General features: G+C 38.2%; 1 protein-coding gene across 6 annotated transcripts; it reads left to right on the top strand.

Annotated features, from left to right (window-relative positions):
• Window positions 1–13,043: 13,043 nt before the first annotated feature.
• On the top strand, window positions 13,044–69,922 carry PKN2 (protein kinase N2). Of its 6 annotated transcripts, none has more exons than XM_041128041.1 (22): window positions 13,044–13,409; window positions 37,788–38,088; window positions 46,183–46,334; window positions 50,968–51,085; window positions 52,746–52,837; window positions 52,996–53,209; window positions 56,002–56,187; window positions 56,506–56,615; window positions 58,468–58,611; window positions 58,750–58,825; window positions 59,147–59,321; window positions 59,595–59,724; window positions 60,173–60,309; window positions 60,401–60,476; window positions 60,563–60,654; window positions 61,686–61,862; window positions 62,444–62,506; window positions 62,598–62,674; window positions 64,077–64,219; window positions 65,564–65,671; window positions 67,311–67,391; window positions 67,472–69,922. In XM_041128041.1, exons 1-22 carry the CDS (start codon window positions 13,362–13,364, stop codon window positions 67,673–67,675), a joined length of 2,904 nt encoding a protein of 967 aa, XP_040983975.1. In that variant the 5' UTR covers window positions 13,044–13,361; the 3' UTR covers window positions 67,676–69,922. The 6 variants fall into 6 exon arrangements, with proteins under 6 accessions (XP_040983975.1, XP_029888972.1, XP_040983976.1 ...); XM_030033112.2 differs by having other exon boundaries at window positions 13,045–13,409; window positions 52,746–52,891; XM_041128042.1 differs by lacking the exons at window positions 13,044–13,409; window positions 37,788–38,088 and adding an exon at window positions 40,816–40,835 and having other exon boundaries at window positions 52,746–52,891.
• Window positions 69,923–72,089: the final 2,167 nt, after the last annotated feature.

The following is a 72,089-nucleotide window of genomic DNA, read 5'->3' as shown; positions in this document are numbered from 1 at the left end:
TAGAAGACAACAGAGATGAGGTACACCTAACTGGCTTTATTGCCTGAGAAGGTGTCCTGGTTTCAGTTGGGATAGAGTTAATTTTCTTTCTAGTAGCTGGTACAGTATAATATTTGGATTTAGTATGAGAATAATGTTGATAACACACTGATGTTTTTAGTTGTTGCTAAGTAGTGTTTATATTATGTCAAGGATTTCTCAGCTGCTCATGCCCAGCCAACAAGAAGGCTGGAGGGGCACAAGATGGGAGGGGGGACAACCAGGACAGCTGACCCAAACTGGCCAAAGGGTTCCATACTATATGACATCATGCCCAGTATATAAACTGGGGGGGTTGGCCAGGGGGGTGGATTGCTGCTCGGTAACTAACTGGGCATCTGTATTGTGTCTGCATGGCAAGGTTTTGGTAGTGGAGGGGGGCTACAGGGGTAGCTTCTGTGAAAAGCTGCTAGAAGCTTCCCCTACATCCGACAGAGCCAAAGCCAGCTGGCTCCAAGATGGACCCGCTGCTGGCCAAGGCCGAGTCCATCAGTGACAGTGGTAGCACCTCTGGGATAACAGATTTAAGAAGGGAAAAATAAGTTGCTGTGGCACAGAAACGGCAGCCAGAGAGAGGAATGAGAACATGTAAGAGAAATAACCCTGCAGATACCAAGGTCAGTGAAGAAGGAGGGGGAGGAGATGCTCCAGGCACTGGAGCAGAGATTCCCCTGCAGCCCGTGGGGAAGACCATGGTGAGGCAAGCTGTTCCCCTGCAGCCCATGGAGGTCCACAGTGGAGCAGATATCCACATGCAGCCTGTGGAGAACCCCACACTGGAGCAGGCAGATGCCTGAAGGAGGCTGTGACCCCATGGGAAGCCCATGCTGGAACAGGCTCCTGGCAGGACTTGTGGACACGTGGAGAGAGAAGCCCATGCTGGAGCAGGTTTTCTGGCAGGACTTGCGACCCTGCGGGGGACCCACTTGGGAGCAGTCTGTGCTCCTGAAGGACTGCACAGTGTGGAAGGGACCCACGCTGGAGCAGTTCATGAGGAAGAGCAGCCCGTGGGAAGGACCCACGTTGGAAAAGTTCATGGAGAACTGTCTCCCATGGGAGAGACCCCACGCTGGAGCAGGGGAAGTGTGTGAGGAGTCCTGCCCCTGAGGAGGAAGGAGCAGCAGAGACAACGTGTGATGAACTGGCCATAACCCCCATTCCCTGTCCCCCTGCACCACTCAGGGTGTAGGTAGAGAATTCAGGAGTGAAGCTGTGCCCGGGAAGAAGGGAGGGGTGGGGGGAAGGTGTTTCAAGATTTGGTTTTATTTCTCATTACCCTACTCTGGTTTGATTAGCAATAAATTAAGTTAATTTTACCCAAATTGAGTCTGTTTTGCCCGTGACGGTAATTGGTTGAGTGATCTCTCCCTGTTCTTATCTTGACCCACAAGCCTTTTGTTATATTTTCTCTCCCATGTCTAGCTGAGGGGGGGAGTGATAGAGCAGCTGTGTGGTGCTTAGTTGCTGGCTGGGGTTAAACCATGACAGCATCAGTCAGCAAGTGGTGTGCAATTGCACTGTACATCACTTGTTTTGTATATTCCAATTCTTTTATTATTGTCATTTTATTATTATTATTTTCTTCCTTTCTGTCCTATTAAACCATCTTTATCTCAACCCATGAGTTTTACTTTTTTCCAATCCTCTCCCCCATCCCACTGGGTGGGGGGAGAGAGCAAGCAGCTGCATGGTGCTTAGTTGCTGGCTGGGGTTAAACCACAACAGAAGGCCTCAGCTATGTAAGAACCGCAGAAGATTAAAAGCACCATTCCAGTTCACAGCATTGTTAATTATTTGTTCATGCACTATTATCAGGATGTGTTACCTTGTATTTCAAACACTGCAAGCTCAGCAAAAAGTGTAACAGCTGAGGTTAAAATGCATGCTGCAAGGAAACTTTAGTTAGCATGTAGAGAAATTATGCAATTGTGATACTTAATGGGTTCATTTGCCTGGGAAAGGAAGATAGGAACAGTGATCTGCAATTTTAAGTGACCAACCTAATCGGGGAGAGGAAGTCTGGAAAAGTGCACTACAAGGTTTATGTTCCATTATTCAAGTGAATAATAATAACAACAACAGTGTTGGAATAAAATGCAACTCTTCTAGTGTTACAGAGCAGTTTCTTAATATAAAAGGAGTATTCAGACATCGACTAAGAAGAAGTGAGAATTCATCTACCAGGAAATTAAAGGTGTATAAATTATTTATGTAGCAGATTAACCAAAACTGAAAAATGAATGACAAAAGCAAAGGATAGGGAGCCAGCAAGTCCAGTGCATCTATTACATTCTCAAGAACAGCCATCCTTTTTTTTTTTTTAATCTAAGACATAAAATTCTGGGTTTTTCTTGCTTTTCATTTTTAAATATTTTTGGTTTTCTGCAGTACTTCAGCTGCTGGCTGCACAATTTTGGGCTCCATTCAGAAAGGGAAAAACAATAGCATGCAACCACCCTGAAAATGATTCATTGTTCTATGATCTTGCATTCTTAAGTGCCTGAGTTCCCTTTAAAGCCAGCTGCCCAAGGGATCACAGCAGTGGGCAGAGGAAAATATGCAAGTCTCCTCAAAAGCTCCCTTCCTTTTTGTCAGAATGTGTCTTCAAGGTGTGCAAAGGAAGAAGGCATGAGAGATGTCTGGATTAAACCTTTCCTTGAACTTTTTCCTTCTGAATTTTCTCTCTATTTTCATATTACTGGGAAACACAGGGGTTTTCACCTTGATTGGCATAAGAATTCCAATTGCTTACAAGGTATATTGACATTAACAAACCATTCAATTAGTTCATCATTATTATTATGAAAAGTACAGTATCAATGCCAGTTAAGGTTTGAATAAAACAACCTGTAACAGAAGTTTATCTTGTGTTAGCACGCAAGATGCACATCAGTATGCTGTACTCTGTACATGATTCACTGTGTCTATTAATTCTTTGCCAAAGAATCAGAGACTTCATCTTTACTTTATTAATTATTTATGCAATCCAGCCTCTCCATTTTCCCTCACAGCCCCAAGGACAACTCGAACCAAAGGTATTAAGGCACTAAGATCAAGTTCTCAAAAGCAGTTCAGACACTTGGACACATAAGGCTTGCTTCCATTGAAGTAAACAGCAAAAATCCTCAGAACTAACTGGAAGGAAAATCAAGGTTTGTACCTTGTCATATATGGAGTTCCCTTGGCAGAGGACTTCCCATGGAAAAGAATTCAGTCTTAAATTCTTAAAAGGAATAATCATTACTAAAGGATAATAATCACTGAAGAAAAATTATCAGTTTTAGCAGTTTACCACTAGATGGAGCAATTTAATATTAAAATTTCCATTTATAAAGAAAATCCTCCTGAAGTTTCATATCTTTCACTAACACACCTTTCCCATTACCAAATTTTTATTTTTCCTTTTTATACTTAGGACACTTAGAAATACTGTGTCCTTACAGATTATGCAAATAAGAAGAAAGTTGCATATGAATAAACACCAATGGTTCTGTATTTTACCTGTATTACAGCAAAGACTGGAAACAGTGTGAAGTAAATTGCAATTCTAAAGCACTTCAGTTAAACTATTAATTTAATTTATCCACCAATCTACACCACATAATCTTCAGAAACATTAAGCATTAAGAAATATTAAGCAGTTTATCAGAATATTATGCTCTCTATTCACCACAGACACCAGAACGTTTTGCCAGGAAAGATTATTCCAAACTAGAAGCCTTAAGCCTACCCTGAACCTAGCCTAACTATTATATATTTAGAATTCTATATTTTAGTATCAAAACTGAGAATGATGAAGATTTTGTACTGACACATGAGAAAGACTCAACCTCATTAGCCTGAGTCCCAATTTACATCAGGTGTACCCAAGATCCCTGTAGAACTACAGTGCCTTCTGTCAGTGCAAGACCAAAAGTTGAACCTATGTCTACCTAAATTTCAAATGTTAATTTCAAGCAACAATTTACAGTTGTTGCTATCCAAAATACTTCCTGGTAACATCCATCTGTACCTTGTAAAAGTGACATGTATGCTTAAAAAACAAATAAAACAACAGTGTTGTTGCTGAACGCAGCTCTGAGGCACCAAAGGAAGTAAATCCTCAATGATTACATGGATCTTACAATCCTTCTTAAATACTGGATTTGCTGGGAAAAGGGGAAGCAATAAACAGTTAAGGACAGCCTGTGAATGGCAACCCCTAACTGACCTCAGCTTCACCTTTTTCTTCTAAATTTCTGTTGTATTATACTTAGGAAATACTAATATTTGAAGTATGATTTGAAAACCTGAATGTTATGAAAATAAGTTATAATATAATGTCTACTGTATCTAAAGTCTGCATGCCTCGTAATACAGTATACAACTTTATTATCCTGCCTATTATTGCACTTTTCTCATGTTAAATCAAGCATAGCAGTTATAAGTAACACTGGATTTACTGTTGTGTTTAGGTCCATGGTGAAAATACATGCTTTTAATGTCTAGATGCGGTGCTTTCTTCTAAAAATTGTTACTATTATTTATCATGATTAATAAAAACCTAACATTAGGCTGCTCGTGCAACTTTTAAGGTAATTATGCACTTCTGTCCTACAGAATTTGGCCATGGTTCCAAAGATACTGAGGACATATCATTGATACGTCCCCATCATCTCCATCAAGATTATGACCACATTCAGCTCAGGTCCAATTAAGCTAAGCTCTCCTACCTCAATCAAATAGTCTTTAAGTACACTGCAGTTCAAGATTGGCCTGCTAGATGGATCTCAGGATGGAGAGAAAGAATATAGGAAAGGAGGAGGGTAAACCATATTATTTTATTTTTAGATGATTACACTTCATTTTCATGCTTTGTTCCATCACTGCACTACTTCGGGGCGGGGGGGGGGGGGGGGGAGTGTGCGGTGTGTGCAGGGAACAGACAGAAGAAAGCAAAGAACAAGTTAAGAGGGAAAGAACAAGAGCACGCTGAATAACCATTCCATTAGTTAACAGACATTTCTAACACTTGCGTAAAAGCTGCCTTCATTAAAGCTAACATGTCAACATTGCAGCAAGCAAAGAGGTAAATGAATGTAAAGAAAATGCAGGTTATCACATTTCAAATATCAACCCAGTACACTTCAACCCTCTCCTCCATTAACTCCACCTCAGTGTTTGCCTCTGGCTGACTGCTCCTTGACAGTGTAGATACAGGAAACAGATCAAGGCTCCAAAACATTTTCCCACACGTTCTTCAGTAGCTTCTAGCTTCATTTTTCTTACAAAGAAGAAACAAGTGCACTAACTGCAAACTACTTGCTAGGCAGCAAACCAACTTGAAAGTGTTTTATATTTCTACTAGAACATTTCATTACGTGAATATAATAAATGGTTCAAATCCAAGGCCATACTGACAGTATAGGATTTCAGTGAATGCATTTCAAGATACTTCAAAGTTACTTAACCCGAATTGATTCAGCTTAGTCCTTACAGTGTTTGCTCTTTAACATAAAAAGAGGCTAAACCATAACATTAACTGTTTACAAGAAAATGCATTACACTTTAAAAAAAAAATCACTGGCATCTACGTATCTAAGCAAATTAAAAGTAGTACAAGAATTTAATTGTTGTTGCTCTTTCAGGTACCTGATCATTTCACTTTTCAGTCAGAAGAGCCACTCCACAATTAACTCTGCAACTAGTCTCCAGCATAGAAATCTCATCTAAGCTTTTCTACATTGTGTATATTTTCAGGCAACATGACAATGCCAGCAGATTCATTCACACAAGAGAAAATGCCTTTGAACATCCTGAAAATGCATGGAAGTTTGTTACAGCTAGTTAAAAAGGTATCCCAAAAGGAATGTGTGTGATTAACTTCCCTGCTCACCCCTATCATGACCATCCCATTCCAAAAAGGGGGAGGGAGGGAGGAATAGAAAGAAAAAAGGAAGGGAAAAAAAAGAAGAAAAAAAGAAGGAAAAAAGAGAGATACTATTCTTACTTCCTCACTTATGTCTAAACAGTTTAATAAGTGGAATACACTATAACAAGCCATCTCAGAACTACAGGGCTCAAAAGCAGCAGAACATGAATCAAAGCAACATAAAGCTGCACTAAATTACACAAGAGCAAGTTTGTTTGCCATAGCATGAGAATAAAAGAATTGGGGGTGCGGGAAGACAGGGAGCGAAGAGAAGGAAGAGAGAAGGGGAAGCAGTAACATATTTGGTATCAGCATTATCATTTTTTGAATGTGTCTTTCTCTTGATATTGTTTGATGCAACCGTCATTTTCTCTGAAAGCTGTTAAGCTCTCTTCTCTCCTGGGGATGTCAGTCCCAGCAGAGCAAGGAGAATGCAATTACAGCTAGCTATAAACCTGCCTGGTAACTCTCTTGTTTTAAGTGTTCATTAGATGAAGACAGATCTGCCCTTTTAATTCAGAGACATTGCATACTAAGTACAAGTTAATAACTACTTAGGACTTGAATCCCTGACAGAGTTACACATGCAGGCTACTGTCTCTGAGAGGAGATAAAGACATGGAGAGAAAAAACAGCCATCAAGTTAATCATGACCAAAAATCATTACCATCTAAGACTGAGTGTCTGATGAAGTCTGTTTCAGGATCATTTGGCATAGCTGTTTATAATGTCCACAAACATATTAGAGCTAAAGAAAACTTTGATGTATGGACACTCTATCCCCAGAAACGGCACTGCAGCTGTACATTTTTTCAGGCAAAGGATTTAGTTCCTGTTTCTGTCAGTCTTTGCTGTAGATTTCAAAACAGCAAATTAAAATTTGTTGAGGACAACCAAAAGTTCATGAGTCACATGCATCAACTTCCACAACACAGGGTGAAACCAGTCTGTCAGTACCGCGATGCAGAGGAGAATGGACAACCTTCTGCCTTTTGCACACCATGCTGGGAGCTGCTAGCAGATCTGCTATCTAGTATTGCTGGCAGCAACAGACTTTCCAAAGGCAGGTCAAATCCCACCTTAGAAGCATGCAAGAGAGACATCTCTGCAGCAGCCTTTCAAGCATGGATCTCCTACTTAGCAAAGATTTCTCTGGGGATGCCCATGTCTGACTCATCCTTTGCAATACATTTCCCTTTCCTCCAAATGCAGACTGGGACTTCAGCTATGTTGTGACTCTCAAACTCTTTGTTTGTTTGTTTTATATTTGTAAAGCCTTCTGTAGGAATTTGATTTTCCTAGAATCATGGAAAGTTGCACACCCTAAAGCTGCCTGTGAAAATCCTCCAATTATCTCCAGAGCCCCAATTTTCTAATGTCTATTCACAGCAACTTCAGGTCACAGCCACCTACATTTCTTCAGAAAGTCATTCTTCTTCATAACAGGATAACATATTTTGAATCACTCTTGAATGCATCTTGCCTTGTTTTTGTAATGAACTAAGGTACTTTAGATCAGCCACCATTAGAATTAATGTGCTTGCAATTGACAGAAATAAAAGCATTGGGACGACCAGGAACTATCCAAAGGTATAGTTACCTTGCTTGTACTGATCTCTTATCTACATTCTTTGAAAATAAGGCCTTGATGTTACCAATGCTGCACCAGGCCCTATTCACTTCAGTGGATTCAATGGAAGCACAAGAGTCCATCTGTGCACAGCTCATTGCAGAAACAACATCAAGTATGTTAAGCTTGATCCTATAATCAAGTTTAATTAGAATCACTGGGACTTAGCATAGGTATAAAGATCCATCATGTTGATCCACTTGTAGGATCATAGCCTTAATGTAAAGACATAAAGCATTTTGTTATTACTTCAAATAATCCAAGTTGATCTCCTTTAAAGAAATGAGGTCTGATCTTACAGCTGGTTCTGTGCACGTAGGGCACTTCCTCTCTACGGGCTTCCACTGACATTAACTGGCATAAGGCAGATTTTCCCTTGTAAGAGAAGAAGGGAAAAGAAGAACAGGAGGCAATAACAGGAATGAACCTCCTTCCCCTGGAGCACTCTTTTCTCACTGACTGCAAGCCTTCCCAGGGTCCAGAATTAATAAAACAGATAGTAAGATAAGGTTTGTTGCACTCCACTCCTCATAGCATCTGCCTACTTGGCTAGGTGATAACATGCCTACGCCTAGCCCTGGGTAATAGTATGTAAACACAGAAGACAAATTTTAACTAGAAAGTGTGCAGCAATTGCTAACAGGGTTATGATTACATCACAGCGATCCACTCAAAAGTTGTAAGATTAGCTGTGTAATTAAGAGAGTAATAAAGGAATAGTTTAAGAATATACAAAATTTGCACGCACAAGAGCTAAATAAACTTATGTAGTCATTTTAGTTTTCTGTTTATGACATGTCATCATCTTGTCCTCTTCACTGTCAGTGGCACATCAGTAAGAGCCTCAGAGAGCTCTCATGCTCTCTCTCAGGAGCCTTTTCTTACATAGAATTGCCTTTAAGAAATCTGAGTGAAAGGCGGGTAAGTAACTTCTAAGAAATACTATGGAAGAAGTGAGTTTTCAAGAAAGGAAACAACATTCTCAAGCTAAACCCATTAAAATTATCCACACCTTTGATTTTTTTCTCCTCCTGTTGGGCATTTTCTTTAATGAACACCAGCAAGTTGGTGGTCTAAGAAAGATTATTATATTAATTTCTTTTTTTATCTCAAAGTTTAACCTGATCTAGACACATTTCTTTCTAAACCTACTGCAAGACTTATTATTGGAAGCTCTTTAAAGCAAAGCTTTCTCCTATTCCCACAATGATTTGAGAAGCAAAACAGGAAGATGAAAAGTACTATTCTTCATTAATATTTTTTCAACATCTCCAGGCTGAAGTAAACAAACAAAGAAGACAAAGACATATACATTCTCCCATCTCACTTTTCCTGTGCCTCATAGCTCCAGGATTCCATAAGGTTTTCAGAGGATCCAGCCTAGAAGGACAACTATGGGAATACAAGAGTAACACTGCCATGTCTAGAAGTCAGGTAGAACAAATGGTTACATTATTAAAAATCTGTTGTGTTGCTGCTTTCTTTTTTTTTTTTTTTTTTTTTTTTAAACTAACATTGGGACTACATTTCCTTTACATACATGTCTTTATTCCTAAGCAAAAGAACTTAAAGAAAATGCTATCCTAAAGTAGACTTGAACTGTGAATTTTAGCATTCCCACTTTGTGAGAGAGAGAGAGAAGAATTTCCTTTAACAGGTATCAATATTACTTGCAAAGTAAAATAATCTTTACCCCACCCCATAAAAAAGTCACTAATTCCTAGAGTTTGTTCTGTGCCTAAAAAGGTGGTGGGATGGCCTAGCATTGCTCTGCCCCCACTTACCTACTAACGCAGTGCATGTAGAATGATACCTAATTTCTTCCTCCCCAAGAGTTTCATTTAGCCTGTACCCAAGCATGTCTCTACACTGTTGTCCCTCTAGAATACATCACTAATTTGAACAAGCAAAATTAACGAGAAGCTTAAATAAAAACTTAACTTTTTCCTGGTAGACTCTTGCTAGTAGCAAGTATAATAATATAATAATTAACACCTTTCTGGTGTTCTTCACATGTCCTCAATCCTCATTTCTATATGCATCACCAAGTGAAGGCAAGCTCTTCCTTAGATGATATATAGGACTAGTTAGACCTATTCTAAAAAATACCCTAGATATTGCTTACAGTATCCTGGATATTTTTCTGAAGAGTTCTGTACTATGCTCAAGAATTCACAAGGTATGCTTTGCACCACCTGGAACACCGGAAGCCTCAGCTATTTACTTTTCCAGGTCTTTGGGACAAAGACTTTAATAACGCAACCTGAAGAAAAGAAATAATTAAAGGCATTAGCCAATGGTACTGACATCTCTTTCGTTCAGTTTGCTTTTCTAGCATGTTAATTGAGCGTAGGGAATGAGTTAACAGAATAATGGCTGAAGAAATAGCATTCAGATATTTTAAGGCACAGGCTGAACTCAGGATTCTATATAATTCTAAATTCTCAGACTTACGTACTTAACTGCCTTCTATTTTGGGACTCACTTGGAATGTTCTTTCTTGCTCAGTAATTCACTGTCACAGTACTTAAACGTAGAGCTACAGTTGTCCAGCACTGCCTTGTGTTTTCCAGACTCTGGAGGAAGAATGATTAAGTATCAGAGATTTAGCTAAGCTAATGTTGTTCTTTCAAACCCGTTCCTCCTTTGATTCCTGTACCACTACACTTCTATCAAAGAATCCAGGACTTTGTCTTTCCAAGTTGTGTAAATAACATTGGGAATATGAAAAAGATTATAGGCCCTGTCTTGAGAGGGATAACAACATGTTTTAGGCTATGCTGAATAGGCAGGCTAGGTTAAGCATGAACTAAAGTCAGCTGCCTGCTTTAGACAGAATCTCAAAGCTTCTCTAACTTTGTTGACACCCACTCATACATCTACGAATTTTCTTTGGGGCACAATCTCTGTTTTCCTCTGACCACATCTTGTAAAATATACATGCTAGCACACTGACTCCTCCTTTGCAGTTGGAGCAGGCTAGCAGATGAGCTGCAGTAATGGACCACATACACACTGACAAGTATATGAAGTCACTAAATCACAGTAATCTAGTAATTTCTGACTACTTCTACATATCCTTAAACATCTGTTCTCAAAACCAGTTCAAATGAATTTTAAGTGCAGTTTGGCATCATTGTATCATGCTCAAAATGAGAAATTATTGTATAAATGTCTTTCTTTGCCGTCCGCCTTCTTCCACAGTGTGCCAAAAACTGCACCATGCTCCACAGGTAAAGCCAATTCATGCCTTTTGACGTGCGACTGCTAAACCAAGACTACTTCATACAACTGACAGCAAAGCTGTGCTAGCACAAGTTTTATTGGATAATGTGAAACTTTGGCTATGGGAAAAACTAAGCCAGGAAGTCTGGTGAAGAATAACTAGGATTCCCCCACACAGCCTTTTTCACAGTCAAGTAATATGAATGATTTCTGAAATTCCCCTTCTTTATAACTGTCTAAGGTATGAGTTATGTACCTTGTGGCTTTTGATCACATAAAGATGTTTACCTGATGCCCAGACTCAGAAAAGTGACCTACATGACCTCCCACCTCAGCATTCTTCAGGGAGTTTAAAACTGCACAGTAGGCAAAAAAACCACTCAAATCCAAACTGCATTTGAGGAATTTACATTCAGCACAGGTGTATGCTCCAAAAATTTTATTCAAGTGCTAAACCAGTTCCTGATACAATTTAACACAATTTACCATTTAGCCTCAGATGTTGTATATTCCTTTGTGATAGCTAAGATATGTTTTCCTCACTGATTGCTGTCATGTACCAATGGAGCAGTGAACAGTAATTAAAATCTTGCATTAAAACTGTTAACCCCAGATTTATGAACTTTCTATTTTTTTTGTAAAATAGTCACTGTTAGACAACTGGCAGGTAAAGTTTTCCTCCTCTCTGCTATCCCCTTTTCCTCCCAGCCTGTAATCGTCTGGCCACACAGAACAGAAATTAAGCCATCTGCTTCAAGTGGACTAAGTCTATATGTAGATTTGTGCATGTGCAAGATTACAAACCATATCAACACAGTTACTTAGGCATAAGTCAGTGAAAAAGTCTAATTTCTGTAAAGATGTGCATTGTTACTGTAGAACTATCTTAATTTTTTTAATGTGAAATTAACTGTGTGCATATGTTCATAAACTTCTTTTGTACTGCACGACAGAGTACTTCAGATTGTCTAGTTTGTTTGGTGCTCAACAGTGGAAGTATAAAAACACTTAAAATGTTTCAAATTTGCTAGGAACAGTAGTGGTAATTTAATGTTTACTTCTCCCACTCTCTTCTTTCTCAAAAAAAAAAAAAAAACCCAACCAAAAACAACAACAAAAAAACCCAGAAAACACCACTCCAAAATTTATCTTGCAGTTCTAGAGCAAACATACCACTATTGGCCTGTAGCCATACAGAGATGCACTAGCATAAACAGAACAAATGCTGATGCTTACATGAAGACGAATCTATCAAAAATGCCTCAGTTTACATGAGTTTGACATGAACTGCACAGATAAAAAAAGCGGTTTTAATTGCTTCCACACAGCATTCTGCATGAGTTCAATTAGCCCAATGTAACATCCGATATGAAGCTGGAATGAGAGTGCATGTGCGTATAGACTAGCCAACAGAAAGTACGTGTTTATGGACAGGTGAAAAAAGCCCCACAAAAACCAAAACAACCGACACCGGCAGGAAACTGAGAATAAACGCTCGTGTCACATGCCGCCAAGAGGGAAGAGAAACCATTTCCTCCCAGACACTCAAACTGACTTTGAAGCTCTCAGAAGCTTATTACTCTGCAGACTAACTGAGCAGTGCCAACCCCCCCGAAACTCACCAAGCACCCCAAGGACACACGTTTAGCCCTTTAAACTAGTAAGAACGGCATTAACAGCCCCCACTCACCACAACCTCCTGGGCCACTGCTCCAGGTCCCCAGGGCGGCAGGTGGCTGCCCTCTCTCCGGGCGCTTGAGACAAGCACGACCTCTCCCTCCTGAGCTAGCTGCTTTTTGCTAAAAACCGGCCAGTTTTTACCCTCCTAGGCCTGGCGGAGCCGAGCCCCAGCAACCCCCAACACCAGCGATGTGCCACACGCCGCCCCCCCACCACCCGCCCCCCAACTACAGGAGGAAACGACAGGACTCCCAGCGCTGGAGCTTTACAGAAGGGGGAAGCGCCGCCGGGGGAGCGCGGCGACGCGGGAGGAAGGCGCGGAGGGGGCCGAGGGGGGGCCGAGGCGCGCCCTCGCGCTCAGCCCGCGCTCCGCGCCTCGCGCCGCTCTGCCCGCGGGGAGGGCGGGGGCGGGCTGCCGGCCGCCTCCAGGGAGCCCGCTCTTCCTCCCTCCTGCCCCCCCCACCGTCACGTGCTCCGGGAGCCGCAAAGCAGCGACGCTTTTGCGACAGGGTGACAGCCAAATGGTGCGACATCCGCGGCGGCCGCAGGAGCAGCAGCCGCGGCGGCCCAGCGCTGCCAGGGCCGAGCGCCGCGCCTGGGCGGGGGAGCGCACCGCGGCCCGGCGGGGACCGCACGGCACCGCGCCCCGGCGCCCGGCGCGACCCCCATGAGAGGAGGAGGAGGGGGGGCGGCAGCGGCAGCAGCAGCCCCTCCCGCGTCCCCCCGCCTGCCTGCCTGAGCACGGAGCGCTCCCCCCGCCCCCGATGCGCCCTTAGTCCCGGCCCCGGACCCGCCTCCCTCGCTCCCCTCCCCGCCGGCGGCGGCGGCAGCGGCAGCAGCAGCGTCGTCCAGGTGCGGACTTCAGACCCCAGCGCAATGGCGTCCAACGCGGCCGAGAGGGAGATCCTCTTCACCGAGCTCCAGGTAAGCGGCGGCGGCGGCCCTCCGGGCGCCGCCCCAGCCGCGCTCCCCTCCCTCGCGGGGAGGACGGAGCCGCCGCCGGCCCCGCCGCGCCGCGCCCCGCCGCCTCCTGCCCGCCGCTCGGCGCCCACCCCACCCCGCGGCCGGGCCGGGGAGGTGGCGGAAGCCCGTGCCCACCCCAGGCCGCTTCCCGCCGCTCTCCCCCGGGAGCGGAGGCGCCGCCGCCCGGTCACGGCCCCACCCCGCTGCCGGCCGCGACCCGCTTTTGTCTGCGCTCGCCTCCCTCGTTCCCCGCGCCGAGCGGCCGCGTCCCTGCGGCGGGGCCTGCCCCGGGCCGCGCCCCCCGCCCCGGCCGCGGCCCCCGCCGGCTGCGGAGCGCCCTCCGCCAGTGCGGAGGCTGCCCGCGCCCGCCGGAGCCGCTGCGGCGGCCGGCGGCTCTCGCCGCCCCCGCCCCGGGCACGGCGCTCGCCGGGGCGCCGGCCGGAGGGGCTCCCGGTAGCCGCCCCACCGCCTGCCTCGGGGCCAAGCAAAGAGCTTTTCCCCTCTGCGCGGCACCGCGCAGGAGCGGGAGCAGCTTCCTTTATGTAGGCCTTGAACTCAGAGCCTGTGAAGAGGAGAAAATGGTCCGAGCAACGTTATTTGGCACACGGCAAGGGTTCTCGTCGCCACGAAAAAAAACCCAGACTACCCCGCAACGCCGTAAAAGGCCCTGAAAACTCGAGGGTTGGTTTTTCCCATCCATGCCTGTAGTTCGGCCAGTTTTGGTTGCCTTTGCAACTGTTACTTTTCTGCTTGTCAGCTGCAGGGTTAGATGCAATTCGGGAGCTTTGCTGTTGTGCTCTTATCTTTACATGTCAGCTCAACCTGCTAGCTCTTCCGCTTCCTTGTCCAGAAGAAAGCTTGCTTGCTTTTTTCTTCTTTTTAGATTTTTTTTTTTTTTTTAATATACATCACTAAATCTATGCAAGTTGTTACGGTTGACCAGACAAAGAATGTGTCTCTGAATTTATTAGTTGGACAATTAGCCAAAGAAAGGCAGCCATAAATGGAAAGCATTGAATTTAATGCTCAAATAGAAATTAGAAAGGCATGCTTTAAAAAGGAGACATTTTATTTCCTAAATGCTGTTACATTCTCCTGTAACTTCAAGTGTTAGCAGTGTGCTCACTTGAGTAACAAAGGAAAAGAGGGCACAACTGAGATGTAGCAGTCTACGTAATATTGTAGCGCATGAGATGGCTGAAGGCTAAGAATCCATCTAAAATGCTGAACTTTAATCAGTGGCTCATAAGTGTCTAGGAAGAATCGCTATGTTAATACAAACTTGATACGAAGATATATAAGCTGGTAAACCTGTTTGAAGTGGTGAGCTGTGTGAATAAGCAACTATGGTAGTGTTACAGGTAAGCTAAATGGAAGCAGAATTTCTGTAGAAGTACTGAGAGTGTGGTTCAGATTAATTTAAACAGAAATGAGTGGGGTTTTTTGTTTGGGGGGACTGTTGTTGGGGTGGGGAGGGCTTGGGGGTTTTTTTGTGGTTTTTTTTTTCTTGGAAGATGAGACTGACAGTGATACTAATTTAAAAAAAAAAAAAAAACCAAAAACAAAACAGTATAGATTAGAACCTTTGGATGTACTGTCTCTCCCGTTATATGTGGTAACTTCTGTGCCAATAAATACAGTTCTTCGGGCAAGACAGAAAGGTTACGAAGTTAACACGGAAATCCCAGTAGGGTTTAAGCTTTGTAAACTGCTAACTTTTAGGTATTTTTAAGAGGAACTTCCATATCAGGAAGAACCACTGTAAAGGCAGCGTTTTGTTTGCAGTGGCATATATTAGCAGTGGAACGCAAAGGCATAACTATCATTTTTCTTGGGAATTCGTCAAAACAAATTACTCTTCATATACCTGTGCATAAAAGCTAGTTTAGTGGCGTGATCCCAAAGTAAAGGGAACTACAGTGAAGTGTGAGATGCGCCATTTCGCTCATGTTTCTTCAGGAGGAAACTTCCTCAATTTAAAGAACTCTAACTTTAAAAGTGCTTACATGTAAAATGGGCTTTTACTTGCATATTGCAATCGTGCGCAGAAAGATGAGGAAGTTATAGAATGCATGGCTACAGTAAAGGTTGAAAGCGTCATGTAATTGCATTGATCTAGATCACAAACGATGTGTGGTTTAGATGTTTTGCTAATACTCATGAATACCTACTGAAAACAAGCTAAACCCATTAATAATCCCGAGCTTGATCCTGACATGGAATCTAGAGTATCAGTGAGTGATCAATATAACATGTTGCTTATTGATATTGTATGTTCTGCATGCACTTGGTTATGATAGCCCTGCGAACTCCATCGTGCTGTAAGTAGTTAACTGTTAGGTTTGGATGAAGTTAATAAAAGTGGATCAGTAGTTGTGAATCAATTGAACTCTCCTAATATAAAGATTGGCAAACTTTCTCAACTACTGACTAACAGGATGTGAAGCGGATTCTGAGAAACTATGAAAAACAAAAGGGCAAAATAACTAACTGCTAAGAAGAAAGTGGTAAAACATAGGCGTGGTATATGTACTTGTTTCAAAGTGTATGGGGTTTAATTAAACAGGCCTTAAATAGGCCTTAGAGCACACTTCTCATAGTGACGGTTTTATATTTTAAAAAAGTGACTCTGTATCTGATAGAGCAGTTTCTTAAAAACTTCTGCTAGCAAATATCCACTAGACATTTCTGTCCTGCTTTCTCTACAAAATATTTTCTCTATTCTTCTATATCTTCCTTTAAACATTTCACAGACAGTTAATAGGATGTGGAAAGTGTCTCTTGCTTCTAAGCAAGTTTTCACATAAATTTGTTCAGGGTGAAAAATATAACACTTATTCCTCAGTAGTTAGCAAATACGTAGTAGGAAATAAACTTGGCAGTAAACGAATCCTCTTTTTAGTTTGTTCTGTTTAGTAGCTTCACCAGCAAAATTACCTGATTACCAAAGATTGAAAGATTACATAAAGACAGCTTACCTTTTTACCTCCTTTTATCTCCAGTACAGATTCTTTTGTAGGAGAGGGAAGGAGCTTGGGTAAGAACCAGTATTGCTGATGTTGCCTTCCCTTCGAAAATTCTGCTGTCCTTCACTGGGCTTGCATCCTTTTAGAACTTTGTCCAGCAGGTAAACTAGCCTCTCCAGTGCTAGCTTTCAGGTTAATTGCACAGCCTTTAACTCTTTGCTTCCTGGTGGAAGTGGCAACCCTGTGTCCTCAAAAATGAACTTATGATGCTGTAGGTTGTTAAGTCAGTCATCCATGAAATAAAATCTTTTAAGTTTCATATGAAGAAGGGTCTTTTTTTTTTTTTAAATCATTATTGAAAAAAAAAAAAAGACGTTTTTGTGAGGGAGTGTGTATTTCCAAAGATGTGTGCTTTCTTTGCTGTGATGGTACATGACAGCATAGTAAGTTGATATGGCTGGGGTAACAGAAATTATTACTTAGAATATTTAAATGAAGCTATTGGGTATGCAAAGTGATTGCACTTTTGTACTTCTAGGTGTTCTCTACTACTTCTTTTCTAGACAGTAATGTAACTGTTTTAAACTTTAGACTTTTCTCATTAATGTTACAGGATTTATTTTAAGAAAATTTTTGGTTCACTCAAAATTGTGCTTCCAAAACAATACCTGTTTAATGCCTGAAAAAAACAGTATATTACTTGGTTTTATTTGCTTAAATGAAATTGTTTGGTCAAGATAGAGAACTTGGGCTATGCCCTAAAGTAAATAGGCATGTAATAGACCCTCGTTTGCTTCAAGTGGAAGTGTTAAAGGCTCTACTTGGAATGAGTTTTTCAAACTCAGCCATGATGCATGTTTCTAAAATTACAAAACCTTGGCAAAAATGTCTTTATTTCTGTATTGGTCAGAATAAAGGGATTTTTTAAATGGATATTTTTTTTTGATGGAAGCCTTAGTCATCTAATTTCCAAAGATGCTGTACTTGGGGATCTTGAAGCATAAATTTCATGACAGAATCGTGTTCAAAGGCCACTGGTAACTTTTTTTTTTCAAAGTAGTGATGAACAGTACCACAACTGAAATACATGTAAATTACACTTACACGATGGCACATCCGGTATAGTTTTTAGTTTGTTTTATTTTTCCATTTCATGTCTGGGACAAGAATATTCATAAAATGAGTTTGACTGAAAAATGCTCAGTATTTTGTTAGTCTGCATGATATAAATTGGACAGTTGAGTCTTAGATTACACAACTATGTTTTGTATATAAAGGTATATAAAATTAAGCACTTGTACCTCACCGTGTTGGGTTAAACTACTAGATGGGACTCTGAAGACCTGCATTTCATTCCTGGCTGGTCTGCTCTCAGCTAGGTGACATTAGGCTGAGGAGTCTGCTTACTCATGTCTCAGTTTCCTCATCTTTAGAATAGAGGTAATGATGCTTGCTTTTTTAGAGATAAAAAGTACTGGGTATTTATTATTAGCTGTGGTCAAGTGCCTAAGGACACCTTAAAAAGGTACAAGTAACCTAATTAATCTGTTTTGAACAGACATTGTAATTAGGCTGAACACTCAGCAGTAAGACTGCCTTGAAATACTGTGCAGCTAGGACAGATTAGCCTCAAATAATTTTGAATTACTCTTGTTTCTTCAGAACAAGAAAATGTCACATTCAAATTAAAGTATCCTGAACTAGTCTACTGCAGTTTAGACATGAAAATGTGTGTACAGCTGCTTGGGACTTCTCAGGTCCCTACAAACACTTCCAGATTTAGGTGGATTTAGAGAAGCACTTCAATTTTTTTCCATTTGTGGATATATATTACTTTTTAAACAGTACTCTGTTCAAAACTTGTATTAGTAAAATATACATCCTGTTCTCAGTGGAACATAAACAGTCCTTAAAATACCTTTAGGTAGGTGCATGGGTGGGGGTTTTGGTCTTGTTTTGGTTTGGGTTTTTTTTTTTTTCCATCTTCTGAATTCTGTCAGTCTGCCTGTTAACATAGGGACTTGTATATGATGTAGACTTGTATACATTTGCATTTTCTTTATCAGAGCAGATGTCTTTCTAAGATGCGGATCTGTTATTTTAACTCAAGATAAATTATTAGTGATGGCTAGTAGAAAAGTATATTTAGTTACAGTATTTGTAATAGCTCTCCTGGAACAGTTTTATACATTGTGAATGGTCATTCATTACAGTGTAGCCTAAAATCTGTAGTAGAATAACTAGATAAACATGTCCTTTACATTGGGAAATGGTGGTTTGAGGGCTTAATGGTGGGATTAAGAATCTCTTCATCAATGTCTCAGTGCTTTGCTGAATTAGAAACTAAGACATTACATGGCCTCTACTTAGATTCAGAGTAACAAAGTCTTATGGTGTCTTATATCTAGCCTGAGGGTCTCAGTCTGCTTTTTCTTTTTGCTTTTTCTAGAAATCACTTGTACAACTGGTACAAATTGATTGATGGTAGGCTGTTTGGTTGGTTGATTGGTTGGTTTGTTTTGTTTTCTCTACATGGATCCAGTAAGTGAATGGGTTCAGGAATGGACTGAGCTGAAGCATCTCTCATGAGATACTGCTCTGTGACATGGGCAAGGCATTTGTATAGTACTTTGAAGCTTTAGTTATTAATGCTTGGTCTGCAGTTCCTGGCACAAGCAAAATTGCTTCTTTGCTAGTGTTTGTGAAGGGGCGTGTGTGTTTTGTTTTTAAAGAAATGAGATTTATGTTGTAGGATCCAATCCATGAGTTCTGTTACTTTGAGATACCATTCCAAAGTACTACATTGAAACAGAAACTAGTAGTATCATTAGTTAACAAACTGCTTTGGGCCTGTCCTTACAGTAACATTATATCCGATTAGTTTGTTTATTTGAACTGCAGCAATATAATTGTGTCACACTGACACAAGTCCACACCATTTTTGTTACTGCCATTTTACAGTTACTGATTACTTACTGTTTGACCGCTCATCAGTGAGTTAACTACTTGAATGGCAGTCTGGGCATGCATCCTGTGGAGCAAAGTTTTGCTCTGTGGGTTTTCTCATGGTGCTTTGTGGGGTGCTTTCCCAAACCTTCAGAAGTTCTGCGACTGTGTGTCAAACTAACACAGTTTTGTGGCATCCATCAACTTTGCCAGTGTAACTTCCGGCAGCTGGTGAGGAAGATATGGCTGAGTTCTGTGGTGAGCAGACACTAATATGAACAGGATAGTAGTGTGCAGTTACAGGCTTATGTTCATCTAAATGGACCAGCTCTGCTGGGAATTCTGCTGCTGTTGTACTGTGGGTAATAAAGAGGCTGAAATCGAGCTAATCAGGCTGATGCATTTAAGTTCACAAATAGAGTGAGTTGAGAGAGTTCATGTGATCAGTTACTATGGCTCAGTTGTGGGACTACCAACTGTAGGTAGTGGTAATCTGATTGTTTTTTAAGAGTAGACCACACCTTCTATTTTTCCTGATACTGAGTATAGATGCAGTTTCCTATACTGTGTATCAACATTACGCCCACTTTGGCTGTAGTTCCTGTTTGCTGCTACAGTGTACAGAGCACTTCTGGAGTGGATGCACGACGATGGCAAAGCTCTGCTCTCACCAGTGTAGTTTGTTGCTTCTGCTGGGCAACCGGGGGAAAAAGAGGAATATTAGCATAAATGTATCTTGCTAGGACAACTGCATCTATACTAACAGCCTTTGCTATTTTATTACAGATGTCAATAGCTATTAGGTACCAAATAAGAAATGATTGACTGGGAAGGGTTGGGCTGGGCTATGAAAGGTTAATATATGCAGATTTTTTCCTGTTTTTTTTTGTGCCATAGAGAAATGTTGATATGTGGCAGGACCCAGGGAGGGTTTGCTCTGGCCCATTATGCAAATCAGGGAACTGGGCTATGTTGGTAAAAACCTTAGTGTGGACATGACTAAATTAGTTAGCTTTTTCTGCCTCCAATTCCTGTAGATTTCTTTAAGCCTTGTTTCCTTCACTGGAGATGTGTTTTTTAAATGACAGAGAATTTCTGACTTGTTCTCTAAATAAGTACAGATCAGAGAGCTTGAATCAAAAGCCTATAATATCTGTTTCATGTCTGTAGTGTTATGTATAGTAGTCCGGTGCTGAAGCAAACTGGTTTTTCTGTTGAGGTTTTTCAAACATTTGCTATCCTGCAACATGGTAGCAGGACTCATAGGTTTTAAGTTTCCATTAAACACAAGAACATGTTAACCTGAAAATGAAAGTAGTAGAACCAGTGCTATTTCTATTGACAAGAACCAGCGGGACAGCTTTCCACTAACTTCCCACAATTGTTATTAGAGTGTCACAAAATACAATAGGCGGCAGATCTATAGCCAAGAGAAGGCATAATTAAGTCTGCAATACCGAGGTGCTAATAGATTGTATCAGAGTTCTGGGGTAAATCACAGGAATAATGTGAGGCTCTGTCTGTTAGTGTGATAGAAACACTTGCAAGCAGATCAGGTCAGAAAGGAGAACTTCTCATGTGGATTACTACAACAGTAGTATTCTGAATTACTGCTGGGCCTTAAACCCAGAGAATATTGCTCAGCTCTTAGAATGTAAGGGCTGATACACCTTTTTTGTTAGCTCATAAAAGTTAATACTCAAAGCACTTCAAGGTCACTATCATGTACAATTTCTTTATGAAATTTAAAAATCAAATACATATACATGAACTTCATAAGTACATATGTAACATCCTTCTGTGTACTCACATTTGTTAGACTATGGAAATAAATAGGTTATTAAAAGGAATAAGAGCTAATAGTAGGTGTAATTGTTATTTACCTGATTTAGACATAGTACTTGCAAATAATTGTGGTGCATAGCTGTTCTGAAATTATTTTTGTATCTATCTGTATGTATGTGTATAATTGGGGTTTTTTTATATATAAACTTCATGTAACTTTTGAGGAGAAATTGAGAGTTGGTGATTAAAAGAAGAAGTCATCTTTTTTTTTTTTGAAGTCCCAAACAGAAACTGGCTAATTAAACAGGAAATAGTATTCATGATATGGTTTAGTATATTGCTGGCACTATAGTTTGCTTATGAACTTAGGAACTTTTAACACATCTATTTTTGAAAACTGTCAAAAGGTTTATTCAGTTTGGGGTTTTTGTTGCCGATTACTAAGATGCAAGGCAGGTCTGTGAGGCAAATTTACAATGCAGAAGTTCTAGTTGGTTCATTGACCATGCCGTGTGCTGGGACTGGAAGCTTTGCTCATACAGACTTGAGGCTGTTGTTGAAAGAAAGTGTCAGACTTTGTCAGCTGGTACTGCTGCTGAAAACGAGTATGTGCCATGTTGTGTTGCTTTACATTTGCACAGACAGCTATATGGTGAACAGATTTTGTTGTTAGTTTTGTTTTGGTGTTTGGTTTTTTTCCCCCTAAATTAATTTTCAGCCAGATCAGGTTCACAACCCAGTTCACTGTGTGGCCATATAAAGATTTGTACTGGCATATATCAGCAAATGGTCTGGGGCAGGAACAAACTGTTAGGGGAGGATAGGACTGCTAGTTCTTTAGGGTGTTTTTTTTTGTCTGCAATGCTGGTTTATGCAGTAAAATGTTTATCAGGTTACAGGCTGAGATTTACACTCACGTATGTGGCTTTGAGCTAGGGACTGTGAAAAGAGTCCCATTCTGCTGCAGATGAAAATACAGATAACGAGCTGTCTATGCACTGTCTATGGCAATTCTTTTCTAGCTTTGTATTCTTCAAGTGGAAGGTCTCACAATATGCTGCATGTGACAGTGAAAACCTGTTTGTCTGAAAAAGCTTTGAAAATAGAATTGGTTTGGACATGATGTATGGATGGAAGATGTATTTTCATTTAGTTTGATGTTGAAGGTTGAGAACAGCATTAAGGTTTTGTAGTGGTATGCTAAGGTGAGTGTGGGGATATGACCACAACTTTATTTGCTAGCTTTCAGAAGTTGCTGTTAAACCTTTTACATGCTCAAGGCAAGGAGTAGTTTTGAAAAATCCTGAGTCTTTTTGTTATTTCTCTAACTTAAGTGAAAGAAAAAGTAAGTATACAACTGAAACGGATGGGATTGAATTTTGGAGTGAAGACAACTTAATGTGCAAGTAATACTATAAAGTTACTTTCCATAAAGATAATGAAGAGTGTGAGGTATTACGGTGTGGTATGAACACATTTGGCAGTTGTTGAATAGTTCAATAACTGTGAGCCATTTGAATATTTACTAGGAAAAAAACCCCAAACAATTACAAGTTGAACATCTGCAATAACACCATACCTCTTAATGGTCACATGAGCATCAATTAAAGCACCACTTAAAGGACTTTGAACTACTGTGTACAAGATTGATGCTGTGCTTCAGAGGTCTAGTCAAATTGGGCGGGGGGGGGGGGGGAGGCCTGAAAATATGGTGCAGAAGTAACAAATTTGAGGTAACAAAGTGATTAAATGTTTTCAGAGTTCTCATGGTGTTGAATTCATTTTCAAAATTAATCAATTCTTTCTCCTTGTACACATTGACAAACTCTGGGTGTGTTGTCTTCATAATTCACCTATGCCATTATAATCTGGGACTTTTTGTTTGTTTGTTTGTGCTGTTGGGGTGAAGGATTATCTTTAGAATAAACAAGGAGAGTGTTTTTAGTGATTCCAGATGTTCCAAAGCTCTCTACTAACAACTGGCTTATTTGTGTAATGTGGGCAAGAAACTTTATGCCAGTCCTTAGATAAATGGAAAAAACTTGCTTAGTTCTGTTCTTCTGCCTACCTTTCTTATTCCTCTTCTGCAGGAAGAGGAACATAACCCCTTCCATGACAGGTTTTAGGACTTGCACTGTTTACATCACTTAGGTTATTAGGTATGAGATTGAAATTGCTCTTTCAACATTGTGATGCATATTATCTTATCACTTGGATTTTTAAGTAACCTAAGTCCGAAAGCCTCCAAAACTGTTGTTGAGAATTTAGGAGGAATGCAAATTGACTGTGTGGCCTGTTGCTTTTTACAAGCATAATATGTAAAACCATCCACTGCTTTTCTACTTCATGTGTTTATTTATACAGGAAGACTTTGCAAAACAATTAAGTGGAACGTGTTTTAAGAGGATGTTCCCTTTATAGACAGATCTGCATATGACATGACAAGATTATTTCTTCCCTAATTCTGAAATCGTGTGGGCTAAAATTATAGGACAAATGATGACAAAGAAACGTCATCTTTTCTTAAAAATAAAAGACAAAATTACATTATTAACCTCTGAAGCTGTAAGGATGTATGCTGCTGACAACCTGTCCAGAGCACATGGGGAGCTACATGGGCATAATGGGGTGGGGAGACAGAATACAGTAAATTAGATTCTAGCAAAAGATTATAGAAGACAGACTGAAGACACTGTTTCAAAGACTTGTATCAGAAAGTACCAAAATAAGCATACTACAGATCTACAGAACTTTTTAAAATCAGCAAGGCCTTTTTGTAGAACATGTTCTAAACTTAGTGGCAGCAGTAGAAAAGTAAAAGTACTGTAAATCGTACATGCCTGACTACTAGTGTAGCATTCTTGAACTGCTGCCCATTTAGGACTCGGCAATCTCCTTTAATGGAAGCGTGTTTTCTTCAATATTTGAGTTTGTTGCTTATTTATAAGCTCATAAGAAGCTGGTGTTTTAGGCTGAGAATGACTGGATGTTAAGAGTTATGATTTGCAAATTATAATAATCTATAATTAGAGATCCTCGGGAAGATTATTTAAATTTTGTTCTTGAAACTTAACCCATTATTTAATGATTTTTCTTCAAGTTGCTAGGATGTGTCTTCAGTCTCTCCTCTCCTGAAGAGATGGAAACATGACATTTTGAAATTTAAAACAGGTAGTACTTTAACATTAGAAAAAATTTTATTTCAGAGGGTTTTTTAATTGTTGTTCTCTACTTTTTTATTCATACCAGTTAGTCTGAGTCAAACTAAGTATTCATCTGTTGGGAGAAAAGTGTAATCAGTTTTAACTATTCATTGTTATCAAGTTGGTTCAAATATGATTCCTCATCACATAAGCCACTTCACAAAGTAATATCTAAATCTGACTTTTTTTCCTTTTCATTTTGTATGTGCACTTTTCAAATAAAATGAGTATCTATGGCAAAGTACATGGCATTCAGCAGCAGCTAATTTTTGTTTTGGGGGGCAAACTCCTTTCTTGAATTCTGCCTTTTGTTGTAACATACTGCAAAATGCAGAAACAATTTATGATTGTTAATTTAAATGCTTTAAAAATTGGTGTTCACCTGTATTAGGATTCTGTACAAGAGAGTGAGTGAATGTATTCTCAAGCTTTAATTAAACTAATTCTAACAGATTTAAAAACAAATCCTTAGAATTTTCTTAAGTGCAGGAGGAAAAAGAACATTGGTCTGCTGTGGAGTAGTATTCAGTATCATCTTCTATTTTTCAGGTTAGCAGCCAGCACTAATATTAAAGTGTTCTTTTTTGAAGTGTTTCTTTTTGATGGGAGTAACTCAGTGACACAGTCAGGGCAGCAGCTGCCATGCACGTGGGAACTGATTTCTTTAACTCCAATTTGATTCTTGAACCAAATGACCTTGGGTATGAAAGAAAGGCAAGGGAGATGCAAGTTCCACAAGTGATCTCCCATTTTTGTAGCTCTTTCCTTTCTATAATAGACAATACTGTTTTACGGACTCAAAAGTAACATTTCATTTCTTTAGCATTTGTCTGCCTTCCTGTCTGTTGCATTTAACTGAATTAATTTACTGTCAATTTAAGGTTTATATAGTACTTCAAGTAAACAGATTTTTTAAACTTCACTACAGGCATCCATACTCTGAATTTATTCACATACGTTTTCTGAAGTATGCAGTTGAATTATTTTCTTCTTGATTTCCATCTAGCATGTAAAGTTTTCTGCAGATTTCCTCCACTAATTTTTGTCTTGCACTTTGCTAACCATGTGTGTTGAAAATGTCAGATGTTTCTAGTTACTTTTATGAATTTTCCCCTGTTATAAAATAAGCTGTCTACTGTTCTGAAGTATTTAAGTGTTTCTTTATCGTAATGAATATACTTGAAGCTTAGTACATAGTCAAGTTTACCTACTGGGAATTCCTGCAAATCTGAGTTAAAGCAGCAAAGAGCATTTTGGTGTCATATACTGAGAATGATCAGAGATGCCACTTTCTCCCTCAGGGTTAGCAAAAGGAGAAGGGAAGGGCTGGCTGTGGTTCTGTCATCTTCAGAAAACGGGGAGAACCTGTGTCTAGGCAGAAGCATTGGCTGTACCCCAGAATGTTTGTAATAATGCCAGTTCATTGCATCCTGGCTAGGTAAAATGGGGGGGGGGGGGGGGGGGGGGGAAGAAACTAGTAATGCTCAGAGAGGTCAGAGAAGTGTGCAGTTGAGAGGCCTGAGCTAAATATAGTATCTTATTTTGGAAGATGGTGTAGACAGATTAAGACTGTACTTTATTTTTGTGTAGTTTAATTTCTTCTCTTATTATAGAGACTGCTTTTTATTTTTCTCCTTTGACTCTTGACCTCTTTAATAGAATGCTTGAGAGAACCTCAAAAAACACACACACACAACCCCACTCACAGACTGCTCCCCCTGCCTTCAAATACAGCTAGGAAATAGCCATGACCTTCTAAAATTTAAGTTTCTGTCAGAATATGCTGGTCACTCTGATCAAGTAAAAGAAGTCTTCCTGCTGGTATTTCTCAGTCAAAAGTTAGTGTATTTTTATCTCCTAAAGATGACATGCTTTAGATTAGATAGCTCATTATAGAGGAATACATAGTAGATACTCTTGGGAATGCAGCAGGTTAAACTTCAACCATAAATAGCTTCTGACTGCAGTAATTTCTTTCTTTAGCTCAAAGGACTTCATGAAGGTTCTGCTGAATGTCATATCTAGAGTATTTTTCGTAGCTCTGGTTATTGATAAAGCAGAATATTCTACTTCTGTTTAACATATTCTTCATGCTATAGTTTTGATTACTAACTAAAGGTTTTTCTCAGGCTGCTAACTAAAATGCTTCTTAACTGGAATGAAGTGGAAAACTTTTAGCCTTCAAGAAGAATGTCTTGAAAGTTATGAGCATATCAGAATTAGTTACACTAGAATATTGGCAACAAATATTCCTAGAACGTTTTTTTAAAATAGTAAGTGTGTGTGAAAACTGCTGTGTATATATGCCCTGTAAAATAGGTTGAGGCTTTTAATATTAAAAAATGGATTAATTTAGGATAAACAGGTTAAATACCAAGTTCAAGATTCCATTCACATGATTGGTGCTGGAAAACACACAGAATGCATGTGTAATCTTACCCACTCTGAAAAGAGAAGGGCATTGAAATCACTAACAAGTATGCCTCATTGTGGGTTTTTTGAATACTCAGCAGTATTAAAAGCAACCTGTTGTTCCCCTATTTTAATGCTGTTGCAAGGAGAGAACTTTTTGCCATTATTATGTAAACTTGGGTTTATAGCATATCCTTTAAGATTTACTTTTGTAGGCACATCTATACATGATGCATTGAAAAGCTGTTGTTTTCCGTTGCTTTACTTCTGTTACGTTACAGGTCTCATCGGTGCATTGGCTATTTGGAAACTGATGCTTCCCATTTTTAATTTAGCTGATATTGAAACTGTGCTAGTAACGAGACTTAGATGGAAGAGAGTCCTACACAAGTATATATGCAAAATGGGAAACAGCTTACTTGGGAGATGGTACTGAGACTGAACATAAAGAGTAAAACCTGTTAAATGAGCATTAAGAAGTCCTTCAGCTAAAATCCTAGACTTTTATTCAACACTTTTCACTGTCAACTTTGTATAAATGTCAGAGGTTCATTTTGGGTTGTAAGAAGCTAGATTTGGATTACTGGCAGGTCAGTGGGGGATCAGGACTCCTAAAAACCAAAAAAATGTAGAAAGTTTTTAAAACCAAAACTTTATGCAGACTTGTATTTTGAAATGTAAATTTTAAGAGTTTTTTGTAGTCCACGTAATCAGTAAGTGAAATCACCTGCCTCTTTTTCATTGCTATAGGATATAAAGCAGTTAAGTCAGGAAATTTTCTTTTTGCTTGTGTTGTAGGTTAAGATGGGCTTCTGTTTCTTCATGACTTCTAGGGAATTCTTAAATAGAAAATGGACATTAAGAGCCAGTGAGAAATCTCCTACTGTATTTTAAGGGTCAGAGAAAGAAAGGTTGCAAAAACACTATTCAGATGTATCACAGCATACATCAGTGATGCTCTGTAAAAGTCTCAGACAAATGGGGATGTGAAGTAATGCTTCTATAAATAACTCTGTGTTCATCCATAAACTTTTACTGGAAAAGTGTGGAATGAGATGCCTGCATCTCTGCAAGCAGAACTTTGGGTGTGGCAATACTTTTTCCCCAATAGTGAAAAGTGATCTTTTCTACTGACCACCTGTAAAGATGAGGAAAGGATTTAAGGAGGCTTTTCCATCCTTTTACTGCTGGAGATGAAAACAGGAACAACATTTCCAGCTGGTTGGAGTGTAGGGTGTGAACTTAAGTAATTTCAGGTATAACAGCCAAAACTACTGTGAAAGAGTTCTCAATCCTAGAGTATAAAGACATAGTTCCTTGGTATAAATACAAACCTTTTCCTGTAATAACAGGTTCAGCTACCAAGCTGGGGCACCCATAAGCTGTGGTGAAGGCACTCTTGCACAGTCCTAGAAAGCAAAAAAATCTGGTTCCTTTACCATGATCTAGTATTCAGCCACTTGGCCTGTTGCCTGATAAAACAGATGTTAGTATTATCTCTGATATGTATTGCTGCATTTATAATGTACAAAATAGTTGGCTGCTAAAGATGATGTCTTAATTAGAGTGGAATGTAGACTCTCAGCTCTTCCATTAGTTTTGCAATGGCTAAAAATAGCTCCTGTAAAATATAGTAAAGTTAAATGGACTAACATATCAGCTGTCTGTGCTGAAAGCTGGAATTGCCAGAAACAGAGAGACTTTTTTTTTTATTATTATAATTATCCATCCCAGAAATGGAGATTCTCATACATGGATCACTTTTGTGCTTTTCAGATTAAAGAAATTAGCAAATTGTTCTTTAACAGTGTCCTGACACTTGTATGTGTTATTGAGAAATTCCCATTTAACTAGGATTTCTTTTACATCATTTCAATGATTTAAGATTTTTAACTTGCACCAAAAGAACAGAGAAGTTCCAAATTGTACTGACTTGGTTTTGTAGTAAGGCATTTTAGCATTCTTCTCCTGTAGTTTAGTTCGAATCTGTAACACTTTTAAGTACCGCCACTTACAGATGTGGCAATGGCTGATACTGTAATTTGTGGATGAGCAGAATGGTCAATCTGTTGCATTATCTGAGATAGGTAATAATACCTTTTAGTTAGGTAATAGTAGCTATTATCTAATTCTTTTTTTTCCGTAATAGAAGAAAACCACCTTACAAATGGAAGTGGACCTGTTTGTCATTAAGTATTAATAAATGGGGTTTGGGTTCCTTGGGGTTTTATTGTGATATTTCTGCGTAGTGATTAAAAATTCTTCACAAGCAGAAATTTAACCACACATGCTTATCTTAACGTTAACATTACAGCCATTGAAAATGTATAGTTGTAATGTTAACTTTACATTAAGGTAAGTATATTTTTTTGGATGCATGCCCAACTATCACCTTTGTACAGTGTGCGTTGTGTTTGAGGAGGAGTTATCAAAGTCATAAGGCATGATTGTGACTCATGTCTGTTGACTGACCTTTTTACCTTTGAAAATCTCTTCTACCAAATTAAATATCATATCCTGTAGCTTGGATAATAGAGTAGTAGTATTTTTTCCAATATCTTGAGCTATATGTGTAATATTATTCTGCTTGGAATGTTAGACAAAATTAGTTAAATATTTTATATGAAAATAACAATAAAAGTATTTATATTGGGGTGACATAAAACTATACTAACTTTCTGTAGCAGCAGAAATGCTTTTTTTTTAGGTGTTTGCTTTAACACAAACTTCAGCAGATACCTTACTATTTGTTTTATTTGGGAAATGAGAAGAGTGTTTTTCTGTTGTGGACAGATTACTAGTTTCTGTATTACTAGTACTTAGAAGCAAATTCTCCACACAACATTTGCATGACCATTTCTTCAGTAAGTTATGTTGGACTTCAAGCGTTTCAGAGCAGTAAAACAACTGCTTGTGCCAAACTTTAGCTTAATGTAACTACAGAGAAATCAGTCAAGTCAAACTGAGGCAAGTCTAGTGATAAGAATTTCTCTCAAAAAAACCCTTGTTTTAGTCTCTAGCAGTAATTCAAAATGACTGTATTAATTTCTAAAAGAAATGGATACTGTCCATACCCATATGTAGTATTTGGCAAGAATATTAAAATATACACTTTATTTTAAAAGTACATACTGTATATATTCAAGAAATAATTCTAGGCCATGAGGATGAATTTGTTTATATATTTACATGGTACAGAAAATTACAGATGTTCCCATGAAGAAAACAATAGCTCCATGTTTATATGAAATTGTTTTAAATTACAAACAAACAAACAAAACAAGCCCAAAACCTAAATCCTTTTTAATGCTTATTTTTGCTATCAATTTTAAAATTTAAGTGGGTTTTTATTTTTTCTTCAAAGCAGCCTCAAACTGTCAAACACACAAAAATAGCAATTTCTCTGCTATTTACCAGTCTTCATATTTTTGTTTGTGTGATGGGATCTTAAGAATTTTTCCCCAAAGTATGACTCGAAAGAAGACTAAATTTTCCAGGTCAAATTTGGAAAATGCAAAACCAGTTTGTGCATGGAATTCCAGTGTTGGCAGTAGGAGATACGACACACATCCATGTCCATTTTTGCTGCTGAGTATGTTAAATGTACAGCTCCACTTCAGAATCTGTGCCTAAGGGAGTTCTCTTCTTAAAATACATTGTGCTGCTTTGAACTTGCTTCTTTTTCATCTGTTGAACTGTCATTTAATCCACCTGGTTTTCCTCATCTTTTAAACAGGAGTGTGTGTATTTATCATATTATGAATACATGCTATGATAATGTTACAGGAATTAGATGAGAAGTTATCACTGCAGTGCTTCTACTGTATGCATCTAGGTGAGGCTGCATTTTAGGGGGAATTACTTCAGTAGTCTTAGCACAGTTCTATGATACATCATTATTGGAGGTACTTCCTGCATGTAGTATATGGTATTAACAGTTCATAAAATCTTTTTCCCTGTAACTTGAAAGAGCTCATTTATATTTTGGCATTTAATAGAGCTTCTACTACTGTGTGTGGTCTGCTTGAAACCATATTAATTATGTAAAATGCAGTTTTCTTCTGAGTATGTATTCTGCTTCTTTAAATTGTTATACTAACTCATTTACTGTAGCACCACTGATAATCATTGGTACTTCACATGCACTTAAAAATGAGATGCTAAATTAAAACTAAGACAGCAAGGTCTCGCAGAGAATGGAGGAGTGGCATTGTTACAGGTGTAGTTTCATATGCTGATCTTGTTCCTATGCACATGTAAATAAAAGTTGTGATGGAAGGCCTCGTTCATTGTAATGGGGATTTGTGCTGTTTCTTTTGCACATCTGAAACTAGAGAGGGTAAGGTTTGCCTCCACTGTGCTGGGCTCTGCTGGAATTTTTTTGGCTGGAAGTAGGAACTTGAAGTTATAGATGAAAGTTTGGAAACTGCTGAAGTGTCTGTACAATGCCTGTTGCCAGAATACCTAGTCACACTTCTTGGATACTGTAGCCATCTACTGACCTCAGATTCAAGTGCTCATTGCTTATGTTGCGCCATAGGCTCCATCGAGTCCTAGCAATCATCAGAAAGGTGATTGTGAGGATTTTCTTTTAATGTCATATTTCTTTGCAAGCCTTCTTGCAGGTCCTTCTCCTAGCATAAAACCAGCAGGAGCTGCTACAATGAGAAGCAGCTGAAGGCAGCATTTCTTAAAATGTTTTCCTTCCCTTCCATGGCGAGGAAGTCTCTCTTTCTTATGCCCCTTTCTATAATCAGTGCTGCCACATCACTTCACGGACACAACTTCCTGTTCTGTAAGCAAGTCTGTGCTGCTTACAGACTTTTGGGGAGCGTGCTCTTTGCGTTAGTAAACCTTGGCCTAATCAGGGATCACTTGTGGCTGGAAGCCTAGATGTTAGCGAGGAATCGCCAGGGAATTTTATCACCTGTTTAGGTGTGACGTTCTGGCTGCAGCAGGCCACACAGCTTTTCATACAGGTGCTGTAGGACTGAGTGCTGCAGCCCAGCAGCTATCGCGTGATTAAAAGTAAACATTACTCCTGAAGTGTTCATCGGGGCAACATCTGAAACTGGGAGAGGGAGGCAGAGGGGATCAGCTGATTGAGGACTGTAGGTTGAACATCCCTATTTTAAGGAACGCTTCGTTTTTGGTTTTTTTTTTTTAAATGTATTTCATCTCTTATACATGTAGCCAGGCACTTACTGTTTGCGCATAGGAATTGAACCCTGTTTAATCAGTGTCCTACTCGAATTCATCCACGTATAATGCAATGCACTATGGATCTTTGTGCCTTAAGCAGCCTGTTGTTACAAAGCAGAGACCTGTGACTTAGATTAAGTTTAAATCCTGATTTGCGACATGTTAGCACAGCAAACTAATGCCAAAATCTATTAAGCCTCCAAGGTTTGGGGTTTTTTTTGTTGTTCTTGATGTTGGGTGAGTGCTGAGATCTTGACCACAATCACATTTGCTTCTGGGCAGGAGGAAATAGTCCATGTAGTTCCAGTAATCCAGACAAGCAGTCACATCTGGTTTTATGAATGACTTCAGGGGGAAGGGAAGTTTGCAATTGATTAACATTGTTCTTAAAATCAAAGACTACTGTAGTTTCAGGAATTACTATAGAGAGTTTCAGGGACCTTGGCAGTTAGCTCAGAAAAACTTCTCCCCCCCAACCCCCGCCAAGATTATTCAGAAAATTGTACTAAGAGACCTAATAGTTCCAAATCTGTACTTGCAGCTCTTCAAAATGAAATGAAAAATTAATAAACAGTCTTTCTGGATTATGGTAATTATACATAAGATGAAAAATCCTATTTTTATATTTGAAATGAGTATGCTTATATTAAATAGCCAGGCTTTTTTTACTATACCTGTTAAAGAGGTTTTCTTATTGTTTAGTTGTCTATTATCATCTGTTGAAACGGTTACTAAAATTCAAGAGCATACAAAAATGAATGCTAGTAGTTTTAGGAAAAATATACACAGTTTTTCTGTGAGTTTTGATACGGTCTTTTTTTTTTTTTCCCTAAAGACAACTTGAGTGTGTGCTAGTAGCAAGTCAATGTGAACTGTAAATAATATTGTGCCTGAGTACACAGCAGCTGTTAAGCATGCTGTAGTTTAAGGCTCCACTTACATTTCTATAACAATTCCTACCAGAAATAAGTGATCTGAATTCCTGCCCTATTCAGTATCCTCTGTGGTAAATACGTGGTATAACACAGTGCAGCTATACTGTGCTCTTAGGAGCAACTCTTTGGGAGGTATTAACACCCAGGATTTTAGCGTTACCTTTTTCTTCTAAGAGGTGACAATTTGAGAATCTCATTTTGTGTTGGAAGTCATTCAGTTTACACAACTTAAGCAGTTAAGCAGCATTCTCTGATATGTTCAGCTTCATGGTACTCTCTTCTATTCAGCAGTATCATTTCCATCCTTCAGCAATTGAGATGTTTTATTCTTAAATGGGAGTTTGGCTGGTAAATGCAGTTTGGCAAGGCACGTGCTTCACCAATTATTTGGCTCAGAACTGACCTGAGGAAAAAGTGTGGGGCCCCATTGGGTTTTCATAAACAACATTACTACTCTCTTTCACCACATCAGCCAGAATAGACTCTGTGTATTAAAAGACATGCTCAGACCACTACCCATTATTTTCAGCAGCTATACTTAAAACATTTCCCAGGAGTACAGAAATTGAAGGCTGGCATCTTGATTTCACCTGTGTAAATAGATAGTCTTTGAGCCAGCAATCAAAGTGAGGTTGAGTCATTAGGCCATGGCAGTAGGAAAGCTATATATATGGGTTCCTTTTTTTTTTTTTTTTTTTTTAAAGCAGTAGTATCTAATTTGTGGTCCTTGATAGTTTATTATAGTAAACATAGCTTCAGTTCCATTATATGCTGAAATGTTTCAGAAATCTCCAGTCTGACTTGTAAACATGTATTTTCCCATTTCAAAGAAGTATACACCACTGCCTCTAATTGCTTTCTGTACAGCTACAAGCCCAGAAGCAGGTTCTTATGAGCAGCACCGGGTGCCTGCTGCCCTTTGCTGCTGCTGGGGCAAAGAACTAGGTCACCAGCAGTCTGCTGTGGCACAAGGGAAGGATGGTATGCTGAGTGGCCCAGTCCTGGGACCACCCAACAAAGCTTGGCTCCTCTCTTCTAACCCGCAGTCAAAAAACTACCAGAATTAAAAAAGAAACTGAGGATCGGTAACTGGCTGCCCATTCTTTTGTCTTACATTTTAAAGCAGTGAGGCCTGTTCTCTGTTTTGCCAGCAGGAGTGGTTTAGTCATTATCTGCTTCAGGGCATTTCTACTCTTAAGATATTTTATGTTAAATGATTCTGGGAGGGAGAGTAAAAGAAGTGGCTGTGCAAAATCCATTGATGGTTTCTTGGTATAGAGAATGTGAATGATTTCTTCTGTCTTTGCACCCTGCCTGCTTGAGCAGTGCAAAGGAAAGGACCTGGCCCCTACCTCCAACCATTGTTTCTTTTGACATACTTAGTTTTCAGGTTGAAGGGACAGAACACCTATGTCCTAATGGATGTGAGGCTCAACCTGGGAGGGAGTTTATCCAAATGGGGAAAACAATTTTTTGAAAGAATATTCAGCTCTAACAAGAGACTTGTAATAGGTTGTCATCAAAAGCTGGAATATGCTGTGTTTTAAGTCACTTCCCAGTTTAAAAGTAGAGTTTGAGTTTGGCATTTTGGGAGGTGCTTTTCTTAAAGACAAAAATCCTATCTCGCTTCTCTTTCTCAACTATTAGACGTTCTGCCCAGTTGTGTCCATCTTGGCATTATCACCATTTTAAAATGGAACGTTGCTGGGGCTGCTCATCTCTCCGGCATGAGGATCTGCCTCCAACCTTCGTTGCATCCCAGCAGCAAAACGTGCTGCTGCTGGAGCAGGAGGAGCAACTTTGCTTGCAGAACACGCTCTTGCTCTGCATTCACAGTGACCTTCAGGGTCACTGAGTGCACGGTTGCCTCCTTGGAAGACTTTATTTCACAGTGACCTTTGTGCCAGGTGACACATCTAGGTAGCTAGGTGACAGGATACTTTTAGTTCAAAAGTGTAATTAACTCTGGATGACAAGAGAGACAGAAGGAGTATCATCTGTGGCTTTCGGGGGTGGGATTTAGAGATGAATGCTTAAATGCATAGGCAATGTGACCAGCTTCCAGTGTTAGCATCCACGCTATTGAACTCTTAGCTGTCTCAGAAGCAGATTGGAGAAGACTCTGGATCCTGAAACCCTTAAGTCCAGGGACAAAGGTGCTGCTGAAACTGCTCAAGCTGAGGAGAACTAACTTAATTACTGGAAATTTGGAATGCAAATTACTAATGAACATGGAGACTTAATTTAATTGAAGACTTGTTATAGGCTCTGTATCTGGAACAAGGGCTCCAAAACCTGTTTATGGGAGGACATAACATCCCTTTAACAGGTGGGATGTAGGGCTTTTAGAGGGATAAAAACCTCCCTTGTAACAAAATACATTATCGTTCAATAGATAAACAACTGAAGTCTCTTTAGGAAACCCTAGTCAAGAATATTTCTGAATTATTTATATTTTAATTACATTGTTCTGTTTGAGAAGTGTACATTCTTGGCATAATTTTAGCATACTTCAGGTGCTATTGGAATACGGAATAAAGGTTTTCTTTTGGTTTGGAGGTTGTTTGTAGGGGTTGGTTTTTGGTTTGGTTGGGGTTTGGGGGGAGGTTAGGTTTTTTGTTTTTTTTTTTTTACATTTACCACTTGTCTTTCTCCTGTGAACTTTGAAAAGTATAATACCATGCTTTGAAGGAGGTAGATGATGAGTTATTTTCCAGGAAGCTTGCAGAACAAGTGCAAAGGATTATGGTTTAAAAATACCCACTTTTTTTATTTACAAACACCATTTTGATCTCTGTTTTTAAAGGCTATATAGTAGTATACTAATCTTGAAGTTCTTTTTTTACATCCTAAATTTTTATGTGTTAGACAAACAGGAAAATCAAAGATCTGAATCTAATTTGGATATACTTATTACTTTAGTTGCTATATGGTTACTATATGAATTTATTTTCAGTTTCAGTTGTTTCTCAAAACAAAACACTCAACATGTGCTAGTCAGTTTCCTTCATTATGGATATGAACCTTTGTACTAGTTGCTCATCACTATTGATTATTCTTTAAAAAAAAAGTTGATTCTTTTTATATGCCTATATATGGAAACAATGTCATGTATTTCCCAGTATAACTATTAATAGCCTCTCTCCATATGCATAATAAATTATTTATTTTAATCTACACTAACAGAAATGCACTTACAGGAATCACAAGTGCACTTTAAGTATAAATTTGCATGATTTTTTTTTTCCCCTTTCATTTCTTACTCAGTTGCTTGCTTGTCATCTTTTTCATTGATAGACAAATTCCGTGGCAAGATGGTGATTCCGACTACTTTTAATATTTAAGAATCTTCAAGTTGCTAACTGTTTGTAGTAAAAGTAGCAGCTATGGGTAGAAATGTTTTAATAAGAGGGGTTTAAAGGTGATTTAGTAAACTTGTAAAATTATAGTTGAGGACTAGTAGATTGGATCTTGCTTATGGAAGGCAGTATCACTGGAAAGTGCACAGACTGAAATAGTTTGACCAGCATTATCTATTGATGTGTATGGCCCAGGCACAACCTTCATGATCCTCATTTCCCCAAAATCTTCCGAAAACAAACAAGTTGCTGTGGGCTGTATCTAGAGATCATGTGTTCTGGGACATTCTTACAGTTTATTAGCCCCATGCTGTGCTTCTTGAACTCCTTCCTGGATGTTTTCTTCTACTGTTTCCTCTGCTGTATTGTTGGTGTTTCCAAGAGCAAATAGTGATGACAACTAATTTTACACCCGAAACTTTTGAATTTTTAATCATCCCTTCAAATACCTTACTGTCCACCCAAATATTTCAGAAGTAATTTTGGTCTTTTGGGTAGTTATGTACAGATCAGGCCACGCATTTACTAAATACATCCTGAATTATGACTGGATCAGATTCTAAGTTCAGGAGAGCCCTTCTTTGACCTTCCCTCAGCTCTCACTAAGCCTTCTTGGGTAGGACCTAGCATCTACTCATTGTACAGGGCCCATGTATAAGACACACAACAAGTGTTATTACGTATGTAATTAATTGTATTTGTACTTTATTAATGTAGGTTCTATACCATGCCCTTTGTACTCTTACTTCTCAATGATATGTAAACATACACTAAGCACAAACATGACCTCACATATATTCCTGCTCCCTTACTCCACCAACTCCTATTCATTGCTGCAACTTTTTTTTTTCCATTTCAGCCTAGCTTGCCTGCACAAGAAAATAAGATTTATTTTTTTTTTAATCATTATTATTTTTTAAAGTGAAAGGCTTTACTTGAGGGATTAAAAAAAAAAAAAACTAGCAAATTTGTTTTCCAGTAACATCTTGATAAATCTTTATAAAGATGCCAGTATTTCTTTAAACATTTGCAAACACCACTAGGTTTAACTTTTTTTTTACAATCTTTAAAAGGAATCTATTCTAATGAATGTATAAAAATTCATCATAGATAATAGTTGTTAGAAGTTAGTCTTATTTCCTATATCCATTTGGTCTGTTAAAACACACAATTAAATCTAGAAAATTACAAATGTGAGTCATTAGCTCTGAGGCATATAACTGCCAGGCAAGCAGCCATGACGAATCCAGAAGTATTTAAATCTCTTGGTGTTAAAAATAGGCATAGTAAAGATGTCACTAAATTTAAAATAAATCTGTTGTAAAATGTAATTCCAGTTAACATGTAATGTCTTGCGAGATTGTTGCTTTAGGGCGACATGAGTGTAGACCCATGGTTAGTAAATGGTCTTACAAAGTGAGTGTTTAATATACAGAGGCCTAAAGGCTAGTCATTTTAAGTGTGCAGCATGCGTTGTCAAGAAACAGTGTTTCCTGGTAGTTATATTACTGTTGTGTTTTTTTTTTACTAGGGGGATGCCAAAAGTCTTCTAGCCTCTGAGAATGTGAGCACTGGCCAAAAGTTGGACTTTTCAGATACAATGGTACAGCAGAAGCTGGATGAAATAAAGGACCAAATCAAGCGGGAAATAAGGAAGGAACTTAAAATCAAGGAGGGAGCAGAGAACCTCAGGAAGGTCACAACGGATAAAAAGAACTTGGCATATGTGGACAACATTTTGAAAAAATCAAATAAGAAGTTAGAAGACTTGCATCATAAGTTACAGGAGCTAAATGCACACATTGTTGTAACGGATCCAGAAGATGTTGCAGGTACCATATGTTACTGTGAAATCAATTTTTTCTCTTAGCTTAGATAAGCTGTATCCCATTTCATTTGAAAAAATTGTTCTGGGAATGAGCAAACCCTTAGCTGGCGAGTTTATTACTTATGTATGCCTATTTGTTTTGGCTCACAAATAAGCGTCTGGTCCCTTTGAGTTTAAAATTTTTTTCTGGGGAGCACTGTATTTCACAGACTATTTAATGATGCTCTAAAGACTAACTTAACTTGTACCAGTTCTTCACTTTCAGCTATTACTATATTAAAATATTTTCTCAATCAGTGTAATCTAACTTTTAAAAACTGTTTTTCTGTTATGCCATTTATCTGACTAACTTATCAAACATTTCTTACTGTTGCAATGATTTGTTAAGTCTTCAGGCTTTTCCACAATAAAGCTACCATTTTAAAGACAATTTGAAATAGTTTTCACAGAATCATAGAACAGTTGTAATTAATGGTTTTAATCAGTATTTTCTGTGGCATTGAGTCAGTACTAATTTTGAATGTATTTTTTAAAAATACCAGGCTTGATATTTTAAGATGGATGTTGTGAAAGTAAACAGTCCTTTTTCAGCTTTGTGGAATGACTTGGGAGATATTGCCAACCTGGTGATTTCACATTGCACAGACTCTTCTTGGCAAAAGGTTAATAAACGTGCACAAGCCGTCTAAGGTGTTTGCAAAGTGAATGCCAAGCCCTAAGAAGCTTGGGCAGTAGAATAAAAGACTGTATCATCCTTGTGAAGAAAGGTTGGTTACAGTGAGAATTTAGGAAAACACTGGCAGGTGATGTCAGCAGTTCATACTGTCTGGCTCTGCGCCATGCTGCAAAAGTGTTGAAGTGTCCATGGTGGCCTGCACAGTATTCTCTGCATTTTTCACTTCTGATCTTCACAACATACAAGGGGCGGGGTTGTGGGGGGGCAGCTGGAGCTAGTGAGGCAAAGTAGTTGCTGCAGCATGAAATGAAAATGAATACAATAATGTATGCCTCATAGATAGCCATTGGGGTTTTAGTTGGCATGAAGCATTCTGTTCCATATCAGCTAAGCTTTATGAAAATCCGCTTCAGTATGGACAGTAGCATGGCTTTTAAAGGAACGGGAAGAGTGGAACAGCAAGAAAACTGTATATAAACTGTATATAGACCGAATATAAAAATCTGTGTGAACATAAATTTGTAAAGTTCATCTAATAATAGAACTTGAAAAGTGGATGAGCACTGAATGCTGTTGTCAGAATGCCCCCTTCCAGTGTAGTGTTTTAGAACTCTTATCACAACGAGTTAAATGAGCAATATTGTCCTTGTGTGTGACTTGGGAAATGCAGTAGACGCTAAGAAAGCATTTACTAGTTCTAGAGAGAAGGTTTGGGTACAAAGATCTAAATAATGTTGTTCAAATCCTTAGTACACTTCTGAAAAGGCCAGCAGTGCCTATTTTGTGAATAACTGTTAGCAGCCAGACTCTTCATGCCTTGTGTTCAAATACCAGAGGCTTCATGAAGGGCTCAAGGGGTAAAAGGTCAAGGTTGATAAACTTACGTGCTTCTATCTGCTTTTGATGCATGCTAAACTTCTTAGTACTATGTTTTTAACTTTTGTTCTGTTCAAAGTGGTTTTGGTAGATAGCTTTTACAGTCTTAATTATTGAAATATGCAAGAAAAAACTTAGGAATTCTGTTGAGATCTTTATATTCTTTGTATAGTATCACATCAGGTATTCCTATGTAAGACCCATTTTAATAGAATATATTGCCAAAAAAATGAAAAAAGTAGTAGTCTTTAATTTTTTTAATATCTCTTTTTAGATCAAAGATCTACAAGCACCCACCCTCCAAAATTGAAATGCTTGAGGTTTTTTACACTGTTTGCCTTGTAATTTAATTGCCTGTCTCCTTCCTTGTTCATGGTCACTAATTCATGGAGGGAGAGCACTATCAGTAAACATTCTGTCTGTCTTGAGACTAATGGGTGCAAGTTATCTAGGTGGTACTCTGATTTTTAATACTGAAGTCTTAAGTTTGACAAGGTATTGGTGAGCTTGGCCTTTGCAAGATAAGGTTAGTAATATAAAACTGTAAATACAAAACACGCCAACTGTGTGGGAGCTTGTGTGAGCGTGTATATATTTATAAATACACACACACATAATATTCAGCAAATAGGTAGACACATAGCCCTAAATATCACTGCCATCTGACAGAAGATACTTCTGTGGAGAGGTCACAGGTATCTCTGTTTGGGAATTCTTGCTTTTGCTCGGGATCAACAGTGAATTTAATAACCATTTGCTCATGAATATGGGAGCTCCCTGAATAAGTGCATTGTTTCCTGAGGTTAGCTTTATTCTGAGTTACAGATTTTCACTTTAACTCGTGTTTGACCTTTTTCTGGTCAGTTATGATTTAAAGAGAGAAGGAAATACATGGGAAATTTTTATACTGTGCAGAGCATGAATGCTGAAAATAAGGTAAAGAGGGTTCAAGAACTGTGGGAGTCAAGGTCTGTGTTCTCTTTATGTACTTTAATATTTTTTGGGGGTGGCCCTATGTTTTTCCCTGTCTTCTAGAGTATACTGTGTAGGTTTTCGCAGGTTCTAAGTAGCAAAGTCAGGACTGAGATCCATTGAGAAGTAACACTGAGAGAATCATTGCCTACAAGATGATGATCCCTTTGACCTGTCAGGCCTGAACTCTGAAGATTTTTGGACTGTTTCTGTTGACTGGTTGAAAGGTCATTGTGGTAACTTGGAGAAGTCATTTAATCTTTCCTTGTTCCTGTATCTGAAAAGCGGATGTGAACATATATTTGTAAAGTGCTCCAGACTTGGAGCTGAAAAGTGCCATGCAAGCTGTTGTGACTCTTAACTATTGCTTATGGTATCAAGTAGTAACTTACATTACTTTTTTAACAAACTGCTAATTTGTAGTCTAACTCCTTTGTAATCAGCACAGGGTAGTTGATACATGTTAAACCCATTAAATGTAGTGTTAATGAATCTACTATAGAAAAACGTGTTTTAATATTCCATTTCAAGCAAGTTAAGATGTTTTGATGGTAGTTTGCCTAGAGCTGAAAGCTTTCCATTTCCTAATGCCATAGGAAACTATTTTCACAACTATTTGAAGATTTGATATTAAACCTTAACCAAAAAGTGCAGTTTGCTAAAAAGCTATATTACTGAATGTGAGGGTAGATTTGGCAGCAGATGTATGATTCAGAAACAACTTTTAGCATAACATAGGTTTACTTTACATTATGGGGTTGCTGGTGAATCTAGATTTGTTTTAGAAGTGGGACTTTGTACCCAGGTCTGCCCTTAACATGCAGTGTATTAGTCATACTAGGGTGCAGAGTTTTAAAATTTGTAGGTCAGCACTTAAGAGTGAAGCAGAATGCAGCAATACAAAATGAGTAGGACAAGCCTAGTGACCATTACTGCTGAAAATGAGAGATTTATTTTAATGCGTAACATGGGGATGATTGCTTCAGTCTTAGCAATTAAGAAATTTTGTATCTTGAAAACATACTTCTACACAGTAGAACAGATTAAGTTGATATTCTTTTCAGGTGTCTAAAAAGTAGCAGTAGAGATTGTGGGGTTTAGTGTGACTCAGTGAGGTGTGAGATTGAAATAGTTTACCTACAGCAAGTCACTGATTTAATTAGGCATATAGTTGATATGTAGGATATATATGAATTGGGAAATTAATCTGTCCTACTGAGCAGAAGTAAAGGTGGATAGGAAGATGAGATGATAGAAAAACCTTTGAGGGAATTGAGGACACTGGATAAAATGTGGAGAACATGAAATCAAAAAGACAAGTTCATGCTTCTTCCATTCTCCTAACTAACTTCTAAGCTATCCACTTTACATCAAATTTGGCTGTAGGAGTCATAAGGAAAATAAATTATTTTGTTTAAGAATATGACTAGCTGACAGGGGAGTGAGAGAGACTGTTTTGGGGATTCCTTTGTCCCTACAAGTGACTAGGTTAATCTGTCAGACACCAAAGACCAATTACTGGAAGCTGGTAGAGGTAGCAACCAAATTGGTGTAGATAGTGACTTTTTAGACAGCAGAATCCACCTACAAGGCTCATATCCATGGGAATTTCATGGTAACTTTGAGGAACCTTAATATAGAATAACATTATTGAAGCAATTTGAAACAATCTCCTGCCACTTGTTTAGTAGTTAAAATTAGCCATTACTAAATTGAAATTCAGTTGAACTTCAAAAGTTGCCAGGAGGTCAGTGCTGGATGCTGAGTGCAGAATGTCCACTGCTGCCTTGGACTTACTGATGGCTTAGTTCAAGTGCTGATGCAACCATCTGACTTCCTGAAAAAAGCCTGATGATGCCTCTTTCTTCCCCTCTCCAGCAATGCCTAAACATGCATCACAGGTATTTCTGTTGGGTATGACACTGATGAGGCTAACTGCAATTAAATATCCTCAAATAAGATTAAAATTAACTGTTTACCCAAGGGCACTTGCTGCTAATTGAGTAGCTTAGGAGAATGCTGCAGTACCATCCAGGAACCCAAATCCAGCAAGTTACATGGGATCCTAGATTTCACACTGAGCTTATTGAAGAAATAGCATACCTAGCATCTGGGGAAAAGTCCCCAAAGAAATGAGCTGCAGTCTCAGAAGAGTAGAGTTGTGTCACTACTCTAATAAATTTAATTTAGATGGGAGTGCTCGTAAAAGGCAATTTAGAAGCAAGAAGTTTTTGCTGGTGAGCACTATGCAAAGACTCAACCTGAAAAGGTTTTCAGAAGAGCAAAGATCATGGTTAAGATAAACATTTCAGAATGAAAACTGCCATTGTCCTCATGCAATCCAGACATTTAAAAAAAAAAAAAAAGAAATCAGTTAAACCATCACTATTAACTTATTTTAAATCTTAGGAGTATATTTTCATGAAAACAGGATATTGCAGGTGCTGGGGAAGCCGTACTGCAGCTGTTCCAGCAGCCTGGATGTGTGCTGACAAGCTGCACAAAACTCATTTGTGTCAGGCAACAACATTCATAGCTGTTCAGCAAAAACAACGTGCTAGTTACTTGAAACGAAGTCAGGTTCAGTTGAAATACTTCTGTTACTTCACTTGATATTCACTGTCAAGAAGAAAATGCCTAGGAGCGCTAATCCATACCCCAGCAAAGCTCTTGCTGTCCTATGCAAAGTTGGACTTGAATGCATCCAAAATGGCAAGTCTTGTACTGTCCTTATTGACCAACAAACGTGGCAAACTGGAGAATCTCTTATTGTCCCCACTTACCTACCTGAGTGAAATATCAATTTGGTACGAGTACTTAACTCTTGTTTAACTTTAAGCATATACATAAATCCCATTAATTGCAATTATCTGGATGAATTTATTACTTATTTGTTTTATGAAGATGACTGAATATCTCCAGATGAGATTTGAGCCCCTCTGTATAGTGCTTTACACAAATAGATCAGAGATAACTAGCCATACCAAAGTGATTACAACCTCAGTAGACATTACAAAGAGAGAGGGAAACAGCTAATACAGATGCAGCTTGTAGTGCTGCTGCTAAGATTGTCAATGCTTTCCATAACAGGACCAGTTTGTCTGGCTGATTTAAAACTTTAATCGGAATTCTTGTGTAAGAAGCTGTCTCAGGCTGCTTACTGAATTGTAATGGGGCCGGGCAGCAGAAGGAGTCACTTGGAAGCCATTTCTGAAAAGCTGTTGGTAAACTTTTTTTTTCTTTAAAAAAAAAAAAAAAAATCTTTGTTAAGAAACCATATTGTTCCATGTTTGGGAATTTAGTGAGCAGCTATTATGCCTGAAGGCAAAACATAATTTCTTTCTAGCAATTAGTCCATCCTGCAGAAGAGTTTCCTTTGCTGCTGGTTACTAACAAAGCATATGGTAGAACCATTTAAACTAAATGGTAGAGGGTAGTTTATGTCCATGAGTGCAGACCAACTCTTGAGATGACCCAGGTAAGTGATGTGGTTACACCTTTACAGTGCAGACACGCAAAGGGAGATAATAACAGCTGCCTGGGCAGCCTGAACCTGGTATCTCTAATTAGTCCTTGACTTGCAACTTGAGTGTTGTTTTAATGCAAAAGAAGACTGCCTGTGTGCGTCTTTAAAAGCTGTGAAAACAGACTTCAGGAGCCCCACAGTCTTCCCAGGGAGCCCCACAGTCTTCCCAGGGATCATCAGAGGGCTGGGATCTTTAAGTGGTAGATGCTTGCATCATAAATCTAAAGTTGGTAAATATTCATTTATACGATTAATCTACTTTACAAGGAGACTTGACACTGTGACTTTCAAGTTTCACATTTGTTCTAATTTTGAACAGATTATTAGGTGAGGATTAGTTGAATGTGAAGACACAAGTGAGAGGAAAGCATGTTGTTAATCTTTGTTTTATTAAAAACAGATTTAAGGTAAAGCTGTTCAAGTGCAGTTTCACAGAGAAACCAAGCCAAAACATTGAGGAGAGGGAGAACGACAAAACAGATGAGGAATAACATGGATTTTTTTTTTTTTTTTTTTTAACATCTGGTATTTTCTGTACTACCTTTAAGTAGTGAGGATTCATCAAGAGTCTTGAAGTGGCTTGAACTGAAGAGTGAATTAGCAGCAGAGGAACTTAAAACTTCTCCTTACATGAAATCTGTATGTAGCCTCAGCAAAGATTGCAATTTAGGAGGAAATTACTCAGCAAACTTGCAAGTAAAGTGTATCAAATCTCCAAAAGTAGTTATCAGAAGCTTCTATGGAAGAAGTGTGAAATGGCAGATAAGACATCTCCTCCCCATGACACCTCATAATTAATAATTTGTAAGCTACTAGTGCAATAACTGTGTTTTCTAGTAATTGAGGATTTCAGGAACTTCATTCATCTTCCTAGTTTTAATTCAAGGAAAATTAATTAAAATCAGGAAAAAAGACTGTACTGTTGGTATGGAGTGAATATTATTTTCCAGGAGACCAACTGTCATTTGCCCATAGAGAAGGTATTCTCTCATTTGCTAAGGTAGAAGATATCAACAGCAAAAAAAACATTATTACAGTGGGCATGATTTATCCTCTTTTACAAAAAGGTTGGAAGAGAAGCCATTGCGACTGTTAGGGAAGATAGTTAGCTAAAAGGACAGTCATGTTGGAAATAGTTAAGTACTAGCAAATAATCCAGTGGCCACTTATTTTCAGTTCACTAGCAGTTCATGTTGCAGAAGCAGAAATATGAACCAGTGATTAGGAGACTTTTCTGGAGGAGGATAGAAAAGTTTAGGAGTTTGACTATATAATTTGATGGATAAAACTAACTTGCATTCCATTAAATTAATCCAGCAAGATGGAGATCTAAACGATTCTATTGTCAAACGAAAAAGCTTTATCCTTCCCACAGATCGCGGTTGTTCAATAACCTGTCTGCCTATATATTCAGTTATCTCAGGATTCTGTTATGATTCCAGAGCAAAAATTGTTCAGCTTTACGGCTAAGGAAAAGTCTCGTTTTATCTAGTCTTAATTTTGACGTAAACTGTGTCTGCAGTGTTCACACTAGAATCGATGAGGATCTACATAATATCTGTATTTAGACCATGCTCATTAGTATTGAATATTATTGTCCAAGTTTGTTTGTTTTTAAAACACTTTGATTTAAAATCAGGAGTGTAAGAAAGCTTAATGAAAAACTGCATTTTTAATTGACTTGAGACATTCCAAAAGAAATAAATCTCCTTTGAAACGAAAATAGACCTAGCTGCAAACCTGCCTATTTTACCACTCCCGGAAGTGATTCATGTGAATTAGGACATGTGTAGGAGTCACTAGGCTTTCGTGAGGCTTTTCATGTTAAGGCGCATTTGCAGTGCTGTTGCAAAGTAGCTCTGGACGGGAGGGTCAGTCTTAATACTTAAGTATGATGTTCTAGCTTTGTTTAATCTATAACTTAATAGAATAGAGTTTAGGGTGGTTTGCAGGGGAGGAGTTTGGGTTTTGTTTTTTTTTTTTTTCTTTTTTTCTCCCCCCCCCCCCCCCCCTCCCCGCACACATTACATCTTACCTTTAATTCACAGATTGTCCTAGGACTCCTGATACTCCAAATAGCGATCCTCGTTTTTCTACTAACAACAGATTGATGGCCTTAAAGAAGCAATTGGATATAGAACTGAAGGTAAAACAGGGAGCAGAAAATATGATACAGATGTACTCAAATGGCTCTTCAAAGGTAAGGCTTTGGAATGCTTAAAGAACATGAAATGACTGTGGATTTTCACGTTGCTGTGGTGCAAATGTATAATGTATAAACAGTATGCAATTTCAGTATTTATAGTTTGGGGTTTATATTTTTTTTTTAAATAGTTATGTCAAATCTGCTACAAATTACTATAGCATTTGTTGTTGTGGTTTGATACCCACTCAAGTGATTGTATTATCATTTGTCCGCATGCAGTTCAACCTAAATAGCAAATCCGGCTTACTAAATTTAGTACATCTAGTAATCTTTGATCATGTGTGATTCACTTAGCAGCAAAGCTTGGTATGACACTGACTGGTATCTGATGCTTTTCCTAGCTCCACTTAAAAAAAAAAAAAAAAAACCAAACAAACAAACAAAAAAAACCCCCTATTAGTTTAAAGTTGTAATGTGGATGATAATTACATAAAAGGCGGCATTGCCAGGTATGCTTCTGAAATGGTCATCTAGTTGTAGTTGGCAGGAAAAATATTTGTATCCAATATTTGTTTTAATAAGATGTGTGTAGTATTCTGATAGAGTTGTTATAATCTGCATTAGTACACATGCACATAAAATACACATAAAAATACTTTGTCTTTTTTACAGAAGTGTGGTATTCTAGAGGTAGCATCTGATAGCATCAAACAGAAATTAAAAATAAAGCCACACTTATTTCTAGATCTGAATTTTAAACACATGCTCACTTGCACTCACTCTCTCTTGATAGCACCAGAAGTTCTCCAAGGAGGTGGAGGGGAAGTGTTTGCTAACCCCTAAATAGGTTTGACTTAGTCCTAACTATGTAATAAAATTCGTCATACTCTTAAGAATCCCTCCAAAGAAAGACAAGGCAAACCTTTTAAATGAAGAAAAAACAAACCAAACCCCAAACCTAAAAACCAACCAAAAAAAACCCCAAACCCCACATTTTATAAGAGGGTCATAGTTCTCAAATGAGAAGAAAGGGAGGGGGGAGGGAGAATCCTCTACTTACCTGCCCCTTCACTAGTTACTCATTACCTGTTCTTTCCATTTACTTTTACTAAATCATTAAGGAGATGAATTTCCAAACTAAGGGGAAACACAAGCATAGATCGAACAAATAGTATGTAGTAGCTTAGTTAGATGTTTCTGTGTCTAGACAATAGTAAACAAAATTGAAATGTTTTAAGTTCTTAACTGACTGAGCCAACACCTAGCTAGGTCAGTGAACCGATTAAAACAAAGTGTTTGACTTGAAGAGCAGACATCTGTGAATTGCATTGCTACCCCTTGTAGTTGATACTTCCAGAAAGTGTTGGAAAGGAACTTCATGTTTTTGAGTGAATTTCTGCTAGGGACCAGTGAAGAGGCAGATTACTTTGTATCATCCTACTGTATGACTTTGTTATACCTCAAAAAAAAAAATTACAGTCAATGCTGCTCACTCCCAGAAAAATGAGTTTAGACTAGATGGACCGTAGGTGCCATCAAGCTCATTCTGTCCCAGCAGCACTTCTGTTGAACCAGCTGGTACTTTGGTAACCTTATCTCAAAGTGACCTGTAACCTACTAGCCTGGGGCAGATGGAAGAAATATCTGGAGTGCACCTTATGACTAAGGGCCTGGGAATGCTGTCCATGCACCGCAGTCCCTCAGCTCCTGGAAACCCTGGAGTCTACATCCTCTGGGGCCATGTACTTAACATCAGGTACACTTAAAAATAATAATCAGCTGACCCAAATGGATCAAAAGATGTACATGAATTATGTTCCTAATAAACCCTCAGTAAGTAACCTTATAACAGCCTGAGAAAACTTAACTAAACACTCAAGCCATAATATTAGACTTTGTTAGCAGGCTTTGATCAGACTAGGTAGAAAGGATAAATTCTGGCTTGCTTTATGATTGAGGCATGTAATTAAAATTGATGATTGAATCTTCTCTTTGCAATTGGTAAATGCTTAAATCAGCCTACCAGATTGGGTGTATATAGTAACTGGGCTGGGGAGAGCAAGCTGGAAAACACAAAAGCATTGCCAGCTGCTTCAACAAACGGGATGAAAATGGTGCGTATTCATTCTTTCATGTTCTTAATACTCAGTAGTGACTTAATTTGGCATGTTTAAACTGTATGCTTGAGCATGGCGACTATGTTTTAAAAAGCAGAACTTAAAACAGCTCAAGTGTCTGGATGAGGTGGGGGAGAGGGGCAGAAAATTCCCAGCTTGATTCAACCCCAGTAATCCAGTAGTTCTTTAAAAAGTAGTCGCAGGACCCTCTTTAAAATGTCTTAAACTCTTTTGTGACCTTTATTCAAGTGTACTATATGATCTAATTTCAAATTTGTATTATTTTCAGACCTAAATTTAATGAAGGGGGAGTCATCATTTGTTTCTCAAAAATGAAAAAGCAGTCTGTTAGTAGTAATAAATGCATCATCTTATGGGAAGGTTTTCCCTTTGTACTTACTCTACTTGCTTCAGTAAGGTTTAGCTCAACCTATTCGGACTTAAGTGTTTCTGCGATATTGATCATCTTTCCTTGGACTTGTGTGGATTCTCTGAGATCCTGTGACAACTTTGCATACCAGTTTTACAGGCACTGTCAGTTCTTCTGTACTCAGCAGGTGCCTTGAAATACTTTGTATTCAGCCTCCAATACTAAAAGAGCTGCTGAGTATATAACACATCCATTTTGATTCTGAAGATGGGATTTCTGTCTCTTGAAAACATAAGGATATCTCTATAATCCTGAATTACCTCCATTGTACACATTGAAGGGCTGATGCTGCCCCTGAGCAAGCAAATCCATTGCAGTTAGAGGATATGAGGGACAATCAAGAGCAGCAAGATGAAAAACAAGTGCAGATACAGACAAAGAAACACTTACAGCATATTTATACATCAGAATGATGCATGGATAAGGTTTCATACAGGATTCTAGAGTTGCTTGTAATCTGTTACTTAGATCGTATACTCTATTGTAGACAGTAGTTATTTCAAAAGTTGACATCTGTATTTGAGAAGGCATTTAGGAAATTCAGTGTACTCATTAAATAATTGGATAGCTAACACAGAATCTTAAAATATGAAAACTAGTGCTTTCTCTCTGAAATGTAGATTAATACTAAAACTTAAAACCAAGAGTTCTGAGACTATGGTGTGCAGAGGGGACACAATTTGTCTCCATGCAGCCAAAGCTTTTTTATGTGTATGTCTTGGTGTATCTACCCTGCAGAACATAGGGCAGCATTAAAATATCTGAGTGAGTAATGCATTAGGCCCAAGGTCATAGAGGAGCTCTATGAAGGTAAATTTCTCTCTTCTTGGCATACTGATTTTTGTCACGGTATACTTGATGGTGCCAGTATTTCTAGCTCTGGGTACCTGTGCTACACTGCATTCTTGTGTCTTGGTTGTGGTAAGGGGAAGAATTTAATTTCTTTAACTTCTTAAATAATTGATAACTTCATTATAAAATTAAAAATATAAGTACAAACCATGTCCATGGGAAAGTAACTTATTAATGAGGTTATAGAGTGGCTACAAAATGAGTTAACCAAAATACCCTTTGGGCTATAACAAGTGTGATACTTATCTACACTGACTACTAGTAATTACTGTGATTGATTTGGTACTGCACAGACAGGACAAATAGACTGCCTTAAATTTTCTTATACCCCTTTTTTTCGTTCTTACTGCAAGCCAGATCACCTTTAAGTTATCTGGTAATTCCCAGAATATACAGAGAGCACCATGCAGCAGCCATAGAAGCACATGCACAGTTCCACGTCCAAGAACCATTTGATAATCCATTTTAAGTAAGATCTCCAGTAGCTGGAGGACAAAAAAATGGTATACCTAAGAAACGTGTGGATGACTGTCTGTGCTCCTGACAATGAAATGGTATTATCAGTTACTTGAAAGTTCATCTTCAGAAATGTTCTCTTCTAAACTGCTTCTTGTGTTACTGCTTTTGAAAAACAAAAATTGGTTAGCTTAGTTTATTAGATGAAAAGTACTGTACTTTAAGTTGCTGATGAAATAGCTAATGAAGTAACCCTAGTATATTACGTAATTATTAATGCAAAAAAATCCTCAGCTTTGATTTGTTCAGAAAAACACACTGAAGACTTATTTATAATGTGCTGTGTAAGGTAACTTGATGTTTCCAATTTCAAGATTGAAAATCAGCTCAAGTGAATTAGTACAAAAATTTTTATATGGATTTAGTCTAGCAAATTTGTCTATTAGAAGAGTTCTCATTATACAGTCATTCAAATTTTAGTCATTCTACATAGGGTGGAGGTATTTTTGCGCTTAATATCTTGCCCTTTCTTTAGTATCAGCTTACAAAACATTAATCTACACATGTAACGTTGCTAGATCATTCCTCCTTTATTCAGCTTTAAACAGATACAGTTTCCATTGGAGTGGCTTATAGTCTTTAATCAGCCAGAATATGCCACTGTCCTAACTTAATTTCCAGTAATATCCTAATGTGGTTAGATGAATTGGTCTGCTATACTGAATGAACTACATAGATTTAGTTCTTGTTCCTAAAGCATGTGGGTTTTGAAGCTTTCAATGTGTTTTGTTCCATGAAGAGTTTACAATTTTGTTTGGTTTTGTTTTAATAGGATCGAAAACTTCTTGCCACAGCTCAGCAGATGCTCCAGGACAGCAAGACAAAAATAGAAGTTATACGGATGCAGATTCTTCAGGCAGTCCAGACCAATGAATTGGCTTTTGATAATGGTGATGGAGTAGAAAGGAAATAAGAATCATTAATGTCAGAATGCCATGCAGATATGTACCCATATGCACACTGAGTTATCATAAATTTCTAGTAGGAATGTTAGACAAAGCTTGCATGAACCAAAAATAATCGGAGACTAGACATACCACTGTGTGTGTTAGGATGCCAAATACATGTGACTTGAAGCAAAATACCTTAAGCTTAATGAAGAGAAATACAATCTCTCTTCATCATCCTTTTTATGCCTTATGCAGTCCATTTTTACTTTGTGGTCTTCATTCTCCCTTCATGCGTGCTTTCTTTTGTCTTAACAATAACTAGTAATTTTCTTTAAAGCATATAATCTTTTCGCTATCCTAAAAAAAAAAAAAATCTGATGCAGATTCAAAGCCTGCTTGTCATACTTAAATAGATTGACCTTATTATTAGTAATGGGAGCACAGATGGAGGTGAATTTTTGCTCTCTTTATGGGTATTTAGGCTAGACTGAGTTGTAAACAACTACTTTGTAGTAAACAACTATTTTAAAAACAACAAAAAAAAATCAGTGGTTTTAAAATGACCTGACTTGAAATACTCATGCTGCATTTCAGAAGTAGTTTTAAACTTGCGTTTATTTGGAAATCTTTAAATAAATAAAAAAGAAAATTACCCCTGAGCTATATTAGCATGAGTGCACTATAAAATTGTGGGCATATTGGTACATCTCTAAGTCTTGAACTTTACTCATATGCGTTTCTGAGTATTGGAGTTGTATGACGATGCTTGTAATCAGGGCCTGGATATATCCTAGATAATGGAAAAACCTGTGCGTGTGTGTGTGTGCGTGTTTTGTTTGGGGGGATGGGGGGTGGTTTTCTTTGTTTGTTTTTACAATTAGGACACTTCTGGCTTTTTTTTAACACCTCATCTTAGCACATGGATTATGTGTATCATTTGTTCAAAAGAAAAAGAAAGGCATTCAAGCTAGAAAGGGCTTTCAAACACCTTCAAATGCCTTTTTGTGTTCCTACTATGCTTAGAGCTTTAAACAGAAAGGAATATATCCAGGAAACTTTCTAATTCTGTTTAGGAAATCTGAACACTGTAAGAAGTGGACATTAGAATGGTTAACCCAAATCATTTGGGGAGGGCAGTGTATGGGACCTCTTACATCCTCTGTACTGGCAGGAGCCAGATTCCCTGGGATTTCGTGTGAAGCAGGAGAATTATCAGAAACTGATCAGGGATCTACTTAGCTACAGAGTAGTTTGAAAGATAAATCCTCAGAGCGTGGTTCAGAAATGTGGAAGTCTCAAAACCTCCTCTTGTCAGCTGAATGATGCTGGGGAGATTTGGCTTTTGTCCCTTAACTCCCCTGAGTACATGTTCTTTTTCTCATATCTTCTAGCAATTAGAGCTCTTCAAGGAGTAGGACCTGTTTATTGGATTGAAGCCCTGATCAATTATTTCTTCCTTCAAATGCTTAAAATTTCACTGTTGCTTTTATGACATACCTCAAGCTTTTCTTTGAACTACCAAATCTGCATCTCTCACTTCTTTTTTTTCTTCTTTTTTTCCTCCCTTCCCCTCTGTTTGTATGGGGGAGGGGTTAATATTAAAGAAATTAAACATGGGCGTGGTCTTCAATGAAGATTTTTTGTTTATATTTCTTTGCAGCAAAACCTGTGATAAGCCCTCTTGAACTCCGAATGGAAGAATTACGGCATCATTTTAGGATAGAGTATGCTGTAGCAGAAGGTGCAAAAAATGTAATGAAATTACTTGGATCTGGGAAAGTTACCGACAGAAAGGCACTTTCAGAAGTAATTTACATCATTACAATTTTTTATACTTTATTTTAAATGCTTTTTCACAAAAAAAAAAAATTGAAGTATTTAAATTTTTTTTTTTTTTTTTTTTTAAAAAGGCGCAAGCAAGATTTAATGAATCAAGCCAGAAGTTGGACCTATTGAAGTATTCACTGGAACAGAGATTGAATGAACTTCCTAAAAACCATCCCAAAAGCAGTATTATTATAGAGGAGCTTTCATTGGTCTCTTCACCCACATTAAGTCCTCGTCAAAGTGTAATATCTACTCAAAACCAGTATAGTACACTGTCCAAACCAGCAGCTTTAACAGGTATGATTTATGGAGCTTTTTTTGTTTTATTTTATTAAATGGTTTAAAACAAGTTTTTAATGCCAACTTTATTTCTTTCTGGACATATTTCATTGTTGTTCTTTTCCTAGATAAAGGCATTTAGAATTTCCAAGTGTCTATGCGCCAAAAAAATACAGATAAGTTTCTTTGATTTATTTGTTGACCTTTCTATAATGCTATTGAAAAAGTGGAGTTCTGGCTTTAAGTTAGGTCACTATGGAACACTATTACTGGTGTTTACCTAACCCCTTTCATCTTTAGATTATCAAGCACTTTAAAAGGTGGGTAAGTATCATTATCCCCATTTTACAGATGGGGAAACTGAGGTGCAGAAGGGTTAAGTGGCTTGCCCTGGTCATACAAGTAGTCAGTGGCAGAGCCGGAGATAGGCACCCAGCTTTTCTCCCAGTCTCTGTTTTACCCACTGGACCACACTGCCTTCCTAGGTGGTGAGATTTATGCTACCAAAACATGCGTTATATTTCTAAACCAAAGAGGGAGGTCCTAACAAACGTGCATGGAACTATTGAAGCCTCTGTTTATTGGTTTGAATTGTTTTCCTTGCAATTAAACATGGAGACTTTTTTTTTTTTTTTTTTTTTTTTTTAAGAGACTTAGCCTACTGTGAGGGAACAGTACATTTATATATAAATATAAGACTTAGGAACTTCTCATAGCTTGGGTTCACCTGGAATTGTTGTCCTTCATTGGAAGTAAACTGTTTCAAGAGCTGAGCCGTGCTTTAACAAAACTCTTAAAACATTTGCCTCCCAGCATTCTTAAAGAAAAGCAAATACTTTTTACTGCTTGGGGGTATGTTGCTTTACTAAATTTATTTAGTAAGTGGTCATATAAGCATTACTAGTACAGATAGGTTTGGGGTTTTGTTTTGTTTCCTAAAACATTTTACATGTAACTATTAAACCACCTATTAACAATATGTAATTCAAACGTTACTCTGGTTATACGTGTATAACTGAAACCAGAATTTAGTTTTGAAGTACTGCGGGGTTATATTTTAAAACAAAAAGAGGAACTCTCCTGCTGAGCTGCAATAATAATAAAATGGAGCTAGTCTACTTGTCTTCCATTTTGGTTCAGTAAGACATGTAGCAAAGGGTAAAAAGCATCAGGACCTCAGCTGAGAGCCCTGTAAAGTTGCAGAGTGGTGAGGGGAACTTGTTCATCATATGGAATCTCAAATGATCAGGGACCATGGGCAGGAAGTATCGTGTCTTGGTTTTAGAACAGCTGGTTTTGGTGGGGTTTTTTTTATTCTTTTCCTGTAATACATAATCATGCGTCAGATACATTATAGTGACAAATACTTCTTCTTTAAACGTGATTTATTAATAGATATGAACAGTTTCTAACAGGACTTATCAAAACAGAGCTACATGCTTTCGAAGTTCTTAATAGTTTCATTTTCATATTGGCTACTCAAAGAGCTTTTGTATTGAACTGGATTTAAATGAACAGTGTCTTTGTGTTTTGCCTCTAACACTGTGAAAAACAGATCAGTGCTACTGTCATACTTTTTAAAGTGCATCAGTGGAACTTTTCTAAAATGCATCCAGTCCTTACACAAGATTATAGCCTTTCTGCTTATTAATTTTTTTTTTTTTTTTTTTTTTTTTTCCCCCTAAACAGAATTTGGGAACTAAGTATTCTTTTACCTTTTAACCTCTTTCGGGATCCAATAGCATCTCTTTGTCTTCATAGCCTAATGCTTAGCTGTCACTTACGGCTGTTAGTTCCCTACAGGATGGGATTTCTTCTCAGACTGGTTTCTTGGTGTCTGTTCTGTGGGCTATAATGTTGCCAGACCATTTTTAGGTCAAGTCTGACTTAAGTTTCTGTTACAAAAGAGTACTTTGAAGTTTCACAGTAAAGTACATTTGCTGTCAAAAGAACACTGCATTTAGGAGCTGCATTTCTAGCTGACAGTATGATTATGAACTGGCTAATTTCACCACTTCTAATAGTTAATTTTGTTAGTGTCAGTGGTGTCACAGTTTTACAGATGTGATCTTATACAGGATGAGGTAGTTCTAGTAACCATCTGTGGTATTCAGATGTTTCTGGGCTGCTGGAGGAAACTCTTAAATTAGAACAGCAGCCTCTGTACCTCATTTGTTTAAAGATGTAGGAGATTTTGAAGAGTAGCCTCTTGTCTCAGCTTTTATAAATCCAAATTCAGTCAAGTTGGAACAATTTGATTATTTTAAATTATGTATTAACTCAGATTTGACTTTAGCATGCAGCAGGCAAATGTGATTTCTGAATGTATCTTAAACAAATTCGTAGTCTCAATAGTCAATGTGTTCGTTTTAATTACTGAAATGATGTATCCAATATTAATTGGCTATATAAAACTCATGAAAAATTGTTATTGTCCCATCTGCAAGATCCATTGTTTTAATAAGAAACTTAAGATTTGTCATCGTAAAAAGTGACATTGCTTACAACTTGAACCCAAGTCAGTTAGGTTCTCAAGCGAAGAAAACAGAGACATGGAACAAAAACTTAATTTGTATTATTTTGGTGAACTGCTGCTCCTTCTAGAAGGTTGAGTCCCACATATTTGACTTTTAATGCTTATTTTCAGTGTATTTGTCTGTCTTGGATCTGTCTTTTGATTTCATCTGGTATTTCTGTTATACCCTGCAGGGGTCAGAATGTGAGCTATTGTCATAAATCAGTCATTAGTCATTCACTTTGTTTACTTAAGAACAGAAAACTTTGATAAATCATTGTCTATCTTGTTCCAGGTACTCTGGAAGTTAGGCTAATGGGCTGCCAAGATATTTTGGAAAACGTCCCTGGTCGATCAAAAGCCACGTCGATTACGCTACCTGGTTGGAGTCCAAATGAAGCCAGATCATCTTTCATGAGCAGAACCAGTAAAAGTAAAAGTGGGAGTAGTAGAAACCTTCTGAAAACTGATGACTTGTCCAGTTCAGTATACTCTTACTTCTCTTATTTTTATGCATATCTTTTACTTACATTTTAATGTGCGTGCTGTGTTCTGTAATTTAAGATACCAAATTGATTTGAAGCTTTAAACTTATTTGTTCCTTCATCTGTTGTAAAAAAAAAAAAAAAAAAACAACCAAAAAAAAAAAACAACAACAAAACCCACAACGACACTATTATGCCCATAAGAACCAATTAAATGTGAGATTACACTTTTAAGGGAAACTTACTGAAGATTTTTTTTGTTTGTGGAAAATCCTCTTAAAGATTTAAGCTGAGTTTGTGTACTTTACTTACAGATGAAGTCTGTGCTGTACTGAAGCTGGATAACACTGTGGTTGGTCAAACTAGCTGGAAGCCCATTTCCAATCAGTCATGGGATCAGAAATTTACACTGGAACTAGACAGGGTAAAAATGTGGTTTTACTTCATTGACAGCTATAGTCAATTCTTTAGATTAGTTACATGTTTGGTTTGGGTCTTTTCCCCCCCTGTTGTGATTATGTTCAAATTTCATATGTGCAAGTATTCCCATCCTTAACAGAATGAGCTCCCTGGGATTAACCTGTTATGCTGGGCTGGCATTCTAGAAATTTTACCTTTTCTGGCCTACAAACTGACATACTGTGTTTATCCAAGAGCTAACACTTAGCATCTTTTTAGCCTGTGATAGATGGTGTTTAAATTTTTATTAGGATCATCAACTTCTCATTATTTATCAGTAAATTCTAATATCAGATACAGTTTGGATATTTTGGTAAAGCTATGTCAGAATTTTTACAGTGCTTCTGTAAAAGTGTTCTCATGTCAGGCTGATGAATTCTTCAGGAATAATAAATAAATTCACTAATAGGTCTTTCCTAGAGCTTTAAATGTTACTTGGAGGACTCGAGTATTGAAATGATACTTGATGTTTCTTTCCTCACACCTTTTGAAGAGAATTTGTTATATAGGTTTAATCAAGCATTTGTTTTTTAGATACCTGATAGTCATAGTATTTTAAGGTACAAGGATTTTTTTTTTTTAATCAGTGTTTAAAATAGCCTGAAAACTAGACTATATTTTAGGACCCTAAATGTCATCTCCAGTATATATTCAAAACAAATGAGAGAAGGAAAAAAAAAAAAGCCACCTTCCTGGTTTTGCTCTTTCCCCACCTCACCCCACCCCTCCGAGCCCCAAACCAGATTCCTTCCATCTAGGAAGGAAGCAGTTTTAGACCTGCAGGCAGAGAAATTCAGGTTCCAGTTAGAAGTAGTGCACAACAAAATTAGCAGCTGTGGAGTCCTGAAGCCTTGATTATTCTCAGATTAAGACTAGAACTAGTCAAAGTTTAGTAGCTGCTCCTACCAGCCTAGTATGTGTCATGTTCGCTATTTAAGAACTCAATATTAGATGCCTTTTGGTGCCAGAAAAGGACCTTGCTGCTGCTGGGCATGACCACGCATCCTTCTGTATTTGAAATGCACATTCCAAACCCCATCATGTTTTTAATCTGTCCTTCTTAACTTTTGTTTCTTTTAAAACCTACAGCTATCATATAAAGACAGTAAATTGATGCATCATGATGGAATTAAACTATGCTAACTGAACTTAGTAACATAAAATGCTGCTGCTATACTGTATTGCAGGATTCTTCACATTTTGTAACAAGCTTTTGTAACAAGCATATAAGACACCTAAAGAATATATAAGTCCCAGCAGCAAGATGTAGCAGCAGTAGTTCTTTTTAGTTTAAAGTTTTTGGCCCTCTTCACGACCATGTTACAGAAACTGTATATATTTCTAGAGATACTGTATAAAGTCTTGCATCATGATATGTATGCAGGTACTAAAATGTCACTATGCAGCCATGAAATGCAATTGAAACTTGTAAATAACATGGAAAACTAGTAAAGCCGAGGTTTCTAAACACAGGTAAAAATTTGTTGTCAGAGCTTGAGCTAAAAGAACTTGAACTACCACTTTTGTTAGACTGACTTAGAAAGTCTGGTGACTGTTTGTGACTCTCTCCTACTCTTGGGGGAATTTTACACTTGTACTTTTATTTGGACACTGGCTATCACATCTGAACAGAAGTGAAATGCTATGCTTATCCTAGCAAGAGCTTGCTCAGTATGGCTAGCTAGCCCTGGCACTCTTTTAAAGTAACAGCTCTGCATCTTGATCCTTGAGTTGCTAGACCTTATGATTGTACAGAGGTGACTCTTCCAGAACAATTACTAATAAGTAATTTACTGTATACATGTTGCCTGTTGCAGTCACGTGAATTAGAAATCTCAGTTTATTGGCGTGACTGGAGATCTTTGTGTGCAGTAAAGTTTCTGAGGTTGGAAGATTTCCTGGATAACCAACGGCATGGCATGTGTCTCTATCTTGAACCGCAGGGCACTCTGTTTGCAGAGGTAAGAACATTTCTTCAAAGCACTTGAGCATAGTTCCAAGTATTATATTGCAGAATAGTTTAAGAAGTTTTTCTTAAACTTTTAAAAATGCATTTTGTTCTGAAACTTGAATTATAACACACATCATTTGAACTGCAGGTTACGTTTTTTAATCCAGTTATTGAAAGAAGACCAAAACTCCAGAGGCAGAAGAAAATTTTTTCAAAACAGCAAGGTGATTTTTTAATATAAATATGTAAAGCTTAAAAAATTGTACAGACCTGTGATATTTTTTATACAGAGACCTAATATTTGCCTGTGAATAAAGCTGTTGATAATGATTTGGCATTGCATTTAGAAATGTTTTGGTTTAGAATTCCTCATTATGCATTAGCATTTAATAGGGAATAATTAGGAATTGCTAAGGAATATGACAAATTCAGTTTGTTCTTCATAAACTATAAACTGATTAATATGAATTTTTTTTAATTATAGCTTTTGGTAATAAGTAAGGAAATTACATGCACTCTGTTTTCTTTTTTCACAATATCCACAGGCAAAACATTTCTCAGAGCTCCTCAAATGAATATTAATATTGCCACTTGGGGAAGGCTGGTAAGAAGAGCTATTCCTACAGTAAATCACTCTGGCACCTTCAGCCCTCAAGCACCGGTGCCTGCTACTGGGCCAGTGGTTGATGCACACATTCCTGAACTAACACTGCCAGCCAGGTAGGTGATATTTACAATTTTTACGTATGTTTAAGAGCAAGAGTAACGGTGAGATGGTCATGCACTAATGTACGTAATATATGTCAAATCTGTTTATTCTGCAAGACGGCAGACTTTTCAATGTTTTAATTTTGGACATCCATTTTATAGTCAGATCTACACACGCAAGATTTGTTTTACGAGAAATCTACATAACATGCAGTTTTAAGTTGGTTTTCATACTATTAAAACAGTCTCTGCTATACACTGAGGAGTTACTTATTTTCTTGCCAGTGACTCTCCTGTAGCCAAATTGGACTTTGAACTTGAGCCTGAGCCTCCACCTGCTCCACCCCGTGCATCTTCCCTTGGGGAAATATGTGAATCTTCCTCTGAGATAAAGGCTCCTGATGTGCCATCTCAGGCAAGTAACTAAGAATTTTGGGCTATACAATTTAACAAGGTTGTGATATTGGCATCTTTATGATGGATTTCTTCCCTTATATTTTAGCATATGCTCCCTTAACTTACAGAATTATCTCAACAGAATGTTCCAATTATTATTGGTGGCAAACTGTTTCAGTGGTTGGTATGTTTAATTCTCCATGTCATTGGTTCCACCACATTAAAAACAAAAGCCAAAAATCATTAGAGTATTCAGGAGAAAATGGTTTTATGAACAAAGAGCAGAATGACTGGAGCAATAGGTTTCATCAGTCTGTTACAAGCTTGCTTATCTGTATCATCTTAAAGTATACCATTTTAGCTTAGGTAATTCTTGTGTTAAGAATTTCGCATGCTTATAGTAAAATTTCTGCATTCATTTGCTTTCACAATCAGTTTTAAATTCTCAGACTTTTTTTTCTTCACAGGATGAAGTAACAACTTTTGATTTTGAAAATGGCAGAAACAGTATTGTCCCAAAACTCCAGCCTGAAATAATCTGTGAGCCTGATGCTCCCCATTCAGACATAAAATACACCAACACCCGAGAGCCTGAAGATAGAAGGTAAAGATGCAGTGGTTTGCTGTTGATCTGAATAATATGTCTTATAGTTAACAAACTAGAAGATTTTTTGACTGTTTTTTTATTTACGTAGATCACAACAGAGATTTCAGTTCAGTCTGAAGGATTTCAGATGTTGTGCTGTACTGGGCAGAGGACATTTTGGAAAGGTAAAGGTCAAAAGGCTGTATCAAATGTCAAGGCTGTATCAAAAACTAGAACAGCTCTTAAATGAATTGCGTATCTTCTGTTTTAGGTGCTGTTGGCAGAGTACAAAAACACAAATGAGATGTTTGCTATTAAAGCCTTAAAGAAAGGAGATATTGTTGCTCGTGATGAAGTAGACAGGTCAGTTTGTAAAATATAATACATGGATTCCGTAAATTGTGTTTTCTTTCTGCATGCAACACAACTGTAAGCTCTACAAACAGTAGTTAAATTCAGTGAAAGAGCAAAACAAGTTGTCATCTCCCTGCTTAGTTGGCTGCTGGAGATGTGTAGTCTTTCTTCTGGGGCAAGGAGGGAGCAGTGTAGCCCAGGAATGCCGATTTGTTCTAGTGCCTCTCTTACCATGCCTGTACTACAGCTCTGACTTAAAGCTGATCCTGTTTTTCATTTAGGTTCTCTTGCAATTTTTTATTCTAATTACTTGTTCTATGGACTTCCATCAGATTTCAGGACAGTGACTATGTTTTCTTTACTGGCAGAAACACCTATGATAATATTTCTCAACCTGTAACATACTGTCATACGTTGTCCATCATATTTTCCCTTAAGTCCTGTGTATGCTGCACTGTTGGGGGTTTTTTTAATCTTTTTGCCCCAAAACTCAGGTTTTTGTTTGCTTGGAAGTGAAGTGGCAGTTACAAAACTGTCTAGTTTTAGCGCAAGAATATTCATTTGACTTGCAGGAAGAAAGATAACTGTATTAAGAATAAGCTACAAATTAACCAATTGTCTTAAGGAGAAATAAGCTGGAATTACTATAGATAATGTCTATAACATTGTTACTGTTTTTCCACTTTATGTGTTTTATACAATTAAAATGAAAATGGATTGAAGCTAATGTCACATGGTATCAATGAATACTTGATGCAAGTCTGAGTATTTGGAAGGAAAATTGGCAGGGTACAGTTTTCATGGACTGCTAGGTTTACTTTTTTGTTTGTGAAAGCTATATGTAACTTTGTGGAAATGCTGGCATCAGCTTAATGTGTGTGCAAGTATTAAAACCTCTGTCTTGAAACAAAAAAAGTTCTGCTCTTATCCTGAGGGACAGAGGAAAAAACATAAGGTATAAAGCACCAATAGTTTCTGGGAGTTGAAAAATTGTGGTTCAGGATTCAGCTTTAAATTTCTACTGATTTTTCTGTTTGCAGCTTGATGTGTGAAAAGCGAATATTTGAAACTGTGAATAGTGTAAGACATCCCTTCTTGGTGAACCTTTTTGCTTGTTTCCAAACCAAAGATCATGTTTGCTTTGTAATGGAATATGCTGCTGGGGGGGATCTGATGATGCACATTCATACTGATGTCTTCTCTGAACCAAGAGCAGTGTGAGTATCCATTCCTTTTTGTGGCATTAAGTGAAGGGCATTTTGTTCAGTGGATAAGAACCAAGATCTTTATCACCACATGCCTCTACATTATGTCATTTCAGTAAATACTGTTCAAGTTTGTAAAAGGGTCAGAGATTCTAACTGATTTTGTCAGAAAAAGACATATGCAGGTTTAATGTGCCTGAATCTACACTGAATTCAAAAATTATATACAAGTATTTAATGTTTATAATACTTTTTTTTTAAGGTTACATTAAAAAGGTAAATGAAAAGTTAATATAGCAGACAAGGCTAAAAAAAGGAAAGAATAAGCCAAATTGGAAATCCTTCAATGCCATAGCAGTGGATACTACAGAAAATTTATCCTGCAGGCCAAGCGACCATACTACAGCTCAAAAGCTGCAAGTTTAAGCGTTTTTGCCATCTGGCTTTAAAACTCTGACCTTGTATAAAACTAATCTGTACCTGAAAAAGCAATTGGTAACTTCAGAGGATGGTTAATAAAAAAAGATCAAAAATAATGGACTTATTCTGAAAGGCAAGACTAAAATCCATTGAAATTTTAACTTTTTCAACAGATTCTATGCTGCATGTGTGGTTCTTGGACTTCAATATTTACATGAACACAAAATAGTATATAGGTAAGTAGTCATTGACCATTTCCAACAGATGAATTTCAGCTGTTCTGAATAGTACTGAAGAAACATCAGTGATGCAATTTTGTTCATTTAGAGATTTGAAGTTGGATAACTTATTGCTGGACACAGAAGGCTTCGTGAAAATTGCTGACTTTGGTCTTTGCAAAGAAGGTAATGGCCCTTAAATTTTCTTTCTAGGGGAATTTCATAGTCTGTCTTACCCTTGACTGTTCCTTGAGACTTTTGGACTGCCAAATGCGTATAGTGTATACTTACCCTGTATCATTTGAAGGAAAAAATACATCTCTGACTACAAACGTGGAGATAGGAGGAGGTTCCTTAGTAGGGAAATATCAGGAGCATCTGAGCATAGCCCTATTTTTTTAATTTATTTTTTTCAGTTGTGAGCAGCACCTGTTCTGATTCTTACTTCATCATCTCTCTGCTTATGAATAAGGCATACTGCTGCATTTTATAAGTTAGCAGAAAAAGCATTAGGTGTTTGTCCTCATTCTAAGCACATTGACACTGTACAATGAAATCAAGTACCATTATAATCCATACCTCACTCTTTTTGCAAATTCATTATCTATTTTTTTAAATCTGAAATAGTTGCAACTCTTAAGTATATGGTAATCACATGCAAAATATACTATAGCTAAAATAGAGAAATTTATCCCCAAAGGGAAGCCTAGATGCTAGGAAGTTACTTTCAGGCATCCCACTACTGGAAACTACCTTTCAAAGAAGACATAAAATAGAGGTAGCAACTGAAAGTGCAGTGTCTTTCCCAAACCCCTGTGTAGGGGGAAGATCCAGAAAGGTCCATTTCCTTCTCCAATTTGTATAGCCTGTCCTCTGTATCTTTCCCTTTGAGATAGCCTAAGAGGGAATTTGGTGAATTCAGTAGGCGTTCAAACATTACTGTTGTCTTCAGTATCCTAGGGCAAGTCCTGTGACTTTAGCTAAACACCAGTTCCATAAATGACAAAAGGAAACAAGGACAAGGAAGGCTCTTTGGTTTGCTGACTACTGCAATAAACGGTTTTCTTAAGCTTTCTGCAGCACCTCCACTTGCAGCGTCACATCAGTCCTTGTGGTGCTGATGTCCCAAACTGTGCCCGCCTTGCAAATATACAGGGCTTATTTTGCTTGAAGTTGTTTCACTATGCTGCATGTTTTACTTTACTATATGTAGTTTTGCCACTACAGAAGCATCCATAGTAGGCAGGTTTGACTAAACTAGTGTACCACACTTTCTTCTACTAGCTAGTAGAAATATAGCATAAGATTGTTTGTAGCTTTCCGAGCAAAGACAACTGGGTGACAAGGTGTAACTGGAAGCTTAATTTGGCTCATTGCATGTAGTTAGGGATAGAAAAACTTACACTAAAGCACGTATGGGAGGGAAGAATGGGAGAATGTTTTGCCTCACTGGCCTGAGCCTCCAGGACAGGCCCTGGAACTACAGTATCAGCTGAAGTTGCTCTAGAGAGAGGTTTTACTTGCTGGAGGAATAGGTTATAGAGTGGCAGAAAATACTGCTTGCTTTTCATTAACTGTAACTTTTCAGGAATGGGATTTGGAGACAGAACAAGCACATTCTGTGGCACACCGGAATTTCTTGCTCCAGAGGTGCTGACAGAAACTTCCTACACAAGAGCTGTAGACTGGTGGGGTCTTGGTGTACTTATCTATGAGATGCTAGTGGGTGAGGTAAGTTCTAGAAGATACAATGGAGTCATAAAACTAATGTATGTTGAAAAGGTTACAAAACTCAAGGTACTAGCCTGTCAACATGTAATATGCCCTACCTGTCACAGATGTATCAATACTTGTATATACAGTATGTATAGGCATACCTAGTTTTACAGTAAGCATCTTAATGTGTTTCATCAAGAAAAAGTAGTATTAAACACTGAGCAGCTACTTACCTGCTACTAGCTGCTGTAATGCCACAGAAGTTGATGAGTTGTGTCATGACCTTGAATTATCAGCAGTTGTGGAAGTGAATGAGTTGTAGCTGGTCCAAGACTTAACCTCTAGATTTTTGTTTGTTTTGAATTACATCATTATGCCTTAAATCAAATTACAGTAATGGCACATTAATATCAGTGTCTCTAAGCAAGAACATAGCACATCTGGTTTTGGGGAGCTCAGTTTCCAGCACACATCTGTTGTCATCAAATTTGGATGCGTACAGCTATAGCAGTCTTCTGCTTTCAAATGCTTTTGGAGGGAAAATGAACTCCTTAACTCCTGTAGCTTGAATGGAAGTGAACTTTAATGCATAAAACAGGACAGTAGTGAAAGATTATGCCAAATGTAATGCTGTTTACCATTTGAATCACACATGCACTAAACCAGAATGCCCCAGTTCCATGTAAATGAGCTGGTATAAATAAATTAATATTTACTAGTTATTAACCATTGTGTATATTGCTTTACCTTCTGGTCCATTTTGTTATAGTATCTCCCAGGTAGCACAGTGGTGGCTTACATGCTAAAAACTGGAGAAAAACTATAGATTTGCTCGTCGTTTTGTTCTTTTTTGAAAAAAGATGATCATTCAACTTTCTTTCACTTCCTTTCAGGTAAAAAAAAGGACAAAAAGCTTGTAGGGTGTTGCCTACATTGGTCAGGCCACTTCAAAAAAGTTTGAAAACCCTTGAGCTGTAACATGCTAAAGATACTACAAAAACAAATTAGTCTTGACCACATTACTTGTGAATGGCAGCTGTCCCAAAGAAGAGCGGATACATACTTTCCACCTTACCTGTATATCTTGTGTCAGAGTTCAAAGAAGATCCCAGTTTTAGGTGTTCCTACTTCTAAAAGCACATTTGTTAAAGCCTTGTCCTTCAGTAAGAATTAAGGGATAATACCAACTTGCCTTATTTTTCTGTCTTCCTTATGGAAACTACCATATCTGTCTCTGAGAAAAGGAAGACTTCATTTCAGGGTGACTAATTCCAAACTGTCTGCTGAATATACGTTGTTTCCAATTGTAAGTGATTTTTAAGCCTGTTTAATATTATTTTTTTATTACTTTCATTATAGTCTCCCTTCCCTGGAGATGATGAAGAGGAGGTGTTTGACAGTATTGTAAACGATGAAGTTAGATATCCACGCTTTCTGTCTACAGAAGCCATCTCTATAATGAGACGGGTAAGAACATAATAATAATATTACAGTATTCCCCTCTTATCCTGTTTCCTCTCCAACATTAAGGAAATTAATTGCTTTTGTGAGGAACAAAATACTTTAAGAACCTACACTTGGTATTTTTTTCTACAATTAAATTTCAGACTTGCTTCATTTATGCTGTGCCATGCTGCCTATCACCTTAAATGAAAATTGTCAGGGCCATTCCACTTTATTCGGGAGCAAGTTTTTCTTTTTAAAGTGTACAACACTAGAGGTTCTACTTTCTTCCTGAACTAAGTTTCCTAGTTGTATCGAATTGGAGAAGTTCAGCGCTCTTTTTTCCTAGCAGAACACTGCTGCATTGACCTATTTGGTAGATTAAGTCACATGAGTATTTTAATTCAAAGACTTTTAAATCATTTTGGTTTCTTTCCAACTGGGGCAGGGAACACTGTACACATGGCAGCTGCAGTCCCATTCTTGGCAAAGAACAGCTGATTTTGTTTATGATTGTTATTAGTCCTATTCCTTAGTGTAATGCCTCTACTTATCTAAAGAAGATGCTGCAAGCTCTCTAAGTTAGAAGCTTATCACAGTTGATAAAAGGCATCTACTGGAGGTGATTCAAAGCCTTTGGAAGAAGCCTCTCGACTTAAATGTCTGACACTGAGTATCAGTCTAGCACCTAATTCAGTAACGTGCAGCAGCATGTAAGTTAAAGCATGTCACAGTAGTTACTGTGACCTAAGTATTCAAGTAATAGCATAAATATTCTATAGCTTAAAATGATTGCTTACTCCTAGGGAGAGAGTAGTTTTCTATAGAAAGAAGGAAGAATGCAGTTTTAAGGCAGTACCTGGGGAGCGTATTTTTACTGTGAAAATTAGCATGCTGATATCCACAGGGGACTGCTACACTGCACCCAAAATATGCGTACCATGAACTTTGTGCTCACAGTTCACTAGTTGTAGCTGTGTGTGCACTGTTCCTGTCTGAGAAAGTCTTGCATAATATAGTAGACATTATTTTTTGATGGCTGCATCATGAATGTATCAGCCCACCCTGATGCTGGGCACTCTGTCCGGAACAGGGGTCTGCGCACAGCAGCATGATTCACAACTGGGAGCATCTAACTTCTGTTGTTAACTAGAAAACCCTTTTATTTTGCTGGGTGTGTAAAGCAGCATTCACCATGTCATGGTAACCAACTGCTGTGAAATAGCTGGCCACAGGAGAGAGCAAACTCATCTCTCTTATGAGCCAAGCCAGAAATACTAGCTTATGTAAATTCTGTATCCTCTCCAGCAAAAAGCACGCTTTTCAATCTATGGTGAACACTAGGCCCCACAAATGACCTCAGGTAGCAAGATCTGCAGTGGGACAGATGAGTCTGCTGTCTTTATGTTCACAGCTAGGCTGCTGGTGGAGTTGTGTTAACACATTCAGGCATCTCTACAAGAGCACTGCTATCTCTAGCTCTGTACACATGAAGTTTTGACTTCCCCTTTCTTTGAGGACCAAGAATTTTCTGTAGGTCAGGCAGTATGAATGTCACTGTCCATCTAATCTTGGTGTTGGCTCTTACACAGTAGCAGTCGTCCTCCCTAGTTCTTCCCCCTGCCTCTGAATTTTTGCACTGAAATCTTGCATGTTTTGTCAGCTGCTACGAAGAAATCCAGAGCGGCGTCTTGGAGCGGGAGAGAAGGATGCTGAGGATGTGAAAAAGCATCACTTCTTCAGGGTAAGTACAAACTAGTATTATTTCTAAGGCCACTAAGGACTAGAGACAGGAAACTAAACATCAATTGGTTTATTTTACAGCTAATAGATTGGAATGCTTTGCTGGCCAAGAAAGTGAAGCCTCCTTTTGTACCCACCATTAGAGGACGAGAAGATGTTAGTAATTTCGATGACGAATTTACCTCTGAAGCACCTATCCTCACTCCACCTCGGGAACCAAGGATACTTTCAGAAGAAGAGCAGGAAATGTTCAGAGATTTTGATTACATTGCTGATTGGTGTTAACTTCTAGACACTGTGAAACCCCAGCTGACTGGCTCACAAGAATGCCTCTCTCGGAAGAATACCGACCCTTCAATTGCTCTCTGTGCCACCTGTAGCTTCTGGGTTTTTTTAAATCACATGAAGATCCTTTTAAGTACTGTTTTAACACTCTTGTGAAGAGTGGCCTCTGTACATTGTTTTTTATCTGAGCACTGGAAAGCAGGTCTATGGAGTTCTTAAGCTGAGTTGGTGAACCTAGGCTGTATTAAGCTTCTCACACATGGGCACACGTGGATCTGTACTGTTTCTCTCACTCTTCCCCAGCAGATAACATTGCTTTTTAAAGTATCTGCCTTAAGTGGGAAAAGCAGACTTAGCTTATCTCCAGTCAGTCACATTGAAATACAAGTTTGGGATACTGATGACACTCACACAGAACATGGTTCTAGCTGGAGAAGGCAAATGCTTTCAGTTAAATATTATCTTGTGCAGTCTGTAAAACTACACATTTCTATGTACACCTTCATCTTGTGTTCTTAAAATAATGGTATGGAGAACAGATATGCCTTGTTTTGTAAATTTTCTATGGTATTTATTAGGAAAAATGTTAAACACCTTGCCTTTGAGATAACAACAGTGTAAGTGCTTCCATTACCAAGAAAAATCCAGAAAAATCCAGAAAGTTTACCAAAGCCACTTGCCAAACAGTTTTGCCTTCAAGCTTTTTAAGCATGGCTTAAAACCCTGGTTGATAGGAAGAATGTAACAAGGATGTTGCTCAGTCTAACCACAAAGAGTAAAGCATATGCATTTTCCAGGCCCATCCACTCCTGTACTCAACCTCATGCCTTCCCCACTTGCCAAGTGGACAGATAAGTTAACCAGTCTGTATCTAACCACCTAGATCATCCTGTATCTGCTGTACAATATCATATCACTTTTAGAAAACATAAGGATTTTCAATGTATACATGCTGTGAACATGTATATTTGGAAGTTGTAATGTATTCTTATGTCCAGGCAAGTAATTTAATTACACCACTTCATTAATTTTGCACAGTGGCCAAGTGAACAACACAGAACTCTGAGCGGAAAAAATATTTGTATACATACAGGCCACAGAACTCCAGAACTTAGATTGGCAGTTACTGAGGGTAAAAGCAATATATTGTAACAGAATGTATAAATATTTTTGATAAAAACAGTGTATATTTTATAAACCCCTTAACACTAAAAAGCTGTACCTCAAAAGTTGAAAAATAATTTAGACCAGACACTGTGCATATTTGTAAACCAAGACCTATTTTTGGCATCTGGTGTTCTGTGGGCAAACATTAATTCTTAGAAAACCGATTTCCCACATGGTTCTTAGCTCTAGCACCATTCAGAGCTGATTGCATATGTAATCTCACAGGAGGTTCATCCTAGCCAGGAGTTTGCTGTTCATGGGCTAAGACAGTGAAAATCGGCACTCAAATGAATTCAATATTTGTAATTTTATTCATTAAAAGAAGAAATGCAAACCATTTGAATATGCAATGCTAAGGTGGTTGTTTAAAATCTTGATGCTGGACAGACCTGCAGGGTCAGGCAGGGGAGAGGCTTAGGGAAGAAAAAAAAAAAAAAAAAAAAAAAAAAGTTAATAGGTCTAAATCAAGCACCCCCCGCCCTGCAGGAACAAGGCAGGCATCTTTACCAGCGCTACAAATCATGTTGGGCAGAGCAAGTCAACTTTTCAGCATTACTTGTTTCCTGATTCTAATTAATAAGAAGCAAATTATGTTCCTGTATCTAGCTGAAACCAATACTTTTGAGGTACAGTGAGCTCACCCTTTTTGGTTCCCAAATATATATGAGCATCTAACAGGGTGCTTAACACTTATGAAAGTATCCTCAAAAATACCTTTTTGTAACTATGTCTTGTACAGAAATCTTTTTTTTAATCTAAGTAAATCACTAAAAAAAAAAAAAAAAAAAAAATTAGAGGGCAGGGGAATTTCACCCAGTTAAGCTGAAAGAAAGCACTAATTTTATCTCTGTAGTTTTTTAAATATTTTTAGGCAGATTAAGATTTTAAACCCTAGATTGTAAATATATTTTGCTATACTTTATCTGTATGTGGCTGCTCAAGCACTTTGTAAGGAAATTAGGATATTTTAGAATGGTACACTATGCATTAAAATGAAATGTGCCTTTAACAAATGTCATTCTAAGTGTTTTGCAGTCATTAATATCACAAATTAAAGTTCTAAATAGAGTAATTTGTAAATTGTGTCCCAAACATGATTTTGCTGTTTTTTGGAAGTGATTTGTCATGTTTTCTCCACAGGTAACTTTAGAAAAGAAGCTGGACTCAGGAAGGGACTTACAGAAAGCCAGTCTCGTAGTGGTAGCTTAGTGTACTTCTGTTCATTTTTTAAAATATCAAAATAAATAATTACCTCCAAGCATACCTTCTTTCTGAGGCTGGAGAAAGGTAGCCTCCTCTTGCTTGGGTGATCAGCCCTTCTGAAGGGAGCAGAAGACCATGTCTGTTGAAGTCTGGCCAGCTTCAATCAGCATTCTCCCTTCCTTTGAGCACAGGGGGAGACAACACTCACTCCCCTCCTGGGTATTTCTTCATTAGTCTCTTTCTTCCCCCCCCCATTATACAGAAAAGCTCTGTAAACAAACAAAAACCTATACCCAACCCTCAATGAGCTTGTTCTTTAAGCAGAGAACAAAGCTTTCTTTTCTGAGTGCATTTAGCAAAGAAATCTTTACTCTTAAGAACAAACTAAAATTTCATGAGACCGTAGCCTAGAGCCGCTTCAGTTCAATACTTAACTAAGCAATCCTGCCAGAAAGGGCTGGCTCCAAATGAAGATACAGTTTCAAATATCTAGTCTAAACTGCTGCTGAATTAACATGGAGGTGCCTGAAGATGCTATGCCCTTGCCTTTGTTGTGTGTGCGGAATGCAATCCTTCAGCACTCCTGTCTTCTCCCAGGCTCGCTGCTGAACCACCTCCCAGCAAAAACACACACGCATTTGCAGAGAACCCAAAACCTATGAACGCCTGAACTACAGCCAGTCTCCTCACTTGTACTATAGGCTCTGCTTGTCACACAGCCTTTACTACCACTTAGCTTTGGTAACACAAGAAGGTAGCAATTAGCTAAAACAGGCTGCAGAGTTGCAACAACCTCCTCTCCAGCTCCCCCACACCTATCCCTGCAACCCCAAGAACTGCTGGTGTACCATGCACACAGCTGCACACAGACATTCCCCACACTGCCAAGAAGTGCTCCAGTCAGGAACAAGGAGAGCTCATTTCTGCATGAGAAGCTTCTGTAAGAGAAGCCAATTCCTTAGCTTCATCAAAGCAGCTTAGTAAAGGGGTCATAACTGCCTAAAAAATGAATTCAGAGTTACACTCCTCTTTTTTTCTGGATAGTAACCATAGTCTACTGGGACCAGGGGTAACTGGTTTTCACAACATAAAGCCCCTTCAAGCATACTCCGAGTTCTGCCTCTTTGGGCTGCACTGTTACTACCATCTCCGCACCAAGGGAGGTACAGGAACTGCTTGCAGAATTGCAGGAAGAGGCAGGGTCAAGCCAGGATAGTACATCCCTGCCTCCACCTGCTGCACTCCAGAGCTTTGCAGAGACATATTTAAATTTCAGTCCAGACAGCTTTTGCTGTATGTGACAATTTCAACTGCAAACGCTCACCACTCACATGTCAAGTGCTCCTGCATAATGCCTGAAAGCATTCAAAATAAGAGCATTATTGTAAATCTAAGTTTCAGCCATTTTTAACCTGCATTGCATGCAGTAGATTTAACATACTGATCTGTGCCAGAAAGTACACTCTCAGTAAAAGAACTTTCACCTTTGCGTTTCCAACCTGCAACAGTATATTAAAGGTCAGGCCCTGCCTAGTCAAAGCATCACACCTTCTCGCACAGAGGTAGACAGAGTGGCTCAGAGCAAGACAGGGAAAGCCCAGGTAACAGAAAATGTTGCAACAAAGTTTAAGGAAATACATGAGAATACAATCCCTCCAGACCACTAAGAACACCACCTTTAACATCTGCACCAGATTTTTTCATGACTGCAACCAACAGCTTCAGTGGTGTAACAAAACTGTACAGCCTTTGTTATTTGTTTACAGAAAAAAATGTTGAGCTGCCACATTTCAATAGAAGAGGATTAAAACTAAACCAGCAAGAAAAGAGTGAGGGCTATTGACAATTAGTGCTATTAGCATTGGACACACAGCCTTCCCCCTGGATGGCTTAGGACCAGATGTGTAGCAAGCTGACCCCTCAGCTGTTCATTTTGGTAATTAAAATGAATTTGCACCTGTGATACAAAATTAACTCAGGAACCAGAAGACTCCCACTTAAGTACATTTGTTCCTTTGCACACAAAGGGACACTGTCAGGAGGC

This window comes from Aquila chrysaetos, chromosome 12 (genome assembly GCF_900496995.4).
Source record: "Aquila chrysaetos chrysaetos chromosome 12, bAquChr1.4, whole genome shotgun sequence".
Taxonomy (NCBI): domain Eukaryota; kingdom Metazoa; phylum Chordata; class Aves; order Accipitriformes; family Accipitridae; genus Aquila; species Aquila chrysaetos.
Note: the sequence above shows the minus strand (reverse complement) of the source record. Positions and strands in the feature narration are given on the sequence as shown.

Bases quoted from the DNA above. Each gene is read 5' to 3' on its own strand.
- PKN2 (XM_030033112.2), top strand. From the start codon at position 13,362: ATGGCGTCCAACGCGGCCGAGAGGGAGATCCTCTTCACCGAGCTCCAG. The intron at 13,410-37,787 runs GTAAGCGGCGGC...TTTTTTTACTAG, and splicing joins TCCTCTTCACCGAGCTCCAG to GGGGATGCCAAAAGTCTTCT. The intron at 59,322-59,594 runs GTAGGTGATATT...TTTTCTTGCCAG, and splicing joins GAACTAACACTGCCAGCCAG to TGACTCTCCTGTAGCCAAAT.